The sequence below is a fragment of the Tachypleus tridentatus genome, chromosome 10 (genome assembly GCF_004210375.1).
Source record: "Tachypleus tridentatus isolate NWPU-2018 chromosome 10, ASM421037v1, whole genome shotgun sequence".
Taxonomy (NCBI): Eukaryota; Metazoa; Arthropoda; class Merostomata; order Xiphosura; family Limulidae; genus Tachypleus; species Tachypleus tridentatus.
In genome coordinates this window covers 7,602,105-7,674,193 of record NC_134834.1, presented here as the reverse complement: position 1 = coordinate 7,674,193, position 72,089 = coordinate 7,602,105, and the positions used below count along the sequence as shown (strand labels likewise).

General features: G+C 34.9%; 2 protein-coding genes across 3 annotated transcripts in view; both read left to right on the top strand.

The window, feature by feature from the left end:
* The window catches only part of LOC143228708 (Golgi-associated plant pathogenesis-related protein 1-like), a gene marked incomplete in the record, with an annotated part of 73,086 nt that extends 54,706 nt beyond the window's left edge, over positions 1 to 18,380 (top strand). Inside the window, 4 exon segments of the mRNA XM_076459993.1 lie at positions 7,493 to 7,995; positions 14,539 to 14,668; positions 14,985 to 15,062; positions 16,915 to 18,380. Coding sequence (XP_076316108.1) covers positions 7,618 to 7,995; positions 14,539 to 14,668; positions 14,985 to 15,062; positions 16,915 to 17,066 — 738 coding nt within the window.
* Positions 18,381 to 27,845: 9,465 nt separating this feature from the next.
* On the top strand, positions 27,846 to 71,699 carry LOC143228707 (ras-related protein Rab-14-like). Of its 2 annotated transcripts, XM_076459991.1 has the most exons (9): positions 27,846 to 27,972; positions 33,058 to 33,188; positions 49,196 to 49,373; positions 49,813 to 49,879; positions 54,792 to 54,879; positions 57,326 to 57,356; positions 58,216 to 58,284; positions 69,738 to 69,864; positions 70,461 to 71,699. In XM_076459991.1, exons 2-8 carry the CDS (start codon positions 33,080 to 33,082, stop codon positions 69,838 to 69,840), a joined length of 645 nt encoding a protein of 214 aa, XP_076316106.1. In that variant the 5' UTR covers positions 27,846 to 27,972; positions 33,058 to 33,079; the 3' UTR covers positions 69,841 to 69,864; positions 70,461 to 71,699. The 2 variants fall into 2 exon arrangements, with proteins under 2 accessions (XP_076316106.1, XP_076316107.1); XM_076459992.1 differs by lacking the exon at positions 33,058 to 33,188 and having other exon boundaries at positions 27,856 to 27,972.
* Positions 71,700 to 72,089: the final 390 nt, after the last annotated feature.

Sequence of the window (72,089 nt, the reverse complement as noted above, 5' to 3'; positions counted from 1 at the left end):
AGTGTGGTTACATTAACAACCAGTACAACACAGTAAACCTTTCATATAATGACGAGTGTGGTCACATTAACAACCAGTACAACACAGTAAACCTTTCATATAATGACGAGTGTGGTCACATTAACAACCAGTACAACACAGTAAACCTTTCATATAATGACGAGTGTGGTCACATTAACAACCAGTACAACACAGTAAACCTTTCATATAATGACGAGTGTGGTCACATTAACAACCAGTACAACACAGTAAACCTTTCATATAATGACGAGTGTGGTCACATTAACAACCAGTACAACACAATAAACCTTTCATATAATGACGAGTGTGGTCACATTAACAACCAGTACAACACAGTAAACCTTTCATATAATGACGAGTGTGGTCACATTAACAACCAGTACAACACAGTAAACCTTTCATATAATGACGAGTGTGGTCACATTAACAACTAGTACAACACAATAAACCTTTCATATAATGACGAGTGTGGTTACATTAACAACCAGTACAACACAGTAAACCTTTCATATAATGACGAGTGTGGTTACATTAACAACCAGTACAACACAGTAAACCTTTCATATAATGACGAGTGTGGTCACATTAACAACCAGTACAACACAGTAAACCTTTCATATAATGACGAGTGTGGTTATATTAACAACCAGTACAACACAATAAACGTTTCATAAAATGACGAGTGTGGTCACATTAACAACCAGTACAACACAGTAAACCTTTCATATAATGACGAGTGTGGTCACATTAACAACCAGTACAACACAGTAAACCTTTCATATAATGACGAGTGTGGTCACATTAACAACCAGTACAACACAATAAACCTTTCATATAATGACGAGTGTGGTCACATTAACAACCAGTACAACACAGTAAACCTTTCATATAATGACGAGTGTGGTCACATTAACAACCAGTACAACACAGTAAACCTTTCATATAATGACGAGTGTGGTCACATTAACAACCAGTACAACACAGTAAACCTTTCATATAATGACGAGTGTGGTTACATTAACAACCAGTACAACACAGTAAACCTTTCATATAATGACGAGTGTGGTTACATTAACAACCAGTACAACACAGTAAACCTTTCATATAATGACGAGTGTGGTTACATTAACAACCAGTACAACACAGTAAACCTTTCATATAATGACGAGTGTGGTTACATTAACAACCAGTACAACACAGTAAACCTTTCATATAATGACGAGTGTGGTTACATTAACAACCAGTACAACACAGTAAACCTTTCATATAATGACGAGTGTGGTTACATTAACAACCAGTACAACACAGTAAACCTTTCATATAATGACGAGTGTGGTTACATTAACAACCAGTACAACACAGTAAACCTTTCATATAATGACGAGTGTGGTTACATTAACAACCAGTACAACACAGTAAACCTTTCATATAATGACGAGTGTGGTTACATTAACAACCAGTACAACACAGTAAACCTTTCATATAATGACGAGTGTGGTCACATTAACAACCAGTACAACACAGTAAACCTTTCATATAATGACGAGTGTGGTTACATTAACAACCAGTACAACACAGTAAACCTTTCATATAATGACGAGTGTGGTTACATTAACAACCAGTACAACACAGTAAACCTTTCATATAATGACGAGTGTGGTTACATTAACAACCAGTACAACACAGTAAACCTTTCATATAATGACGAGTGTGGTCACATTAACAACCAGTACAACACAGTAAACCTTTCATATAATGACGAGTGTGGTCACATTAACAACCAGTACAACACAGTAAACCTTTCATATAATGACGAGTGTGGTTACATTAACAACCAGTACAACACAGTAAACCTTTCATATAATGACGAGTGTGGTTACATTAACAACCAGTACAACACAGTAAACCTTTCATATAATGACGAGTGTGGTCACATTAACAACCAGTACAACACAGTAAACCTTTCCTATAATGACGAGTGTGGTTACATTAACAACCAGTACAACACAGTAAACCTTTCATATAATGACGCGTGTGGTTACATTAACAACCAGTACAACACAGTAAACCTTTCCTATAATGACGAGTGTGGTTACATTAACAACCAGTACAACACAATAAACCTTTCATATAATGACGAGTGTGGTCACATTAACAACCAGTACAACACAGTAAACCTTTCATGTAATGACGAGTGTGGTCACATTAACAACCAGTACAACACAGTAAACCTTTCATATAATGACGAGTGTGGTTACATTAACAACCAGTATAACACAGTAAACCTTTCCTATAATGACGAGTGTGGTCACATTAACAACCAGTATAACACAGTAAACCTTTCATGTAATGACGCGTGTGGTTACATTAACAACCAGTATAACACAGTAAACCTTTCCTATAATGACGAGTGTGGTTACATTAACAACTAGTACAACACAGTAAACCTTTCATATAATGACGAGTGTGGTCACATTAACAACCAGTACAACACAGTAAACCTTTCATATAATGACGAGTGTGGTTATATTAACAACCAGTACAACACAATAAACGTTTCCTATAATGACGAGTGTGGTCACATTAACAACCAGTACAACACAGTAAACCTTTCATATAATGACGAGTGTGGTCACATTAACAACCAGTACAACACAGTAAACCTTTCATATAATGACGAGTGTGGTCACATTAACAACCAGTACAACACAATAAACGTTTCCTATAATGACGAGTGTGGTCACATTAACAACCAGTACAACACGGTAAACGTTTCATCTAATGACGAGTGTGGTTACATTAACAACCAGTACAACACAGTAAACCTTTCATATAATGACGAGTGTGGTCACATTAACAACCAGTACAACACAGTAAACCTTTCATATAATGACGAGTGTGGTCACATTAACAACTAGTACAACACAATAAACCTTTCATATAATGACGAGTGTGGTTACATTAACAACCAGTACAACACAGTAAACCTTTCATATAATGACGAGTGTGGTTACATTAACAACCAGTACAACACAGTAAACCTTTCATATAATGACGAGTGTGGTTACATTAACAACCAGTACAACACAGTAAACCTTTCATATAATGACGAGTGTGGTTACATTAACAACCAGTACAACACAGTAAACCTTTCATGTAATGACGAATGTGGTCACATTAACAACTAGTACAACACAGTAAACCTTTCATATAATGACGAGTGTGGTCACATTAACAACCAGTACAACACAGTAAACCTTTCATATAATGACGAGTGTGGTTACATTAACAACCAGTACAACACAGTAAACCTTTCATATAATGACGAGTGTGGTTACATTAACAACCAGTATAACACAGTAAACCTTTCATATAATGACGAGTGTGGTCACATTAACAACCAGTACAACACAGTAAACCTTTCATATAATGACGAGTGTGGTTACATTAACAACCAGTACAAAACAGTAATCGGTTCATCTAATGACGCGTGTGGTTACATTAACAACTAGTACAACACAGTAAACCTTTCCTATAATGACGAGTGTGGTTACATTAACAACCAGTACAACACAGTAAACCTTTCATATAATGACGAGTGTGGTCACATTAACAACCAGTACAACACAGTAAACCTTTCATATAATGACGAGTGTGGTTACATTAACAACCAGTACAACACAGTAAACCTTTCATATAATGACGAGTGTGGTTATATTAACAACCAGTACAACACAGTAAACCTTTCATGTAATGACGAGTGTGGTTACATTAACAACCAGTACAACACAGTAAACCTTTCATATAATGACGAGTGTGGTTACATTAACAACCAGTACAACACAGTAAACCTTTCATATAATGACGAGTGTGGTCACATTAACAACCAGTACAACACAGTAAACCTTTCATATAATGACGAGTGTGGTCACATTAACAACCAGTACAACACAGTAAACCTTTCATATAATGACGAGTGTGGTCACATTAACAACCAGTACAACACAGTAAACCTTTCATATAATGACGAGTGTGGTCACATTAACAACCAGTACAACACAGTAAACCTTTCATATAATGACGAGTGTGGTCACATTAACAACCAGTACAACACAGTAAACCTTTCATATAATGACGAGTGTGGTCACATTAACAACCAGTACAACACAATAAACGTTTCCTATAATGACGAGTGTGGTCACATTAACAACCAGTACAACACAGTAAACCTTTCATATAATGACGAGTGTGGTCACATTAACAACCAGTACAACACAATAAACGTTTCCTATAATGACGAGTGTGGTCACATTAACAACTAGTACAACACAGTAAACCTTTCATATAATGACGAGTGTGGTCACATTAACAACCAGTACAACACAGTAAACCTTTCATATAATGACGAGTGTGGTTATATTAACAACCAGTACAACACAATAAACGTTTCCTATAATGACGAGTGTGGTCACATTAACAACCAGTACAACACAGTAAACCTTTCATATAATGACGAGTGTGGTCACATTAACAACCAGTACAACACAGTAAACCTTTCATATAATGACGAGTGTGGTCACATTAACAACCAGTACAACACAGTAAACCTTTCATATAATGACGAGTGTGGTCACATTAACAACCAGTACAACACAGTAAACCTTTCATATAATGACGAGTGTGGTCACATTAACAACCAGTACAACACAATAAACGTTTCCTATAATGACGAGTGTGGTCACATTAACAACTAGTACAACACAGTAAACCTTTCATATAATGACGAGTGTGGTCACATTAACAACCAGTACAACACAGTAAACCTTTCATATAATGACGAGTGTGGTCACATTAACAACCAGTACAACACATTAAACCTTTCATATAATGACGCGTGTGGTTACATTAACAACCAGTACAACACAGTAAACCTTTCATATAATGACGAGTGTGGTTACATTAACAACCAGTACAACACAGTAAACCTTTCATATAATGACGAGTGTGGTCACATTAACAACCAGTACAACACAGTAAACCTTTCATATAATGACGAGTGTGGTTATATTAACAACCAGTACAACACAATAAACGTTTCCAAAAATGACGAGTGTGGTCACATTAACAACCAGTACAACACAGTAAACCTTTCATATAATGACGAGTGTGGTCACATTAACAACCAGTACAACACAGTAAACCTTTCATATAATGACGAGTGTGGTCACATTAACAACCAGTACAACACAGTAAACCTTTCATATAATGACGAGTGTGGTCACATTAACAACTAGTACAACACAGTAAACCTTTCATATAATGACGAGTGTGGTCACATTAACAACTAGTACAACACAGTAAACCTTTCATATAATGACGAGTGTGGTCACATTAACAACCAGTACAACACAGTAAACCTTTCATATAATGACGAGTGTGGTTACATTAACAACCAGTACAACACAGTAAACCTTTCATATAATGACGAGTGTGGTTACATTAACAACCAGTACAACACAGTAAACCTTTCATATAATGACGCGTGTGGTTACATTAACAACCAGTACAACACAGTAAACCTTTCATATAATGACGAGTGTGGTTACATTAACAACCAGTACAACACAGTAAACCTTTCATATAATGACGAGTGTGGTTATATTAACAACCAGTACAACACAGTAAACCTTTCATATAATGACGAGTGTGGTTACATTAACAACCAGTACAACACAGTAAACCTTTCATATAATGACGAGTGTGGTTACATTAACAACCAGTACAACACAGTAAACCTTTCATATAATGACGAGTGTGGTTACATTAACAACCAGTACAACACAGTAAACCTTTCATATAATGACGAGTGTGGTTACATTAACAACCAGTACAACACAGTAAACCTTTCATATAATGACGAGTGTGGTCACATTAACAACCAGTACAACACAGTAAACCTTTCATATAATGACGAGTGTGGTCACATTAACAACCAGTACAACACAGTAAACCTTTCATATAATGACGAGTGTGGTCACATTAACAACCAGTACAACACAATAAACGTTTCCTATAATGACGAGTGTGGTCACATTAACAACTAGTACAACACAGTAAACCTTTCATATAATGACGAGTGTGGTCACATTAACAACTAGTACAACACAGTAAACCTTTCATATAATGACGAGTGTGGTCACATTAACAACCAGTACAACACATTAAACCTTTCATATAATGACGCGTGTGGTTACATTAACAACCAGTACAACACAGTAAACCTTTCATATAATGACGAGTGTGGTTACATTAACAACCAGTACAACACAGTAAACCTTTCATATAATGACGAGTGTGGTTATATTAACAACCAGTACAACACGGTAAACCTTTCATATAATGACTAGTGTGGTTACATTAACAACCAGTACAACACAGTAAACCTTTCATATAATGACGAGTGTGGTTATATTAACAACTAGTACAACACAGTAAACCTTTCATATAATGACGAGTGTGGTTATATTAACAACCAGTACAACACAGTAAACCTTTCATATAATGACGAGTGTGGTTAAATTAACAACCAGTACAACACAGTAAACCTTTCATATAATGACGAGTGTGGTTACATTAACAACCAGTACAAAACAGTAATCGGTTCATCTAATGACGCGTGTGGTTACATTAACAACCAGTATAACACAGTAAACCTTTCATCTAATGACGAGTGTGGTCACATTAACAACCAGTACAACACATTAAACCTTTCATATAATGACGAGTGTGGTTACATTAACAACCAGTACAACACATTAAACCTTTCATATAATGACGAGTGTGGTTACATTAACACCCCGTAGAAAACAGTAAACCTGTGTTATAAATGTGAAAGTTGGTTGTTAAGTGTAGTTTCATAATATGAAAACTCTTCTGCTGTTGAATATCAGTTTTAAAATATTAACTAATATTAGTTGGGTTCAAATTCCTTTTAAATTCGGTCCTTGTCTCCAGGGTCATTGAAGTTTCTTTTCTGTATCTCATATTTAGTTAGTTTGTCTTTCATGGCTTTCAGTTAGTTACTAGTTTCTTAACTATATCTTTGATTTCATAGATTTACTCTCAACTTACTGGTTATTTTACCATCTTGTCTCACGTAGGTTTCACTATTTTTTTCTTTTGAGCTACTCGGTTTTCTTGCTGTTTCAAACGTTTTCTGTGTATAAAAACATCAACAGTTTTTGTGAATAATTATAATTTTATAAACAACAAAAGTGTTTGTGTAAGACAAATTACACAGTAAACTACGACATGAAAGGCAACAAGACAAAACCACGAAGATTTTATCTAAGTTGAAATGTGATTTCATCTGTTAATCTGACAGAGTCTTAAGTTTTTGAGTGTTCGTTTCACAGTCAATGTAGATACATAGTTATCTGTATGTTACATTGAAGCTTATGTCTTGTTTCAGTTGACACCTAAAAGACGTTTTCTGACGATTTACAGTTTTCCTGAAAGAGTTGCCCACGAGAATCACATCTAGTCTTCATCCTCTCTAGGAAGGGTGACAAACCAGGAACCATCTAGCTGTCTATTATGTCGTCAATATTGAACCAAAGCAGCAAGATAAAGAAGACCATAACAATAGTAAAAGAAGTCAGAACGGTCACTTACAGTGAAAATAAGCCATGTTCTTCTGGTACAACTGCACTCTTTCAGAAGCTTCCCAGTCACACCACCACAAACAAATCGATCATTCCTGGACAAAGGAACTCTGTGTCTTCGTCATCACCTTTGTCCTCAACAACAAAAGCTCAGCAAGGATCCTCTGAGCCAACCAGTTCAGTGGAGTTTACAAACAAACCTTCTGCAGCCTCTGGTAGCAGTAGTGGAAAGTTTCCTGACGAATGTCTTCAGTGGCACAACTACTATAGAGCCAAACATGGCGTCCCTCCATTAAAGCTGTCAACTGAGGTACGTTTACACACTTAACAATACCAAACTATACAAAATGGAGTAATATAATAAGATTTCCCAGAGAGTACAGATGTATTGCTGTCTGTATGATTCACTCAAGGGGTCAGATGTTGGCTACAAATGTATTCCTGTCTGTATGATTCACTCAAGGGGTCAGATGTTGGCTACAGATGTATTGTTGTCTGTATGATTCACTCAAGGGGTCAGATGTTGGCTACAGATGTATCCATGTCTGTATGATTCACTCAAGGGGTCAGATGTTGACTACAGATGTATTCCTGTCTGTATGATTCACTCAAGGGGTCAGATGTTGGCTACAGATGTATTCCTGTCTGTATGATTCACTCAAGGGGTCAGATGTTGGCTACAGATGTATTCCTGTCTGTATGATTCACTCAAGGGGTCAGATGTTGGCTACAGATGTATTCCTGTCTGTATGATTCACTCAAGGGGTCAGATGTTGGCTACAGATGTATTCCTGTCTGTATGATTCACTCAAGGGGTCAGATGTTGGCTACAAATGTATTCCTGTCTGTATGATTCACTCAAGGGGTCAGATGTTGGCTACAGATGTATTGCTGTCTGTATGATTCACTCAAGGGGTCAGATGTTGGCTACAGATGTATTCCTGTCTGTATGATTCACTCAAGGGGTCAGATGTTGGCTACAGATGTATTCCTGTCAGTATGATTCACTCAAGGGGTCAGATGTTGGCTACAGATGTATCCATGTCTGTATGATTCACTCAAGGGGTCAGATGTTGGCTACAGATGTATTCATGTCTGTATGATTCACTCAAGGGGTAAGATGTTGGCTACAGATGTATTCCTGTCTGTATGATTCACTCAAGGGGTCAGATGTTGGCTACAGATGTATTCCTGTCTGTATGATTCACTCAAGGGTCAAATGTTGGCTACAGATGTATTCCTGTCTGTATGATTCACTCAAGGGGTCAGATGTTTATTTCAACATTTTTTCAAACGTCGTCGCATCTCTGTGGCATTAGCAGTAAACTGTTTGTATAGTTAGAGAATCTTTAGATTGAACTAAACAGATGGAGTAGCTCTCGATCGAGTTTCACAGGTACAGTAGCTCTAGGTCGGGTTTCACAGGTACAGCAGCTCTAGGTCGGGTTTCACTGGTACAGTAGCTTTGGTCGGGTTTCACAGGTACAATAGCTCTAGGTCGGGTTTCACTGGAACAATAGCTCTAGGTCGGGTTTCACAGGTACAGTAGCTCTAGGTCGGGTTTCACTGGTACAGTAGCTCTAGGTCGGGTTTCACTGGTACAGCAGCTGTAGGTCGGGTTTCACATGTACAGTAGCTCTAGGTCGGGTTTCACTGGAACAGTAGCTCTAAGTCGGGTTTCACTGGAACAATAGCTCTAGGTCGGGTTTCACAGGCACAGTAGCTCCAGGTCGGGTTTCACTGGTACAGTAGCTCTAAGTCGGGTTTCACTGGAACAATAGCTCCAGGTCGGGTTTCACAGGTACAGTAGCTCTAGGTCGGGTTTCACTGGTACAGTAGCTCTAGGTCGGGTTTCACAGGTACAGTAGCTCCAGGTCGGGTTTCACTGGTACAGTAGCTCTAGGTCGGGTTTCATTGGTACAGTAGCTCCAGGTCGGGTTTCATTGGTACAGTAGCTCCAGGTCGGGTTTCACAGGCACAGTAGCTCCAGGTCGGGTTCCACTGCTACAGTAGCTCCAGGTCGGGTTTCATTGGTACAGTAGCTCCAGGTCGGGTTTCATTGGTACAGTAGCTCCAGGTCGGGTTTCACAGGTACAGTAGCTCTAGGTCGGCTTTCACTGCTACAGTAGCTCTAGGTCGGCTTCACAGGTACAGTAGCTCCAGGTCGGGTTTCACTGGTACAGTAGCTCCAGGTCGGCTTTCATTGGCACAGTAGCTCCAGGTCGGGCTTCACTGGCACAGTAGCTCCAGGTCGGGTTTCACAGGCACAGTAGCTCTAAGTCGGGTTTCACTGGAACAATAGCTCCAGGTCGGGTTTCACAGGCACAATAGCTCCAGGTCGGGTTTCACTGGTACAGTAGCTCTAGGTCGGGTTTCACAGGTACAGTAGCTTTAGGTCGGGTTTCATTGGTACAGTAGCTCCAGGTCGGGTTTCATTGGCACAGTAGCTCTAGGTCGGGTTTCATTGGCACAGTAGCTCCAGGTCGGGTTTCATTGGCACAGTAGCTCCAGGTCGGGTTTCACTGCTACAGTAGCTCTAGGTCGGGTTTCATTGGTACAGTAGCTCTAGGTCGGGTTTCACTGCTACAGTAGCTCTAGGTCGGGTTTCACAGGTACAGTAGCTCTAGGTCGGGTTTCACAGGTACAGTAGCTCTAGGTCGGGTTTCACAGGTACAGTAGCTCTAGGTCGGGTTTCACAGGTACAGTAGCTCTAGGTCGGGTTTCACAGGTACAGTAGCTCTTGGTCGGGTTTCACAGGTACAGTAGTTCTAGGGTTTTTGAACAAAGATAATGGGTCTGTTTATTTAAACATTGAGGTTAAGCCGCCTGTCTACATCACAGAAGGAAGAAATTGTTTTGTGTCTGAAGAACTTTGTTTAAAGTGGCTATGGTCAAGCAGTTGGCCAAACCTTGTCTAAAATGGACATGGTCGAGCAGTTGGCCAAACCTTGTCTAAAATGGACATGGTCGAGCAGTTTGCTAATATTTGTTTAAAGGGGTCATGGCCAAGCAGTTGGCTAAACCTTGTTTAAAGTGGCTATGGTCTAGAAGTTGGCCAAACCTTGTCTAAAATGGACATGGTCGAGCAGTTTGCTAAACTTTGTTTAAAGGGGTCATGGCCAAGTAGTTGGCCAAACCTTGTTTAAAGTGGCTAAGGTCGAGCTACTATAGCATTATCATTAGCTTAGTGAAAAATCTGTATAGATCGTAGCTGAAACATAAAAACAATGTTGAGTGTATTGTCATACTTATTGCATAACAGTGGTCCTTCTACAGGGATCACATCCGGGTGTTAAAAAGGAATACATTACAATTTCAAAGAGTGGCTTGAAGATCAAACCACAACGTCAGGCCGAAACAAAAAGACAAACGATAGTGGTTAACAAGGTGGTCCTTGTTATGGTTATGGTCCTTAAGATCTAATGTAACTTGTATATCTGATAATAGGTTATGGTCCTTAAGATCTAATGTAACTTGTATATCTGATAATAGGTTATGGTCCTTAAGATCTGATGTAACTTGTGTATCTGATAATAGGTTATGGTCCTTAAGATCTGATGTAACTTGTGTATCTGATAATAGGTTATGGTCCTTAAGATCTGATGTAACTTGTGTATCTCATAATAGATTAAGGTCTTTCAAAACTCGGTTTAGACGTTTAACAAGTATACACTAAAAGGTTTTAATAAATATCCATGCGAGACTGAATGGTCAGTTAGAGTTTACACTTGAAGATGGTTTACAGAGAAGTACTACCAACCAACTGTCCACAGAGGTTCTTAATTCTAACGGCTTGAGGAGGAATGTACATCAGAACAGGAATATAGTTTTATGATCCTGCACTGTGGTCGAATCATCAGTTTTGGGTGCAGGGTGTGTAGAATGGTAGAGTTCAGTTGGTAAGGATGTTGTGGTTTATTGGAACATTCTACAGAACCAAACATTTTTCTACAAAACAACAGTTGAGGTGGAGATATTGGAGAAGCCTCGAACCGATGACGTTCTCTCAAAGTACACAGTTCGTAAAGTTACAAGAGATCGTTGACTTTGGAGCTTTCTGACAAATTACGAATCAGAAGTAGAAACTAGCGAATTGTGAAATCAAATCACATGATGAAATATTACCTAGAGCGACTTCAGAAATGAAATAGCCTTTAGTGGTAGATGGATTAACTCATAAAAGAACAGAAGATCTACGATAGAGGGAGCTCCTGCTTTACATAATTTAATTGTTGATTTTAATATATATCTGTAGTTGGTTAATGCATGAAGACAATACTTAGACCTAGTTGTATGGAACTCGGAACCTGTTTGTGTCAGAAGGAAGACCGAATGATAGGATCCGAACCAGTTGTACAGAGCTTGAACCCATTTATGTCAGAAGGAAGACAAGATCTGAACCAGTTGTATAGATCTTAAACTCATTTATGTCAGAAGGAAGACAGAAGGACAGGATCTGAACCAGTTGTATAGAACTTGAACTCATTTATGTCAGAAGGAAGACAGGATCTGAACCAGTTGTATAGATCTTAAACTAATTTATGTCAGAAGGAAGACAGAAGGACAGGATCTGAACCAGTTGTATAGAACTTGAACTCATTTATGTCAGAAAGAAGACAGGATCTGAACCAGTTGTATAGAACTTGAACTCATTTATGTCAGAAGGAAGACAGAAGGACAGGATCTGAACCAGTTGTATAGAACTTGAACTCATTTATGTCAGAAGGAAGACAGAAGGACAGGATCTGAACCAGTTGTATAGAACTTGAACCCATTTATGTCAGAAGGAAGACAGAAGAACAGGATCTGAACCAATTGTATAGAACTTGAACCCATTTATGTCAGAAGTAAGACAGAAGAACAGGATCTGAACCAATTGTATAGAACTTGAACCCATTTATGTCAGAAGGAAGACAGAAGAACAGGATCTGAACCAATTGTATAGAACTTGAACCCATTTATGTCAGAAGGAAGACAGAAGGACAGGATCTGAACCAGTTGTATAGAACTTGAACTCATTTATGTCAGAAGGAAGATAGGATCTGAACCAGTTGTATAGAACTTGAACTCATTTATGTCAGAAGAAAGACAGAAGGACAGGATCTGAACCAGTTGTATAGAACTTGAACCCATTTATGTCAGAAGAAAGACAGAAGGACAGGATCTGAACCAATTGTATAGAACTTGAACTCATTTTCTGTCAGAAGGAAGACAGGATCTGAACCAGTTGTATAGAGCTTGAACCCATTTATGTCAGAAGAAAGACCGAGGAAGTTGTCTAACGGACTACACAATATTCGTACAGTGGACCGTGTACATCCTTTGTTTCAGGCTAGATAGAGAACGAATAAAGTCGACATATCTTCATAAAACGTAAAAGACAAGGTCTATATAGATATTATAGGATTGCTATAAGGTCTGGTTTAACACTGGAAGGCAGAGCAACAATAGTTGAGGGTGCAAACAAACACGAGAAAGGAACAAAACAAAACTAAAATAAAACATTCTCACAATACGAGGAAACGTTGAAAGACCAGTCAAATGAAAAATTCAGTCTACTCAACTCCTTAGCCAAACTTGGATCGAACCTTTTCCTCTTTGCCATCAATGAGCCAATGAAAGAGATAATTAAAACAAAGAAACATTGTGTATTGTTTCAGTTGTGTGTACCCACTATGGTGGGTACAGAATTTAAAGTATATATATATATGTGTGTGTGTGTAACATTGATGTTACGAAATTATTCAACAAACACCACTAGAAATATATAAAAAACTACTCCAATCTATCATTTATCGACGTTAGTTAAAGTTAATGGAATATATTAAAGCTGGTTTTATTACTTCATGGAACCAGTAATGTCGAACTATGTCTGGAAAAAATCATATTCAGGTTGTTTTGTTTGTTTTTGAATTTCACACAAAGCTACTCGAAGGCTATCTGCGCTAGCCGTCCCTAATTTAGCAGCGTAAGACTAGAGGGAAGGCAGCTAGTCATCACCACCCACCGCCAACTCTTGGGCTACTCTTTTACCAACGAATAGTGGGATTGACCGTCACATTATAACGCTCCCACGGCTGAAAGGGCAAGCATGTTTGGCGCGAAGGGGATGCGAACCCGCGGCCCTCAGATTACGAGTCGCACGCCTGAACACGCTTGGCCATGCCGGGCCCACATATTCAGTGCGTGCTGAATAAGACAACCAATCAATCAGTAGTGAAGTTTCCATTAAAAGTAATTCTATTACAAATAATAAATATTAATTGTTAAATAGCCACTTTACACCTTATAATAACGAATAGGAAACCTTAAACCTCGAACAGGGATAGATAAAAATATGTCAACTTTAAACCGATGAGGAATTTTTAATCTTTCCAATATGTACAAATTTTCAGGGTTTTTTTTTTTTCTTCTTCATTTGAATTTTGGAAATTTCGTGTTTACGTAACATCATAAACATACTTTTCTAGTGGAGTATTTGAAACATATTGTATACAATTATAAAAAGGCTTAACTTTTATTGATTTATATCATTCAAATTACGCTATTATGTAGAAAAATGTTATATATATGATATTATATAATACGTAATTAATTTATTACTTTTATAAACTACTGTTTCTTAACTCCTATTATGTAGTTTCTGGAACTTATATTTAAGTACAAACTTTACGTTATATTTTAAATTATCCTCTCTTTATTATCCGGTATAATTATAGACTTATCTCATATTTTGCGCGCAAAAGAAACGTTTGTTATCATGAACTAATTCAAGGGTTAATAGTGTGAGATTTCAGGTGTGCTACTGCACTTAGGAACGGGCTAAACATCTCAAGTTTTCTGTGGTTTTCAGTTGTGTTCTTACGCTCAGGAATGGGCTAACCATCTAGCCAAGACAGACAACTTCCAACACCGATCTAATCGCAAGTATGGTGAGAACATACACATGGGCTGGTCTTCTGATCCTAAAACCCAGATCTCTGGTAATTAAAATTTTTATTTAACCCATATTATATGTAATACCCTGATCTGACTGTCAATAGAAATAAGGTATAAAAAGTGAAACTCTATATACGGTATCTGAATTTGTATTAATTAAAGATTGTTTAATAATCGTTATAAACTGGAACTAATACTCAGATCTCTGATATTTAAAACTGCTAGAAATTCATATAATTTATTAGAAAAATACTAGTTGTATCTTGTGTCACTTGAATATATTAAGTCATGGACCTTAATTATCTAATACTTTATTACAACATTTGAAATTGCAATTTGTAACTTTCCTTTGATTACCAGGAAAGGATCCAGTTGAGAACTGGTATAGTGAGATCAAAGATTATGTATTCGGAAAAGAGCCTCGAACCCTTGCTTCAGGTAAGACACTCTATAAGTTATTTCTTCAACACACACTTTTCTGGTTAATAAACTAAAAAAGTTTACCTGACTTTCACTCTGATGGACATTAATTTCTATACAGTTTTCAGTCTTGCTTCGATCTGTGTCCTATTCATGAAGTTGAATCGCTATTCTATATCAGTTTTACCAAATTATTCCAACTTTTGATATCATTATATCAGTAGTTTTTTATCTTTGGTTGGGTACTTTTGGATTATTCGGTAAAAGAATAACGGAAAGTTTATTTAACGATAATAAAAATGTTTTATTTCTTCATATTAATTACCTTGTTGAGCGTAACAAGCATTCAGAGATAGGCCTAACTTTACAAATAAACTAGGTCTACCAGAAACTTCACATACTTGCAAATTTAAAAACTCTATTTCTTCATAAAAATACAAACTCACTATTCATTGGCAGTAAATTTACTGGCTAACAGGCTGGTTAAGTTGTGTATTAACTAGTCATTAACCAATTAAAAAACTCTCTAACTAGCTACATAACTAATAGATTCACTGATCAACCATAGTCTAATGGTTAGACTGAAATTGATAATTTCTTTTACTATACTATTCCCATCAGTAATACGAAGCAACATGTATAGTGAGAAAACGTTCAATCACATGTTGTCACGTGGTTAGCACCCCACCATACTTCTGGGATAAACTATTTTCTAACCACATTTCACACTTATTGGACGATTAAAATGGTGTTGATTGGCAACTCTTCATCGTGTAATATAGTCGATTTGATACAACCCTAGTGACATAATTGTGAACTTTGTTCTCGAGACTTCACGACAAAATTTTCGTCTAATTTGTGCCTTCCAAATTACCGTCAAACCAGAAAAATCTCTTCGTTAGCGTGTTCTCTTATCTAGTCCACTTCCTTGTTTGTTTGTTACTCTACGCTGTATCAGACGAGCAATAGACAATTATTTTAAAACGGTATGTAAAAAATATATAAATCAGTGACTGCCTTTATAAATCTCATAAAAACTTGAAGCAACAAACAACTTAATTTTTCAGTAGTACAACCGTTTATACGTAACGGTTACGAGATGATAGAAGTCAAACCTTTATGAGGTAATTTCTTTTTGTAGAGATGGCGCATGCGTAGATTTTTTGAATCGGTATAATAATTCTATCTTCAAAAGGCCCCACGCTAGTACAGCAGTAAGTCTACGGATTTACAACACTAAAATCAGGGGTTCGATTTCCCTTGGTGGGCTCAGCAGATAGCCCGATGTGGCTTTGCTATAATAAAACACACACGCTACCTTCAAAAATCAAAAAATCAAAATTGTTAAATTTGTTGGTCGGAAAATAGTTTTAATTTATTTTATGGTTCTAAAATGAAAAGGATGCAAATTCTGTGTCATCCGGACAATAAGAAAGTAAAAATGTTTAGTAAATAAAACATCAAACGTAAATAAATAAATAGAAAATTTTGATTCTCGGCTAAGCCTTTTTTTTTAAATTGTTTGTTTGTTTTTGAATTCTGCGCAAAGCTACGCGAGGGCTATTTTCAATGTAAGACTAGAGGGAAAGCAGCTAGTCATCACCAACCACCGCCAACTCTTGTGTTACTCTTTCACAAACAAATAGTGGGATTAACCGCACATTATAACGCCCCCGCGGCCCCATGCCGAGCCTTTTTCTTTACATCTATTCGAAGAATTTCGTTGAATGTATATATATTTGAATTATAAAACCAGTAATTAAGAAACCGAAAGTCATTTTGTATAGGTATAAATACAGGTTGTTCGTTACAAATACTATGTTTGTTTTTTGATGTTTTTTTTACAGTGACCAAATTCCTTTAATTTCAGGTCACTTCACACAGGTGGTGTGGCGCTCTAGTACCGAATTGGGCGTGGCTCATGCTCGCAGTAAGTCGAACAAGATCATTGTCGTCGCAAACTACAGTCCAGCCGGCAACGTAGTTGGGTCGTTCTCTGCGAATGTTCCTCCACCTAAATAACTAACCCTAGAAGTCTCAGGTTGACGTTCCCATCAGTGTTAACTTTAATGTTGTTTTTCTTTCTAGTCAATAAGTAGCGGTTAATATCTGTACGTTCCTGTTGTTGTGAAGCGACGGCGTAACACCATTAATAACAGTTCGAATGAGGGACATATGCTTATATTCCTATATTACACTTTCCACGATGCCTGTTTCAACCATAAATGTTGTAACAAAATTAATATGTATCCAGACTTACTATACATCCTCCTACACCTGTGTGGTATCCAGACTTACTCTACATCCTCTTACATCTGTGTAGTATCCAGACTTACTATACATCCTCCTACACCTGTGTAGTATCCAATCTTACCCTACATCCTCCTACACCTTTGTAGTGTCCAGACTTACTCTACATCCTCCTACACCTGTTTAGTATCCAGACTTATTCTACATCCTCCTACACCTGTGTAGTGTCCAGACTTACTCTGCATCCTCCTACATATCGTAATATCCAGACTTACTATACAATCTCCTACATCTGTGCAATATCCAGACTTACTATACATCCTCCTACATCTGTGTAGTATCCAAACTTACTCTACATCCTCTTACATCTGTGTAGTATCCAGACTTACTATACATCATCCTACATCTGTGTAGTATCCAGACTTACTATACATCCTCCTACACCTGTGTAGTATCCAGACTAACTATACATCCTCCTACACCTGTGTAGTATTTAGACGTTATATACAAAGAGAGTTGTGTTTGATAGGATACCCAATGTTTCAATAATATTGTGAATTATTAAAGAATTAAAATAGTCTCATGATTTCAAAGCTGTTTTTGTTAAAATATTTGAGTACACACGGCTCAAAACAACCACTTCTTCCTTTTTGTTGTTTTTCGGATTTTAAAATATTTTACAAATAAGGTAATATAAGTGGTTTGTTACTGCAGTAATAGGCCTAACTGGTAATTTTATAGGCATGTTATTTCATGTTGTTTGGCTTAAATTACCTTTACCGTAAGCATTGATGCTTGTTATAAAACGGACCATCTCCACCAGAAAATGATGGTTTCTTCTAAACAGTATTTCTGTATATATATAGATGTATATTTATGTAAAGAGAAAGAGCTATGAATTTCGTCTTTTGTATTCGCACAAAACTGACGTAAGAAACTGTGAAGACGTGAAAGTTATACGGAGTCTATTTAACATCTACTAGATGGTAATTGTGAGGTTCTTACGACAACTAATCTTCCAAACATTTTCAGGATAGTTTTGTTGATGTTTGTACAATTAGCAGAATAAAAAAACATGCTTCAAAACGTTGTGGTTTGTTGTCTAATACTGTCTTCATTTCAGTACCTGAAACTTTAGAAACCAAGGTCTCTGTAATTAAATGGGAAAAAGTAGCACTTTGGTCAGAGAGATCGCTTGGTTCTTAAAACGTTCGGGTATCGAACACGTAGGCGCTGGAATTTTTGGCGTTTCAATATGATATCGGCCATAGTTTTCTATTCTGATTTTTCAATACATTCTCTGAGGTTTTGGTACCCGTGTACTAGTGCCTGGCGACGCCTTTGACGTTCGTAATTTGGAAATTTAAGAGTTGAGTAGCCGTTATAAATAGTATTGGTGACTATGGTACAACCTTTATTATATGTAATTAAACCAATGAATTTAGTACACTTTTAAGATTGAAACAGTGCCATGTATAATAGTTCTTTTATACATGTACTGTTCTAGTGAACTTATCACTGTTAGAATTCAAAATAACTAAAATCACATATAGCATCAATGTTTGTCTTTATTTCAAAAGGAAATATTAAATAATACCAACAATAAGTCCTTATTATTAAAGAGATTTGAAACAGATACAACAAGGCCCTGGCATGGTCAAGTGGTTAGGCACTTGACTCGTAATTCGAGGATCGTGGATTCGAATCACCGTCGCACCAAACATGCTCGCCCTTTCAGCTGTGGGGCGTTTAATGTGACGGTCAATCCCACTATTCGTTGGTAAAAGAGTAGTCCAAGAGTAGGCGGTGGGTGGTGATGACTAGCTGCCTTCCCTCTAGTCTTACACTGCCAAGCTAGGGACAGCCTGCAAAGATAGCCCTCGTGTAGCTTTGCGCAAAATTCAAAACACAAACAAACCATTCACACTTTGCAAAGTATTTACATGGACATACAACAGAAGGTACTATTATATTTATATAGATGGCGCCAGTGCATTAAAACGAACTTGTTCTGGAATTTCTGTACTTATATTTTGAGATTATATCACCTTGTATATAAGAATTTAATTGTTTATTAGTGTGCCCTCCCCTCTCAGAAATTAGACAAATATAATTGTTTATTAGTGTGCCCTCCCCGCAGAAAGTAGACAAATTTAATTGTTTATTAGTGTGCCCTCCCTCGCAGAAATTAGACAAATTTAATTGTTTATTGGTGTGCCCTCCCCTCGCAGAAAGTAGACAATCTTTTCCATAACTATCCACAATACATTGTTAGCTTGTTTGAATTTTGCAACTAGTCAACAAAACCATCCGCTAACTCGTGCACAACTCTTTTTACCAACGAATAATGTCACATTATAACGTCCCTAACTGAAAAATCGAGCATGTTCAGCGACGGTATTCGAACCCACGATCTGGCGATTGCAAGTAAGAACAGTCGGCCACACCAGACTTCAATAACACATTTAGTTATAATAATATCATTCATCTTGTAAATTTTGTGTACGTGTGTGTGTGGAAAGAACGAAGTTTAAGAAAAGTTAGTTCTTGAAGAAAGAAAACTAAAACCTCAGATTTTAGTCAAATCTGTGGGATCAGATTTCATCACCGAACACACTGGTCCTTTCAACTGTAGAAGTGTTGTAATGTGTCAGTCAACTATAAGAAGCAGCACAAGAGTTGGCGGTGGGTGATGTTGACCACCTGCCTTTTTTCCAGCATACCATTTCAAACTTAAGAATAGCCCTTGAATAGCCTTACATGAAATGCTACAAATGAACAAACAGATTTCAGTCTACGGAACAAAAAATATTCAGAAATCTTCCACATTTTCGGTTGTTAACGTTAATTTACTGCGAAGTTTATTGTGATGAATTACGTGTTTCTCACTGATGTCAATTGCAGTATCCATATTTCTGCACAAGGAGTTGTTTTAAACGGAATTCAAAACATTACAAAATTTATATGAGTAAGTTTCTTTACAGGATCCCCCGCGGGATAACAGTAAGTTTACGGAATTACAATGCTAAAATCCGAAGTTCGAACCCCCATGGTGGACAAATGTTCACTAAGGAAACAACAAGATAACCTTGTTATGGACACAGGCCCGGCATGGCCAAGCGTGTTAAGGCGTGCGACTCGTAATCTGAGGGTCGCGGGTTCGCATCTCTGTCGCGCCAACATGCTCGCCCTCCCAGCCGTGAGGGCGTTATAATGTGACGGTCAATCCCACTATTCGTTGGTAAAAGAGTTGGCGGTGGGTGATGATGACAAGCTGCCTTCCCTCTAGTCTTACACTGCTAAATTAGGGACGGCTAGCACAGATAGCCATCGAGTAGCTTTGTACGAAATTCAAAAACAAAACAAAAAAACTGTTATGGACACCAATAACCTGTAATAGACATGGCTGATACATCTCGATAATTCGTGTAATTTTCGCTTCCTGTGTTCGGGTTTGCTTGAAAATTAAATAATTTCCTTTAGCTCGGCTTTTGAAGAGTAGAGAATGTCGCGACACGAAATAAAATATGTGAGAGGATCGATTTACCCTCAGTCAAATAATTTGTTGGGGAGGATTTCTACAAGAAAAAACAAAACAATTTTAATGAGCAAACGTCATCATGGTTGTCGTGGTTGGTAGCTAATAGGATTTAAAGAGCCGGGTGCACGAGATGTTTTGGTTAGTTCGTTCTCAAGTGCAAAGCTATACAATAAGCTACCTGTGATATGCCCACCACAAGTATCGGAACTATTTTGTAGGATTGTTTCAGGTTAGGCTTACCACTGAGCGTGATATGCCCACCACAAGTATCGGAACTATTTTGTAGGATTGTTTCATGTTAGGCTTACCACTGAGCGTGATATGCCCACCACAAGTATCGGAACTATTTTGTAGGATTGTTTCAGGTTAGGCTTACCACTGAACGGCGGAAGTCTCTCTTGATACGTAACATATATTTAGTGTGTTGGTATAAAGATACTACAGAAATTAATACATGAGATCAGTGGATCTGATATTAAAGTTGTAGCAAGGAGAAATAATTTCAATGGCAAAATATTATTTATTGAAGAGAAACAGCAGCTGTCATCAAAAGAAGAAAAAACAACATTTTTGGCAGGGTGCTAAAACTTCTGCAGGATTATTGTCTAATATGGAACTACATGGGAAGAAAAACATCAGTGAAAACTCGTATAGTTACGGAAGTATCACGATGGTTAACTACAGCTGCAAACAATAGAGGGCGATATGCGATGGGTATTTTGCTGGGGAATTTTATAATTTCTTTTAACGGATTTACTGATGGTAGCAACTTTGGTAGCTTTGTCCAGGAAATCTTTCAGGTGCCGTTCAAGGAAAAGGCAATCTATGACGTCATTTTGCCATTTTCGTTGTAGGACTTGACATCTGAGAGGTCAGATTCTCTGGTTAATTCGGCTTGGGTTTCTTTGGTTTTGGTAGTTGGATATAGAGACTTACATTGTACATATTAAAACAACCCCTTGTTCTTCTTTAGGTGGGGCTTGAGTTTTTTTTCGTTTACAATAGAGTTTAGGGTGTAATCTTGGTAAAGACAAGATGATCTGATGTAAAATGAAAGGTGTGATTCTTGCAAGTTTAGTGTTATTGTTTATATACGCGTTCACAGCCGTGAACAGGCAATATTCGAAAACAAAACTACATTGAAGTATTTGAATAGTTAGCCAAAGATGGCTTATTTTTATTTTAATAATAATTAAAAAGTAGTCCTTCCGGGATTACGGGACACAATCCTGGGGACAACGTGAATTTCAGTTAAGACGTCACCTTCTACAACTCCTTTAATTTCCTGAATAAAGGCTATATTGTCTGACACTTTACTTGTAATTGTGAATTCCACAGAGAGCAGGATGGTTGAAATATTCAGGTGTTAGTAGTTGATAAAAAATATTACCCTGATTGAATCTTCGGGTTTTGTCTACTTGCGGTTTGTTGTAAAAATGTTTTTCTCTAGTCGTTATTTGGTCAAGAAACCCGAGAGAAACAGACTCACACTGGACTTCTACCTCCATCCTCCCTCCCCCAACGTCTCAGCGGTATGTCTGCGGACTTACAACGCTAAAAACTGGGTTTCGATACCCGTGGTGGACAGAGCACAGATAGCCCATTGAGTAGCTTTGTGCTTAATCCAAAAACAACAACTACCTCCATCCACGGCTGTTCGTCGCTTATATTCAATACAGCCTGCATGTTTATCCACTATATCTGGTAGCTAAGAATATACGTTGTTTACAAGAGGAATGTTTACAGGTTATGATCAATCAACCAATCAGTGTCGGTTTAGGTCGTAACATTTTTTTTGGAGGGGGGCCATATTTTCTTTTCACACCTCCTGTGGAAATTTAGCTAATGTAAAAGTTAATGATGTACTAGCACGAGGGTCAGAGTTTGGTTTGTAGCTCGAGGGTCAGAGTTCGGTTTTTAGCAGACACTTCATCTGATTCTTTTCACAGATCGTATTAACATGTACACGTGATGAGCATAATGTTAGATGGTTGCAATCACTGTTCTCTAATCAGTCGCGTACTCTTCACTAGTGAGTTTACTAGGAGTGTATTTACATACATACACTGATAATACACTCACAATATATTAATATAATGTCATATCTAGCTATAGGTGGCTTATTTATCATAATTAATGTAGTTGTTTAATGGGGAGAAACACTTTGGTACTGTTCTATCATATATTTAGTAATTTATCTTAATAGAGTAGGCCTAGCGCGTTAAGGCGTGCGCTTCGTAATCTGAGGGTCGCGGGTTCGCGCCCGAATCGTGCCAAGCATGCTCGCCCTCCCAGCCGTGGGGGCGTTATAATGTAACGGTCAATCCCACTTTTCGTTGATAAAAGAGTAGCCCAAGAGTTAGCGGTGGGTGGTGATGACTAGCTGCCTTCCCTCTAGTCTTACACTGCTAGATTTGGGACGGCTAGCACAGATAGCCCTTGAGTAGCTTTGTGCGAAATTCCAAAAACAAAACATTAATAGAGTATAAAATTTTTATGGAAATAATTTCTCACAACTGGCTGCAGACAACAAAAGGTTGATTTGTTGAGGTTCGAAGCACTCGATTCCTACTCCTTAATTTGATTCACCACAGTCGTTCCTAGTTCGATACCTTCTTCTGGATCATATCTGATACATAGAATACCCCAACGACATTTTTCGTTGTGACTTTATCGTAATGACTGGTAATTCACAAGTTTCTTTGACGTTTTTTTTTTAAAGTCTCGTGGCGAATGTCTTCGCTTTGTTTTTGAGTTTAGTTTTAAATTATCTTGCACTAGTGTCGGGTTCATGGACAGATTAAGTGATATTTCTGTGGATACTGGTAGGTGATTCCTGTTTAAGATTAGTTTAACTCTGAAAGAAGTGTCTGTCCAGATTTCCATCTGATCTTTTCTTTAAGTTATTGTAATTTGTTGTTATTGTGATTTGTTGTTATTGAATTTGAAAGGTAAAGTGTGTTGACGTTTTCCCATGTTTTTTTATTTTGGTTTTAAAAACTTCCTAATAGAATTGTGTTCCATTCTGTACGTGGTCTACAGAGATATTTACACTATAGTGTGTTGTCTACAGAGATATTTACACTATAGCGTGTTGTCTACAGAGATATTTACACTATAGCGTGTTGTCTACAGAGATATTTACACTATAGCGTGTTGTCTACAGAGATATTTACATTATAGTGTGTTGTCTACAGAGATATTTACACTATAGTGTGTTGTCTACAGAGATATTTACACTATAGTGTGTTGTCTACAGAGATATTTACACTATAGTGTGTTGTCTACAGAGATATGTACATTATAGTGTGTTGTCTACAGAGATATTTACACTATAGTGTGTTGTCTACAGAGATATTTACACTATAGTGTGTTGTCTACAGAGATATTTACACTATAGTGTGTTGTCTACAGAGATATTTACACTATAGTGTGTTGTCTACAGAGATATTTACACTATAGTGTGTTGTCTACAGAGATATGTACATTATAGTGTGTTGTCTACAGAGATATTTACACTATAGTGTGTTGTCTACAGAGATATTTACACTATAGCGTGTTGTCTGCAGAGATATTTACACTATAGTGTGTTGTCTACAGAGATATTTACATTATAGCGTGTTGTCTACAGAGATATTTACACTATAGTGTGTTGTCTACAGAGATATTTACACTATAGCGTGTTGTCTGCAGAGATATTTACACTATAGTGTGTTGTCTACAGAGATATTTACATTATAGCGTGTTGTCTACAGAGATATTTACACTATAGTGTGTTGTCTACAGAGATATTTACACTATAGTGTGTTGTCTACAGAGATATTTACACTATAGCGTGTTGTCTACAGAGATATTTACACAATAGTGTGTTGTCTACAGAGATATTTACACTATAGTGTGTTGTCTACAGAGATATTTACACTATAGCGTGTTGTCTACAGAGATATTTACACTATAGCGTGTTGTCTACAGAGATATTTACACTATAGTGTGTTGTCTACAGAGATATTTACACTATAGCGTGTTGTCTACAGAGATATTTACACAATAGTGTGTTGTCTACAGAGATATTTACACTATAGTGTGTTGTCTACAGAGATATTTACACTATAGCGTGTTGTCTACAGAGATATTTACACTATAGTGTGTTGTCTACAGAGATATTTACACTATAACCTGTTGTCTACAGAAATACTCATACTTTAGTGAATACACTTCAGCACGCTACACGGTTTTGTTTAGCAAATAATAAGTTAAGTTGTATGTTCTAAAAGTGTACCTTAAATTTAGGTTATCACTGTGCTAGTTTTGATTGTTGGAACTTATTTCAATACGATTATATTTGTTCCTAACACATTATATAATAGTTCTTTGTGCTTTATTAGTTTAAAAGTGTTGTTTATAATAACAGGTGACAGTTACAAATAACCTAAACTTAAAACAGTAATTATGATAGTAACTGTATAGACAGCTCGCTGTAGTGTGAATACTTTTGTAAACCGCACGCTATAGTAGCACCCTTATTGCTTTCTCTTTATCAAACATAATTATATCTAAATGCTACCACGTTTGAGAGGAGGTTTGTTTTGTTTGTTTTTTTGAATTTCGAGCAAACCAACACGAGATCTATCTGCGCTAGTTGTCCCTGATTTAGCAGTGTAAGACTAGAAGGAAGGCAGCTAGTCATCACCACCCACCGCCAACTCTTGGGCTACTCTATTATCAACGAATAGTGGGATTGACCATCACATTATAACGCCCCCAAGGCTGAAAGGGCGAGCGTGTTTGGTGTAACGGAGATTCAAATCCGCGACCCTAGCAGAAGGTTAATAAAACCAAATTTGGAGGTAAGTCGAGGTGTATGGTTCTTCTGTATCGTGTAATGTGAATTTGAGTGACATTTCTGCTCGTTATAACTTCCAAAATTGGAAAGAAAAAACAAACTCTTGTTCTAATCTACTTTCATGACAAATTATTATTGGTATTGATGAGGTTCAAATGTGAAATGTTCTCTGCGTAAAAAGTTAACAAACATGTCATCAACTTATCTTGTACAAGGACAACGGATAGGTTGTGGTTGGAAAGAAACTTTCCACGAACCAAATACTTTATTGTTACTGGACTAAAGCTACTGTAAATGGAATGGTTTCTCGTGTTTGTTTCTGTTTTTTTTCCTATTAAAAAAGAAGTTTTGCCCCACAGTTTAGGTTCCCGTGGCTCGGTTATACTCATTAACCATACTTAGACCACCCTGAGTGGCCGTGGGAGAACTCGGGGTCGAAGTGCCCCAGCTTGACCTCGTGTTTCCCCCTCCATTCCCCTCCAATTCAGCTGAGGGCCTTACGGTATGATGCCATTTAAATGTATCTCAGAACAGCTGATATGGGTACTTACGGTATGATGCCATTTAAATGTATTTCGGAACGACTGGTATGGGTATTAACACTTTTATTGATAAGCAGACCTTCCCAGTTTTGACCTACCCAGGCCATCTTCTGGTTAACAAATGATTCTCTTTAAGTAATTATTAATCCTGGTTGGCTGACATTTAAGCACCATCCCTTAAAGCTTGTGGAGCTGCCTTCCCAATGACTTGAGGTGATATATGAAGCGTTTTGTCTTTTTGATTAATACTATGAGCGAAATGAGTAACTTAGTGCTGTTGAAACGTATTTTTTATATATTTGTATTATCAGAAAGTTTGAAATTTGAGTTTCGTAAAGAAATAAAGAAGATACTGTTGATATAGTAAGTAAATTGTTGAGGTTCCGTCAATAGAAGTTCATCTAACTGACAATAACCAACCTATAAAGGCATACTAGGAAACTCTTGGTGGATGAGTTAGGTTGTATGGATGTTACGTTATGAATAGCAACAATCAGTGATAACGGTGGTTAGTGTATCTGAACGTTTCTGAAATTTAAGTTTTCATCATCACGTCTGGATCTGTAATAGACGGGAGTGTAATCATATGAGGCCAGCAAGTTATTAGTACATGAACATCAAATTTGAATGTTATGATTAAGAAACAAAGCGAACTTTATACTGCAGGATTAAACAACAACAACAATCAAAACTAATAATGTACAGACACAACATTGACATTCTAAGGAAAATCTGTACAAAAAAAAAAAGAAACCTTCGTTTAATAAAACTTTGTTTAGCACTAAATAAATATAAAGCAATCTTTCACATTTATAGAATTAAAACATAAAATCGAAAGTTCGATACTCCGAGGTTGAAAATAACAGACAGCCCACTGTGGTTTTATTCTTTAATATAAACATAAACCAATAATTTCAATTTTTCAAGTAGGATGAGTGCTAACTGACCGTTATTGATTTATACCCCGTTTAGTTCTTACTCCATCACCTCTACTGTCGGCCTAAACCTAGTTTGAAATTATGTTGACCACCTTCAGGTATTTACACGTAAATTGGCAAAGAAGTAGAAATTTTGTGAAACAGTTGATAACCGTCATTTGCACCTAAACAGGTACAGACTTAAACAGGAGACGAAAGTTATCCGAAACAATGATGTATCAATTATTGTTGTCTCAGATAATAACTCACTGTTAACAAACTGTTTCTGAGCACCCCTGGTTCTTCACCTGAATATGCCCCCAAGTGACATAGCGGCATATCTACGGACTCATATCGCCAAAAACCGAATTTTTATATCCGTGGTGTGCAGAGCAGAGATAGCCCATACTGTAGTTTTGTGCTGAACTCTAAACAAAAAAAAAAAAAAAAAAAACGAACACCTGAATACCTACCATCCATTTCCAATTAATCAAAGATACGTAGCCTGAATTACCTATCAGGCATTACAATTTATAAAATATTTTTGCTATTGCTATAAATACTACATCAAAACAGAAGGAAAAAAGTAAACAAACATATAGCTCCATCCCTTTACTTTTATCACTTCTGTAAATTAATCTTAATCATAGCAGAAATATTAAAACATTATTTCTTTGAATTTCTTATTCTGGAAATTAAATGTTATTGGTTTGATCGAGTCGTTCCTCTAGGTTGTGTTACTAGCAGTCAGCCATGTTTATGTCCACCTACTGATTGGAAGATTGTAAAATTTGACATATATCGCAACAATCTACAAATACTAAGTTTTTAATAGGTAATGTAAATTGGATTAAAAAAAATATATATATATATAGGTATACCCTAGAAAATATTGGTGTTTTATTATGATGCAAGTTCTATGCAATTAAGTTACAGAATTTTTCTCTAAGTGTAATTATGACTAATGTTTTATTGAGTTTGAACTTTATTATGACACATTGTGAGTCATAGTCACATATTACACATAATAATCACTAACTGTTCTTCAGTAATAAATAATAGGTAAAACAAAGTATGTAACCTAGTTTATCATGGAGACAGCATTGTTGTTGTATTAAATGTTTGTTTTGGTAAGAAACAAACAATGTGAATTCGGTAACCTAATGAGAAAATTATTAGAGGCTAGTAGTAGAATTAAGCCTAATCTAAAAGTTAAACCCAACTAAGGTTATTATACTACTAAACTGAGAAAAGCAACTGCTAGGCCTATGCTAGTTATACGTTACATAAATTTATAAACGTTATAAATAGGTTTTAACGCTCTTAAGTGTAGACTAGAGTTTACAAATTTTAGTTCCAGCAGAAGTTAAAATTGTAATTGGTGCAGAAGCTATGATACTGATAGTAGTTAGTAATACCAATTGTATTATTTAAAAGTTTTCATAATCGTTCCATTTTAATTTTACCAAATGAAACATTTATTCAACTTGTTTATTAGATTGTGTAAACAATTCAATTGATATAGGTGTATTTACACATGTTGCACATGGATTATTTAAACAGGTAAGAGTTAAATATTTTAATACTATTTACAGTACAGAATAGAGGATCACTTGCTTTTATTTAAATTTTCATTATATCCTATTTGACCTGTTTTGTAACACTGATGTGTTGAAACATTTAAAAAAAAAACATTTGTCTGAAAGTAAATTCAAATTTTCTTTTCCTATAATTATTGTCATTGGTAATTAAGGCACAATAAATATTATTCCATAAATAGCTGTTTTAAAACTTCATATGATCCATAAGTCAAGTGGATGCCTTTGAAAATTGGTACTATTAGTTGTAAGGTACACAAGAACAACATTCTTTGCCTTTACAGTACACCTCTTCCCCATTACTACAGCAATAAGTCTATGGATTTACAATGCTAAAATCAGGGGTCCGATTCCTCTCGGTGGGCTCAACAGATAGCATAATGTGACTTTGCTATAAGAAAACACATGCACACTATATACCTCTAAGTTAGGTACATCCCTTTGTCTGTATCTAAATACTCTATGGGAAGATACCCATAATATCAAAAATGAGCCATAGAAAGCTGGATTCTGTATTTTATTTTACCCCTCCTCCAGACTGTTTGGTGTATGCAGGATGTGAGTACTTCATTTTCATATTATCCAGTGTTGTCAAGAGAATGTGGATTAGCTGCATCCCACTTTCTTTATAATAGGTCAGAATGTTTCAAAGTTCTCTTCAGTTTTAACCACTAAACATTTTCCATTTATTTTACTATCAATGATTGAAATATTTAATTTGAAAATGAAGCAATAATGTACATGTACATAAACACAAGAAGTAAGTGGTTCCATTATTAAACTTTTGTAAAGTGTTTGTCTCTACTACAGTTCGTGGCAACTCATTCCATACGCCAATCACCCCTTTAGAAAAATGAAACAGTTTCATCTGCAGTCTAGTCTGTCTCTTCCAAATCGTTAACTTGTATCCCCTTATTTTAAAAACCTATCACAAAGGTACTGGAGCCATTTGTCATGTTGATACCTCCCATGACAACATAAATTCTTGTGGTCATCATTTCTCAAGGGAAAGTTTTAATGTCTCACTGTAATATAACCCTTTATTTTAGGATCATACCAGTATATCTTTCCAGAGCTGTTTTCCCTTAGTTAATGTTACCCTTTCTTAAATAAGGATATGACCTTATACATTTCTCTCGATAATTGTAGTGGTAATATGTAATAATCTCTTAACTTGTACAAATGTTCTATAAAAGTCTATTAGTTTACAACTAGCAACAAATGGTCAAAGTGATTTATCAATATGCTAAGATACTTCAGTCATAGTATTAAGTTTGTTTTTATTATTATTATGAATTATCCAAATCAAAATACATTACTTTACATTTAATAAAATTAATTGTAATTTACCAAATCTAATTGTGTAACATCTAAACACACTCACTATAGCAGGTTTCATTAACAAACTTTACCCACATTACTATCAGTGATGTATATAATAAAACAGATCACTAACCCTTCAGGTGTTGTAACAACGACCCAGTTCAGTTTTATTTTAGTGGCTCAATAACCATCTTGTTCTTTCTTACACCCAGCCACCCTACAGTCTAGTTAACTGAAAATCTAAGTTCTCACCCATTTCTTCAACTGGATAACGAGTGACATAGTGAAAATGTTAATTAGTAAAACAACATTTCAATTTGTAAACCTGTCATATGCTTTATAAAAATGACTGACTGGTTTGTTATTTCAAGAACTTATAGTACTGCACACATTACACGCGTATAGTTTGGGTTTTCTTCTCAAGTATGCTTATTATTCCAACATAACTGTGTGCAGAAGCAGTGTCTTGTATGTTAATTAACTGGATGTTTTCAGTAGAGACACAACTTGTACCTGGTTATTTATAATAAACCACGACATCTGCAATGACCGTATTCATAATAGCATGTTATGATTATATTTTGTCTGTGGTCACAGTATGGTGAGATTGTACTTTGTTTAAAAGAAATATAATTTATAAGTTGTAACTTCAAATTTATTTATTTTTTCATGTGATGAGACTATATATAATCTTTGTTGCAGGAAAACAAAAGAACCAAGACTTTTCTCTTTGGTCCATTAACTTCATTCATTTTCATTATTTAAGTTAAATTATATCGCTTTTAAGTCCTGTGAACACAAGTATATAGAAGTGATTATTAAGGTAACAGTTATGGAGTGAAGGTATTTTTGCTTTACTCCAAACAGTTTTGGTGTGTCCAATGTTTATGAAGTAATTCTACAATCTGTTAGAATCAATTTCAAGTAAAGACTTATTGAAACACATTATCAAGTAAAAACAAAATGTAAAAAATGCTATGAAGTCAATCACTTTGTGTGCCTGAAAATCCAGCCATATGAAGTTGTATTTTGAAGGGATTGAAACCAGAAATCAAGTCCAACTTGACATGATATACAGGCAATGTTTGGTTTTTGGCTAGTTTTATCATAAAATCCCTTTTATTTTACTATTGTTTGTTTGGTGCAGTATCCCTGGTGCATGCATTGTCAAAAAATTCAACATAAATAATTGTATATTGCTAAATGAATAGTGTAATCATAATTTAGATATCAGGAGTAAAGTCCAGTATTCTTAACAACTATGGAACTGTGGACTATATCAGTATAATAATGAAAAGATAATTCATCATGTTAGTAACTTACTCAAATATAGTTATCATTCAATGTGCAAAATTCTACAATTTCTAAATTTATTTTAGTGAAAGCAACTGAAAAAATAAAAAATCAATAACACAACAAAACGTGTTATGTATAGTCCTTAAAATCAATAGTACAACAAAACGTGTTATGTATAGTCCTTAAAATCAATAACACAACAAAACGTGTTATGTATAGTCCTTAAAATCGATAGTACAACAAAACGTGTTATGTATAGTCCTTAAAATCGATAGTACAACAAAACGTGTTATGTATAGTCTTTAAAATCGATAGTACAACAAAACGTGTTATGTATAGTCCTTAAAATCGATAGTGCAACAAAACGTGTTATGTATAGTCCTTAAAATCGATAGTACAACAAAACGTGTTATGTATAATCCTTAAAATCAGTCACAACAAAACATATTACGTACAGTCCTTAAAATCAATAACACAACAAAACGTGTTATGTATAGTCCTTAAAATTGATAGTACAACAAAACGTGTTATGTATAGTCCTTAAAATCGATAGTACAACAAAACATTATGTATAGTCTTTAAAATCAGTCGTACAACAAAACGTATTATGTATAGTCCTTAATAACAAAATATTGTGTTATGTATAGTCTTTATAATCAGTAGTGCAACAAAACGTGTTACATATAGTCCTTAAAATCAGGTGTACAACAAAACGTGTTACATATAGTCCTTAAAATCAGTCGCAACAAAAAACGATTATGTATAGTTCTTAAAATCAGTAGTACAACAAGACGTGTTATGTATAGTCCTTAAAATCAGTATAATGTCAAAACGTGTTATGTATAGTCCTTAAAATCAATAACATAAAACGTGTTATGTATAGTCCTTAAAATCAATAACACAACAAAATGTGTTATGTATAGTCCTTAAAATCAATAACACAACAAAATTTGTTATGTATAGTCCTAAAAATCAATAACACAACAAAACGTGTTATGTGTAGTTTTTAAAATCATTAGTACAACAAAATGTGTTATGTGTAGTCCTTAAAATCAATCGTACAACAAAACATGTTATGTATAGTCCTTAAAATCAGTCGTACAGCAAAAAGTATAGTTCTGAAAATCAGCAGTATAACAAAATATTGTGTTATGTATAGTCTTTAAAATCAGTAGTGCAACAAAATGTGTTAAATATAGTCCTTAAAATCAGGAGTACAACAGAACATTGTGTTACGTAGTCCTTAAAATCAGGAGTACAACAGAACATTGTGTTGTGTAGTCCTTAAAATCAGGAGTACAACAGAACATTGTGTTACATATAGTCCTTAAAATCAGAAGTACAACAAAACATTGTGTTATGTATAGTAATTAAAATCAGTATTACAACAGAACATTGTGTTATGTATAGTCCTTAAAATCAGGAGTACAACAAAATGTGTTATGTATAGTCCTTAAAATTGATAGTACAACTAAAATTATAAATTAATTTGTTTACAGATTAATGTACATATGAATTAGAAATAATAGGTTTTTCACTAATATTTATCTCTGATTATTTGAGGAACTTGATGATTCATGCTATTAGCCTTTGGTTCAATGCTTGTATTTAGTTTTGATAAATGGGTAAGTATTTCTAAGTTCATATGTGAATTGTTTTTAGATATGACAGTAAAATATATTTATGGTTTGTTTTTTTAATAGGTTTGTCTAATTGAAGAAAGCAATGATGGCCACAGGCCCTTATAATTATTCATATATTTTCAAGTACATTATTATAGGAGACATGGGAGTTGGAAAGTCGTGTCTCTTGCATCAGTTTACAGAAAAAAAGTGTAAGTCTTTATCATTTTGTTAGAGAAGGTGACTTGATGTAGGTGGGGGTTTAAATTACTTAGTGTAAATCTTTATCATTTTGTTAGAGAAGGTGACTTGATGTAGGTGGGGGTTAAAATTACTTAGTGTAAGTCTTTATCACTTTGTTAGGGAAGGTGACTTGATGTAGATGGGGTTAAAATTACTTAGTGTGAGTCTTTATCATTTTGTTAGAGAAAGTGACTTAATGTAGATGGGGGTTAAAATTACTTAGTGCAAGTCTTTATCATTTTGTTAGAGAAGATGACTTGATGTAGATGGGGGTGAAAATTACTTAGTGTAAGTCTTTATCATTTTGTTAGAGAAGGTGACTTGATGTAGATGGGGGTGAAAATTACTTAGTGTAAGTCTTTATCACTTTGTTAGGGAAGGTGACTTGATGTAGATGGGGTTAAAATTACTTAGTGTGAGTCTTTATCATTTTGTTAGAGAAGGTGACTTGATGTAGATGGGGTTAAAATTACTTAGTGTGAGTCTTTATCATTTTGTTAGAGAAAGTGACTTAATGCAGATGGGGGTTAAAATTACTTAGTGCAAGTCTTTATCATTTTGTTAGAGAAGATGACTTGATGTAGATGGGGGTGAAAATTACTTAGTGTAAGTCTTTATCATTTTGTTAGAGAAGGTGACTTGATGTAGATGGGGTTAAAATTACTTAGTGCAAGTCTTTATCATTTTGTTAGAGAAGGTGACTTGATGTAGATGGGGTTAAAATTACTTAGTGTGAGTCTTTATCATTTTGTTAGAGAAGGTGACTTGATGTAGATGGGGGTGAAAATTACTTAGTGTAAGTCTTTATCATTTTGTTAGAGAAGGTGACTTGATGTAGATGGGGTTAAAATTACTTAGTGCAAGTCTTTATCATTTTGTTAGAGAAGGTGACTTGATGTAGATGGGGGTGAAAATTACTTAGTGTGAGTCTTTATCAGTTTGTTAGAGAAGGTGACTTGATGTAGATGGGGGTTAAAATTACTTAGTGTGAGTCTTTATCACTTTGTTAGGGAAGGTGACTTGATGTAGATGGGGGTTAAAATTACTTAGTGTGAGTCTTTATCAGTTTGTTAGAGAAGGTGACTTGATGTAGATGGGGTTAAAATTACTTAGTGTGAGTCTTTATCATTTTGTTAGAGAAGGTGACTTGATGTAGATGGGGTTAAAATTACTTAGTGCAAGTCTTTATCATTTTGTTAGAGAAGGTGACTTAATGTAGATGGGGTTAAAATTACTTAGTGTGAGTCTTTATCACTTTGTTAGGGAAGGTGACTTGATGTAGATGGGGGTTAAAATTACTTAGTGTGAGTCTTTATCATTTTGTTAGAGAAGGTGACTTGATGTAGATGGGGGTTAAAATTTCTTAGTGTAAGTCTTTATCAGTTTGTTAGAGAAGGTGACTTGATGTAGATGGGGTTAAAATTACTTAGTGCAAGTCTTTATCATTTTGTTAGAGAAGGTGACTTGATGTAGATGGGGGTGAAAATTACTTAGTGTGAGTCTTTATCACTTTGTTAGGGAAGGTGACTTGATGTAGATGGGGGTTAAAATTACTTAGTGCAAGTCTTTATCATTTTGTTAGAGAAGGTGACTTGATGTAGATGGGGGTGAAAATTACTTAGTGTGAGTCTTTATCACTTTGTTAGGGAAGGTGACTTGATGTAGATGGGGGTTAAAATTACTTAGTGTAAGTCTTTATCATTTTGTTAGAGAAGGTGACTTGATGTAGATGGGGGTGAAAATTACTTAGTGCAAGTCTTTATCATTTTGTTAGAGAAGGTGACTTGATGTAGATGGGTGTTAAAATTACTTAGTGTGAGTCTTTATCATTTTGTTAGGGAAGGTGACTTGATGTAGATGGGTGTTAAAATTACTTAGTGTGAGTCTTTATCATTTTGTTAGAGAAGGTGACTTGATGTAGATGGGGGTTAAAATTACTTAGTGCAAGTCTTTATCACTTTGTTAGGGAAGGTGACTTGATGTAGATGGGGGTGAAAATTACTTAGTGCAAGTCTTTATCATTTTGTTAGAGAAGGTGACTTGATGTAGATGGGGGTTAAAATTACTTAGTGTAAGTCTTTATCATTTTGTTAGGGAAGGTGACTTGATGTAGATGGGGTTAAAATTACTTAGTGCAAGTCTTTATCATTTTGTTAGAGAAGGTGACTTGATGTAGATGGGTGTTAAAATTACTTAGTGCAAGTCTTTATCATTTTGTTAGAGAAGGTGACTTGATGTAGATGGGGGTTAAAATTACTTAGTGTGAGTCTTTATCATTTTGTTAGGGAAGGTGACTTGATGTAGATGGGGTTAAAATTACTTAGTGTAAGTCTTTATCATTTTGTTAGGGAAGGTGACTTGATGTAGATGGGTGTTAAAATTACTTAGTGCAAGTCTTTATCATTTTGTTAGAGAAGGTGACTTGATGTAGATGGGGGTGAAAATTACTTAGTGTGAGTCTTTATCACTTTGTTAGGAAGGTGACTTGATGTAGATGGGGTGAAAATTACTTAGTGCAAGTCTTTATCATTTTGTTAGAGAAGGTGACTTGATGTAGATGGGGTGAAAATTACTTAGTGTGAGTCTTTATCACTTTGTTAGGAAGGTGACTTGATGTAGATGGGGGTTAAAATTACTTAGTGTGAGTCTTTATCATTTTGTTAGGAAGGTGACTTGATGTAGATGGGGTTAAAATTACTTAGTGTAAGTCTTATCATTTTGTTAGGAAGGTGACTTGATGTAGATGGGGTTAAAATTACTTAGTGTGAGTCTTTATCACTTTGTTAGGAAGGTGACTTGATGTAGATGGGGTTAAAATTACTTAGTGTGAGTCTTTATCATTTTGTTAGAGAAGGTGACTTGATGTAGATGGGGTTAAAATTACTTAGTGTAAGTCTTTATCATTTTGTTAGAGAAGGTGACTTGATGTAGATGGGGTTAAAATTACTTAGTGCAAGTCTTTATCATTTTGTTAGGGAAGGTGACTTGATGTAGATGGGGTTAAAATTACTTAGTGTGAGTCTTTATCATTTTGTTAGGGAAGGTGACTTGATGTAGATGGGGTTAAAATTACTTAGTGTAAGTCTTTATCATTTTGTTAGGAAGGTGACTTGATGTAGATGGGGTGAAAATTACTTAGTGCAAGTCTTTATCATTTTGTTAGGAAGGTGACTTGATGTAGATGGGGTTAAAATTACTTAGTGTAAGTCTTTATCATTTTGTTAGACAAGGTGACTGAATGTAGATGGGGTTAAAATTACTTAGTGTGAGTCTTTATCATTTTGTTAGAGAAGGTGACTTGATGTAGATGGGGTTAAAATTACTTAGTGTAAGTCTTTATCATTTTGTTAGAGAAGGTGACTTGATGTAGATGGGGTTAAAATTACTTAGTGCAAGTCTTTATCATTTTGTTAGAGAAGGTGACTTGATGTAGATGGGGTTAAAATTACTTAGTGCAAGTCTTTATCATTTTGTTAGAGAAGGTGACTTGATGTAGATGGGGTTAAAATTACTTAGTGTAAGTCTTTATCATTTTGTTAGACAAGGTGACTGAATGTAGATGGGGGTTAAAATTACTTAGTGTGAGTCTTTATCATTTTGTTAGAGAAGGTGACTTGATGTAGATGGGGTTAAAATTACTTAGTGTAAGTCTTTATCATTTTGTTAGAGAAGGTGACTTGATGTAGATGGGGTTAAAATTACTTAGTGCAAGTCTTTATCATTTTGTTAGAGAAGGTGACTTGATGTAGATGGGGTTAAAATTACTTAGTGTGAGTCTTTATCATTTTGTTAGGGAAGGTGACTTGATGTAGATGGGGTTAAAATTACTTAGTGTAAGTCTTTATCATTTTGTTAGGGAAGGTGACTTGATGTAGATGGGTGTTAAAATTACTTAGTGTGAGTCTTTATCATTTTGTTAGAGAAGGTGACTTGATGTAGATGGGGGTGAAAATTACTTAGTGTGAGTCTTTATCACTTTGTTAGGGAAGGTGACTTGATGTAGATGGGGGTGAAAATTACTTAGTGCAAGTCTTTATCATTTTGTTAGAGAAGGTGACTTGATGTAGATGGGGGTGAAAATTACTTAGTGTGAGTCTTTATCACTTTGTTAGGGAAGGTGACTTGATGTAGATGGGGTTAAAATTACTTAGTGTAAGTCTTTATCATTTTGTTAGAGAAGGTGACTTGATGTAGATGGGGTTAAAATTACTTAGTGCAAGTCTTTATCATTTTGTTAGAGAAGGTGACTTGATGTAGATGGGGGTTAAAATTACTTAGTGTGAGTCTTTATCATTTTGTTAGGGAAGGTGACTTGATGTAGATGGGGTTAAAATTACTTAGTGTAAGTCTTTATCATTTTGTTAGGGAAGGTGACTTGATGTAGATGGGGTGAAAATTACTTAGTGCAAGTCTTTATCATTTTGTTAGGAAGGTGACTTGATGTAGATGGGGTTAAAATTACTTAGTGTAAGTCTTTATCATTTTGTTAGACAAGGTGACTGAATGTAGATGGGGGTTAAAATTACTTAGTGTGAGTCTTTATCATTTTGTTAGAGAAGGTGACTTGATGTAGATGGGGTTAAAATTACTTAGTGTAAGTCTTTATCATTTTGTTAGAGAAGGTGACTTGATGTAGATGGGGTTAAAATTACTTAGTGCAAGTCTTTATCATTTTGTTAGAGAAGGTGACTTGATGTAGATGGGGTTAAAATTACTTAGTGCAAGTCTTTATCATTTTGTTAGAGAAGGTGACTTGATGTAGATGGGGTTAAAATTACTTAGTGTAAGTCTTTATCATTTTGTTAGACAAGGTGACTGAATGTAGATGGGGGTTAAAATTACTTAGTGTGAGTCTTTATCATTTTGTTAGAGAAGGTGACTTGATGTAGATGGGGGTGAAAATTACTTAGTGTGAGTCTTTATCACTTTGTTAGGGAAGGTGACTTGATGTAGATGGGGTTAAAATTACTTAGTGCAAGTCTTTATCATTTTGTTAGAGAAGGTGACTTGATGTAGATGGGGTTAAAATTACTTAGTGTGAGTCTTTATCACTTTGTTAGGGAAGGTGACTTGATGTAGATGGGGGTTAAAATTACTTAGTGCAAGTCTTTATCATTTTGTTAGAGAAGATGACTTGATGTAGATGGGGGTGAAAATTACTTAGTGTAAGTCTTTATCACTTTGTTAGAGAAGGTGACATGATGTAGATGGGGGTTAAAATTACTTAGTGTGAGTCTTTATCATTTTGTTAGACAAGGTGACTGAATGTAGATGGGGGTTAAAATTACTTAGTGTGAGTCTTTATCACTTTGTTAGAGAAGGTGACTTAATGTAGATGGGGTTAAAATTACTTAGTGTGAGTCTTTATCACTTTGTTAGGGAAGGTGACTTGATGTAGATGGGGTTAAAATTACTTAGTGTGAGTCTTTATCACTTTGTTAGGAAGGTGACTTGATGTAGATGGGGTTAAAATTACTTAGTGTGAGTCTTTATCATTTTGTTAGGAAGGTGACTTGATGTAGATGGGGTTAAAATTACTTATTTTCTTTTCAAAAATTTGAAGAATAGACTTTCCTCAGTCTGGAAAAAGAAAACCATCTTCTATTGTCATCTTAAATAGTACAGTTTATATAAAAGTAGATTAAGGCATGTTTGGCAAGTGTCAAAGTTAGCCTTGTACAATAACTTAGGTGTGTCTTGAAACTGGTATTTCTTGGTGTTGAAACTGATGACTTCAAAACAAAACTGAACTTCCTGTATCCATAAAACATATTTGAAAACAACCTATGATGGTATTGAATGTATTAGTTTTGTGTTAAACAAAATGTATTCATGGTATCTAGCAAACATTACAGTTGGGTGAACATGCACATATCAGCAGGACATTATAATTCATATATTAAAGTCCCTCTCTTGTTTTAGATTGGTTCTCGTTGATATGTAACTGGGTAGCATGACACTGAGGTTTTCATCTTGTCTGTGAATGTTCTCACTCTAGTTTTCCTACTTAATTATTATTTAGTTTGTACTCATGTATCCAGAATAAAAGAAAGTTTTAGTTTAGTTTTAGATTAGTTATGTTATCAAAAGGAAAGATAAAATTTCTTAAGTTTACAGAGATAAACTATTCTGAATGTCCTAATATCGTTTGGTATTTTTTTCTGAGATTTACTTACGACTTTGTTTTCATCATGTATAATTAATCACTAATATTTCTCTCATTCTGGTCAGTTTAAATAATCATAAATATAAGACTTCAGAAACTAAAGGTTTTCTGATATAAAAACATTGTTTTGTTTATGACATGCAAGAGACAGCAGATAAAAATAGATCCTGCCCATCGTATTATTAGGATATATTTATGTTTGTTGTAGCATATTGAGTTTTATTCTTTAGTTATTTTGTTTTTTAGAGTAGGAATTAGTGTTTTAAGGTCAGTTGTAAAAACTACCAGTGGAAAGCTTTACTCTTATTGTGCACATACATACAGTTGTTAAGTGGCTACAGTTAATCTTTACAGTATTGTAACAGAGCATGTGTTGATGTGAAGGGCCTGTCCTCTTCTAAAGGATTTACTGCTATACCAGTGTTTTCCTGAATGTGTATGAAACATTCAAAGAACATATACAATACTTCTATGTGTATATGTGGCAACACCTGTACTAGTTTTGTGATGTGTAGTTTGGGAGAGTGACTCACTTTTAGAGTTCCTAAAAAGTAGTTTTTCGGAGAGCAGTGTAAGTTGACAAAGGTTAAAGAAAGTTCTCTCTGTCAGTGTAAGTTGTTAAAGAAAGTTCTCTCTGTCAGTATAAGTTGACAAAGAAAGTTCTCTCTGTCAGTGTAAGTTGTTGAAGAAAGTTCTCTGTCAGTGTAAGTTGTTAAAGAAAGTTCTCTCTGTCAGTGTAAGTTGACAAAGAAAGTTCTCTCTGTCAGTGTAAGTTGTTGAAGAAAGTTCTCTCTGTCAGTGTAAGTTGACAAAGGTTAAAGAAAGTTCTCTCTGTCAGTGTAAGTTGACAAAGGTTAAAGAAAGTTCTCTCTGTCAGTGTAAGTTGACAAAGGTTAAAGAAAGTTCTCTCTGTCAGTGTAAGTTGTTAAAGAAAGTTCTCTGTCAGTGTAAGTTGTTAAAGAAAGTTCTCTCTGTCAGTGTAAGTTGACAAAGAAAGTTCTCTCTGTCAGTGTAAGTTGTTAAAGAAAGTTCCTCTGTCAGTGTAAGTTGATTAAAGAAAGTTCTCTGTCAGTGTAAGTCCACAAAGAAAGTTCTCTCTGTCAGTGTAAGTTCAAAAAAAGTTCCTCTGTCAGTGTAAGTTGTTAAAGAAAGTTCTCTCTGTCAGTGTAAGTTGTTAAAGAAAGTTCTCTCTGTCAGTATAAGTTGACAAAGGTTAAAGAAAGTTCTCTCTGTCAGTGTAAGTTGTTAAAGAAAGTTCTCTCTGTCAGTATAAGTTGATCAAAGGTTAAAGAAAGTTCTCTCTGTCAGTGTAAGTTGACAGTTGTTAAAGAAAGTTCTCCTCTGTCAGTGTAAGTTGACAGTTGTTAAAGAAAGTTCTCCTGTCAGTATAAGTTGACAAAGGTTAAAGAAAGTTCTCTCTGTCAGTGTAAGTTGACAAGGTTAAAGAAAGTTCTCTCTGTCAGTGTAAGTTGACAAAGGTTAAAGAAAGTTCTCTCTGTCAGTGTAAGTTGACAAAGGTTAAAGAAAGTTCTCTCTGTCAGTGTAAGTTGACAAAGGTTAAAGAAAGTTCTCTCTGTCAGTGTAAGTTGATCAAAGGTTAAAGAAAGTTCTCTCTGTCAGTGTAAGTTGATCAAAGGTTAAAGAAAGTTCTCTCTGTCAGTGTAAGTTGATCAGTTGTTAAAGAAAGTTCTCTCTGTCAGTGTAAGTTGACAAAGAAAGTTCTCTCTGTCAGTGTAAGTTGTTAAAGAAAGTTCTCTCTGTCAGTGTAAGTTGACAAAGAAAGTTCTCTCTGTCAGTGTAAGTTGTTAAAGAAAGTTCTCTCTCTGTCAGTGTAAGTTGTTAAAGAAAGTTCTCTCTGTCAGTGTAAGTTGTTAAAGAAAGTTCCTCTGTCAGTGTAAGTTGATTAAAGAAAGTTCCTCCTGTCAGTGTAAGTTGATTAAAGAAAGTTCCTCTGTCAGTGTAAGTTGTTAAAGAAAGTTCTCTCTGTCAGTGTAAGTTGTTAAAGAAAGTTCTCCTGTCAGTATAAGTTGACAAAGGTTAAAGAAAGTTCTCTCTGTCAGTGTAAGTTGACAAAGGTTAAAGAAAGTTCTCTCTGTCAGTGTAAGTTGACAAAGGTTAAAGAAAGTTCTCTCTGTCAGTGTAAGTTGTTAAAGAAAGTTCTCTCTGTCAGTGTAAGTTGTTAAAGAAAGTTCTCTCTGTCAGTGTAAGTTGATCAAAGGTTAAAGAAAGTTCTCTCTGTCAGTGTAAGTTGATCAAAGGTTAAAGAAAGTTCTCTCTGTCAGTGTAAGTTGTTAAAGAAAGTTCTCTCTGTCAGTGTAAGTTGTTAAAGAAAGTTCTCTCTGTCAGTGTAAGTTGTTAAAGAAAGTTCTCTCTGTCAGTGTAAGTTGTTAAAGAAAGTTCTCTCTGTCAGTATAAGTTGTTAAAGAAAGTTCTCTCTGTCAGTGTAAGTTGTTAAAGAAAGTTCTCTCTGTCAGTGTGTTGTTAAAGAAAGTTCTCTCTGTCAGTGTAAGTTGTTAAAGAAAGTTCTCTCTGTCAGTGTAAGTTGTTAAAGAAAGTTCCTCCATCAGTGTAAGTTGTTAAAGAAAGTTCTCCTGTCAGTGTAAGTTGTTAAAGAAAGTTCTCTCCTCAGTCAGTGTAAGTTGTTAAAGAAAGTTCCTCTGTCAGTGTAAGTTGTTAAAGAAAGTTCTCCTGTCAGTGTAAGTTGTTAAAGAAAGTTCTCTCTGTCAGTGTAAGTTGTTAAAGAAAGTTCTCTCATCAGTGTAAGTTGTTAAAGAAAGTTCTCTCTGTCAGTATAAGTTGACAAAGGTTAAAGAAAGTTCTCCTGTCAGTGTAAGTTGACAAAGGTTAAAAGAAAGTTCTCTCTGTCAGTATAAGTTGACAGGTTAAAGAAAGTTCTCTCTGTCAGTGTAAGTTGACAAGGTTAAAGAAAGTTCTCTCTGTCAGTATAAGTTGACAAAGGTTAAAGAAAGTTCTCTCTGTCAGTGTAAGTTGACAAAGGTTAAAGAAAGTTCTCTCTGTCAGTGTAAGTTGTTAAAGAAAGTTCCTCTGTCAGTGTAAGTTGTTAAAGAAAGTTCTCTCTGTCAGTGTAAGTTGATCAGTTGTTAAAGAAAGTTCTCTCTGTCAGTATAAGTTGACAAAGGTTAAAGAAAGTTCTCTCTGTCAGTGTAAGTTGATCAAAGGTTAAAGAAAGTTCCTCCGTCAGTGTAAGTTGATCAAAGGTTAAAGAAAGTTCTCTCTGTCAGTGTAAGTTGACAAAGGTTAAAGAAAGTTCTCTCTGTCAGTGTAAGTTGACAAAGGTTAAAGAAAGTTCTCTCTGTCAGTGTAAGTTGACAAAGGTTAAAGAAAGTTCTCTCTGTCAGTGTAAGTTGTTAAAGAAAGTTCTCTCTGTCAGTGTAAGTTGACAAAGAAAGTTCTCTCTGTCAGTGTAAGTTGTTAAAGAAAGTTCTCTCTGTCAGTGTAAGTTGTTAAAGAAAGTTCTCTCTGTCAGTGTAAGTTGTTAAAGAAAGTTCTCTCTGTCAGTGTAAGTTGTTAAAGAAAGTTCTCTCTGTCAGTGTAAGTTGTTAAAGAAAGTTCTCTCTGTCAGTATAAGTTGACAAAGGTTAAAGAAAGTTCTCTCTGTCAGTGTAAGTTGACAAAGGTTAAAGAAAGTTCTCTCTGTCAGTGTAAGTTGACAAAGTTAAAGAAAGTTCTCTCTGTCAGTGTAAGTTGACAAAGGTTAAAGAAAGTTCTCTCTGTCAGTGTAAGTTGTTAAAGAAAGTTCTCTCTGTCAGTGTAAGTTGATCAAAGGTTAAAGAAAGTTCTCTCTGTCAGTATAAGTTGACAAAGGTTAAAGAAAGTTCTCTGTCAGTGTAAGTTGACAAAGGTTAAAGAAAGTTCTCTCTGTCAGTGTTGAAGTTGACAAAGGTTAAAGAAAGTTCTCTCTGTCAGTGTAAGTTGACAAGGTTAAAGAAAGTTCTCTCTGTCAGTGTAAGTTGACAAAGGTTAAAGAAAGTTCTCTCTGTCAGTGTAAGTTGACAAAGGTTAAAGAAAGTTCTCTCTGTCAGTGTAAGTTGTTAAAGAAAGTTCTCCGTCAGTGTAAGTTGTTAAAGAGTTCTCTCTGTCAGTGTAAGTTGTTAAAGAAAGTTCTCTCTGTCAGTGTAAGTTGTTAAAGAAAGTTCTCTCTGTCAGTATAAGTTGACAAAGGTTAAAGAAAGTTCTCTCTGTCAGTGTAAGTTGACAAAGGTTAAAGAAAGTTCTCTCTGTCAGTGTAAGTTGACAAAGGTTAAAGAAAGTTCTCTCTGTCAGTGTAAGTTGATTAAAGAAAGTTCTCTCTGTCAGTGTAAGTTGACAAAGAAAGTTCCTCTGTCAGTGTAAGTTGTTAAAGAAAGTCCTCTCTGTCAGTGTAAGTTGTTAAAGAAAGTTCTCTCTGTCAGTGTAAGTTGACAAAGGTTAAAGAAAGTTCTCTCTGTCAGTGTAAGTTGACAAAGGTTAAAGAAAGTTCTCTCTGTCAGTGTAAGTTGACAAAGGTTAAAGAAAGTTCTCTCTGTCAGTGTAAGTTGTTAAAGAAAGTTCTCTCTGTCAGTGTAAGTTGACAAAGGTTAAAGAAAGTTCTCTCTGTCAGTGTAAGTTGACAAAGGTTAAAGAAAGTTCTCTCTGTCAGTGTAAGTTGTTAAAGAAAGTTCTCTCTGTCAGTGTAAGTTGTTAAAGAAAGTTCTCTCTGTCAGTGTAAGTTGTTAAAGAAAGTTCTCTCTGTCAGTGTAAGTTGTTAAAGAAAGTTCTCTCTGTCAGTATAAGTTGACAAAGGTTAAAGAAAGTTCTCTCTGTCAGTGTAAGTTGACAAAGGTTAAAGAAAGTTCTCTCTGTCAGTATAAGTTGACAAAGGTTAAAGAAAGTTCTCTCTGTCAGTGTAAGTTGACAAAGGTTAAAGAAAGTTCTCTCTGTCAGTATAAGTTGACAAAGGTTAAAGAAAGTTCTCTCTGTCAGTGTAAGTTGACAAAGGTTAAAGAAAGTTCTCTCTGTCAGTATAAGTTGACAAAGGTTAAAGAAAGTTCCTCTGTCAGTGTAAGTTGACAAAGGTTAAAGAAAGTTCTCTCTGTCAGTGTAAGTTGACAAAGGTTAAAGAAAGTTCTCTCTGTCAGTGTAAGTTGACAAAGGTTAAAGAAAGTTCTCTCTGTCAGTGTAAGTTGACAAAGGTTAAAGAAAGTTCTCTCTGTCAGTGTAAGTTGTTAAAGAAAGTTCTCTCTGTCAGTGTAAGTTGACAAAGAAAGTTCTCTCTGTCATTGTAAGTTGTTAAAGAAAGTTCTCTCTGTCAGTGTAAGTTGTTAAAGAAAGTTCTCTCTGTCAGTATAAGTTGACAAAGGTTAAAGAAAGTTCTCTCTGTCAGTGTAAGTTGATCAAAGGTTAAAGAAAGTTCTCTCTGTCAGTGTAAGTTGACAAAGGTTAAAGAAAGTTCTCTCTGTCAGTGTAAGTTGATCAAAGGTTAAAGAAAGTTCTCTCTGTCAGTGTAAGTTGACAAAGGTTAAAGAAAGTTCTCTCTGTCAGTGTAAGTTGACAAAGGTTAAAGAAAGTTCTCTCTGTCAGTGTAAGTTGACAAAGGTTAAAGAAAGTTCTCTCTGTCAGTATAAGTTGACAAAGGTTAAAGAAAGTTCTCTCTGTCAGTGTAAGTTGACAAAGGTTAAAGAAAGTTCTCTCTGTCAGTGTAAGTTGTTAAAGAAAGTTCTCTCTGTCAGTGTAAGTTGTTAAAGAAAGTTCTCTCTGTCAGTATAAGTTGACAAAGGTTAAAGAAAGTTCTCTCTGTCAGTGTAAGTTGACAAAGGTTAAAGAAAGTTCTCTCTGTCAGTGTAAGTTGTTAAAGAAAGTTCTCTCTGTCAGTGTAAGTTGTTAAAGAAAGTTCTCTCTGTCAGTGTAAGTTGACAAAGGTTAAAGAAAGTTCTCTCTGTCAGTGTAAGTTGTTAAAGAAAGTTCTCTCTGTCAGTGTAAGTTGTTAAAGAAAGTTCTCTCTGTCAGTATAAGTTGACAGTTGGTTAAAGAAAGTTCCTCTGTCAGTGTAAGTTGATCAGGTTTAAAGAAAGTTCTCTCTGTCAGTGTAAGTTGTTAAAGAAAGTTCTCTCTGTCAGTGTAAGTTGTTAAAGAAAGTTCTCTCTGTCAGTGTAAGTTGTTAAAGAAAGTTCTCTCTGTCAGTGTAAGTTGACAGTTGTTAAAGAAAGTTCTCTCTGTCAGTGTAAGTTGACAAAGGTTAAAGAAAGTTCTCTCTGTCAGTGTAAGTTGACAAAGGTTAAAGAAAGTTCTCCTGTCAGTGTAAGTTGTTAAAGAAAGTTCTCTCTGTCAGTGTAAGTTGTTAAAGAAAGTTCTCTCTGTCAGTATAAGTTGACAAAGGTTAAAGAAAGTTCTCTCTGTCAGTGTAAGTTGATCAAAGGTTAAAGAAAGTTCTCTCTGTCAGTGTAAGTTGACAAAGGTTAAAGAAAGTTCTCTGTCAGTGTAAGTTGACAAAGGTTAAAGAAAGTTCTCTCTGTCAGTGTAAGTTGTTAAAGAAAGTTCTCTCTGTCAGTGTAAGTTGTTAAAGAAAGTTCTCTCTGTCAGTATAAGTTGACAAAGGTTAAAGAAAGTTCTCTCTGTCAGTGTAAGTTGTTAAAGAAAGTTCTCTCTGTCAGTGTAAGTTGTTAAAGAAAGTTCTCTCTGTCAGTGTAAGTTGTTAAAGAAAGTTCTCTCTGTCAGTATAAGTTGACAAAGGTTAAAGAAAGTTCTCTCTGTCAGTGTAAGTTGTTAAAGAAAGTTCTCTCTGTCAGTGTAAGTTTTAAAGAAAGTTCTCTCTGTCAGTATAAGTTGACAAAGGTTAAAGAAAGTTCTCTCTGTCAGTGTAAGTTGTTAAAGAAAGTTCTCTCTGTCAGTGTAAGTTGTTAAAGAAAGTTCTCTCTGTCAGTGTAAGTTGACAAAGAAAGTTCTCTCTGTCAGTGTAAGTTGTTAAAGAAAGTTCTCTCTGTCAGTGTAAGTTGTTAAAGAAAGTTCTCTCTGTCAGTGTAAGTTGACAAAGAAAGTTCTCTCTGTCAGTGTAAGTTGTTAAAGAAAGTCCTCTCTGTCAGTGTAAGTTGTTAAAGAAAGTTCTCTCTGTCAGTATAAGTTGACAAGGTTAAAGAAAGTTCCTCTGTCAGTGTAAGTTGATCAAAGGTTAAAGAAAGTTCTCTCTGTCAGTGTAAGTTGATCAAAGGTTAAAGAAAGTTCTCTCTGTCAGTGTAAGTTGTTAAAGAAAGTTCTCTCTGTCAGTGTAAGTTGACAAAGAAAGTTCTCTCTGTCAGTGTAAGTTGTTAAAGAAAGTTCCTCTGTCAGTGTAAGTTGTTAAAGAAAGTTCTCTCTGTCAGTGTAAGTTGTTAAAGAAAGTTCTCTCTGTCAGTATAAGTTGACAAAGGTTAAAGAAAGTTCTCTCTGTCAGTGTAAGTTGACAAGGTTAAAGAAAGTTCTCTCTGTCAGTGTAAGTTGACAAAGGTTAAAGAAAGTTCCTCTGTCAGTGTAAGTTGACAAAGGTTAAAGAAAGTTCTCTCTGTCAGTGTAAGTTGTTAAAGAAAGTTCTCTCTGTCAGTGTAAGTTGATCAGGTGTAAAGAAAGTTCTCTCTGTCAGTATAAGTTGACAAGGTTAAAGAAAGTTCTCTCTGTCAGTGTAAGTTGACAAGGTTAAAGAAAGTTCTCTCTGTCAGTGTAAGTTGACAGTTGTTAAAGAGTTCTCTCTGTCAGTGTAAGTTGACAGTTGGTTAAAGAAAGTTCTCTCTGTCAGTGTAAGTTGACAAAGGTTAAAGAAAGTTCTCTCTGTCAGTGTAAGTTGACAAAGGTTAAAGAAAGTTCTCTCTGTCAGTGTAAGTTGTTAAAGAAAGTTCTCTCTGTCAGTGTAAGTTGTTAAAGAAAGTTCTCTCTGTCAGTGTAAGTTGTTAAAGAAAGTTCTCTCTGTCAGTGTAAGTTGTTAAAGAAAGTTCTCTCTGTCAGTGTAAGTTGTTAAAGAAAGTTCCTCTGTCAGTATAAGTTGATCAAAGGTTAAAGAAAGTTCTCTCTGTCAGTGTAAGTTGACAAGGTTAAAGAAAGTTCTCTCTGTCAGTGTAAGTTGACAAAGGTTAAAGAAAGTTCCTCTGTCAGTGTAAGTTGACAAAGAAAGTTCTCTCTGTCAGTGTAAGTTGACAAAGAAAGTTCTCTCTGTCAGTGTAAGTTGTTAAAGAAAGTTCTCTCTGTCAGTGTAAGTTGTTAAAGAAAGTTCTCTCTGTCAGTGTAAGTTGACAAAGGTTAAAGAAAGTTCTCTCTGTCAGTGTAAGTTGACAAAGGTTAAAGAAAGTTCTCTCTGTCAGTGTAAGTTGACAGGTTAAAGAAAGTTCTCTCTGTCAGTGTAAGTTGTTAAAGAAAGTTCTCTCTGTCAGTGTAAGTTGACAAAGGTTAAAGAAAGTTCTCTCTGTCAGTGTAAGTTGACAAAGGTTAAAGAAAGTTCTCTCTGTCAGTGTAAGTTGTTAAAGAAAGTTCTCTCTGTCAGTGTAAGTTGTTAAAGAAAGTTCTCTCTGTCAGTGTAAGTTGTTAAAGAAAGTTCTCTCTGTCAGTGTAAGTTGTTAAAGAAAGTTCTCTCTGTCAGTGTAAGTTGTTAAAGAAAGTTCTCTCTGTCAGTATAAGTTGACAAAGGTTAAAGAAAGTTCTCTCTGTCAGTGTAAGTTGACAAAGGTTAAAGAAAGTTCTCTCTGTCAGTATAAGTTGACAAAGGTTAAAGAAAGTTCTCTCTGTCAGTGTAAGTTGACAAAGGTTAAAGAAAGTTCTCTCTGTCAGTATAAGTTGACAAAGGTTAAAGAAAGTTCTCTCTGTCAGTGTAAGTTGACAAAGGTTAAAGAAAGTTCTCTGTCAGTGTAAGTTGACAAAGGTTAAAGAAAGTTCTCTCTGTCAGTGTAAGTTGACAAAGGTTAAAGAAAGTTCTCTCTGTCAGTGTAAGTTGTTAAAGAAAGTTCTCTCTGTCAGTGTAAGTTGACAAAGAAAGTTCTCTCTGTCAGTGTAAGTTGTTAAAGAAAGTTCTCTCTGTCAGTGTAAGTTGTTAAAGAAAGTTCTCTCTGTCAGTGTAAGTTGTTAAAGAAAGTTCTCTCTGTCAGTATAAGTTGACAAAGGTTAAAGAAAGTTCTCTCTGTCAGTGTAAGTTGACAAAGGTTAAAGAAAGTTCTCTCTGTCAGTGTAAGTTGACAAAGGTTAAAGAAAGTTCTCTCTGTCAGTGTAAGTTGACAAAGGTTAAAGAAAGTTCTCTCTGTCAGTGTAAGTTGACAAGGTTAAAGAAAGTTCTCTCTGTCAGTGTAAGTTGACAAAGGTTAAAGAAAGTTCTCTCTGTCAGTGTAAGTTGACAAAGGTTAAAGAAAGTTCCTCTGTCAGTATAAGTTGACAAAGGTTAAAGAAAGTTCTCTCTGTCAGTGTAAGTTGACAAAGGTTAAAGAAAGTTCTCTCTGTCAGTGTAAGTTGTTAAAGAAAGTTCTCTCTGTCAGTGTAAGTTGTTAAAGAAAGTTCTCTCTGTCAGTATAAGTTGACAAAGGTTAAAGAAAGTTCTCTCTGTCAGTGTAAGTTGACAAAGGTTAAAGAAAGTTCTCTCTGTCAGTGTAAGTTGTTAAAGAAAGTTCTCTCTGTCAGTGTAAGTTGTTAAAGAAAGTTCTCTCTGTCAGTGTAAGTTGTTAAAGAAAGTTCTCTCTGTCAGTGTAAGTTGTTAAAGAAAGTTCTCTCTGTCAGTGTAAGTTGTTAAAGAAAGTTCTCTCTGTCAGTATAAGTTGACAAAGGTTAAAGAAAGATCTCTCTGTCAGTGTAAGTTGACAAAGGTTAAAGAAAGTTCTCTCTTTTTAGTCATGGCAGACTGTCCACACACCATTGGAGTAGAATTTGGGACCAGAATAATTGAGGTTTGTGGACAGAAGATCAAACTTCAGATTTGGGATACTGCCGGCCAGGAAAGGTTTCGAGCTGTGACTAGAAGTTATTACAGAGGAGCAGCAGGAGTACTTATGGTTTATGACATTACCAGGTGAGCAACAAACGGTTGTCACATCTCTTTGTTGTTTGAGTAATTACTTAGTAATGTGGTATTGTAAGATATAGTTTTGTTCTTTCTCTGTCTGTTAACTGTTCGCACCAGACATTCTGGTGGTGGGGGGTGTGTGTGTGTGTGTGTGTGTGTGTGCAAGGGGCTTCAAATTAAATCCTGTGAAATTTGTATGATGTTTTTAAACTTTCTACCTCTTTTTCCTAAAGTTTTATAGGTGAAAACTAGAATCTGTGTGAGAAACAAGTTTTAGAGAAAAGTTTTATATGTTTAAAAAAGTTTATGATCTGTTACGAGAAATTTTCTGTAGTAATAATTTTTCTGGTATGATTGGTTAGATGAAATTAATAGGATAAGTGTTTCTTATGCTAACATTCTGTAACTGTAATTTTTATGTGATTGTTATTCAAACATTTTGTAGAAGAAGCACTTACAACCACCTGAGCAGCTGGTTAACAGATGCAAGAAACTTAACAAACCCAAACACAGTAAGTACAATAGTTACTAATCTGTTCTATATTAAACGTAACTGTTAATGGGACTAATGTTACAGTAATGCAAATCTCATACAGCTTTATCTAAATCTGTATCAGTGGTACAGGTAGGTTGGCCAATCAGATGTGCATGGCACTGAAATCACAGTACAATGGTACACCAGGAGTGATATAGAGAGGTCGACTGGCCAAAGTGTTGTTATCAGATTTTATATGAAACAGGATTGTTTTCAAAGTGCTGTTATCGGTTTTTATATGAAACGGGATTATTTTCAAAGTGCTGTTATTAGTTTTCATATGAAACAGGATTGTTTTCAAAGTGGTTATCAGTTGTTATATGAAACAGGATTGTTTTCAAAGTGATGTTATCAGTTTTTATATGAAACGGGATTATTTTCAAAGTGTTGTTATCAGTTTTTATATGAAACAGGATTGTTTTCAAAGTGCTGTTATCAGTTGTTATATGAAACAGTATTGTTTTCAAAGTGCTGTTATCAGTTTTTATATGAAACAGGATTGTTTTCAAAGTGCTGTTATCAGTTTTATATGAAAAACGGATTGTTTTCAAAGTGTTGTTATCAGTTTTATATGAAACGGGATTATTTTCAAAGTGTTGTTATCAGTTTTATATGAAACAGGATTGTTTTCAAAGTGCTGTTATCAGTTGTTATATGAAACAGGATTGTTTTCAAAGTGCTGTTATCAGTTGTTATATGAAACAGGATTGTTTTCAAAGTGCTGTTATCAGTTTTTATATGAAACAGGATTGTTTTCAAAGTGCTGTTATCAGTTGTTATATGAAACAGGATTGTTTTCAAAGTGTTGTTATCAGTTGTTATATGAAACAGGATTGTTTTCAAAGTGCTGTTATCAGTTGTTATATGAAACAGGATTGTTTTCAAAGTGCTGTTTTCAGTTTTTATATGAAACAGGATTGTTTTCAAAGTGTTGTTATCAGTTGTTATATGAAAAAGGATTGTTTTCAAAGTGCTGTTATCAGTTTTTATATGAAACAGGATTATTTTCAAAGTGCTGTTATCAGTTGTTATATGAAACAGGATTGTTTTCAAAGTGCTGTTATCAGTTGTTATATGAAACAGGATTATTTTCAAAGTGTTATCAGTTGTTATATGAAACAGTATTGTTTTCAAAGTGCTGTTATCAGTTGTTATATGAAACAGTATTGTTTTCAAAGTGCTGTTATCAGTTTTTATATGAAACAGGATTGTTTTCAAAGTGCTGTTATCAGTTTTTATGTGAAACGGGATTATTTTCAAAGTGTTGTTATCAGATTTTATATGAAACAGGATTATTTTCAAAGTTCTGTTATTAGTTTTCATATGAAACAGGATTGTTTTCAAAGTGGTTATCAGTTGTTATATGAAACAGGATTGTTTTCAAAGTGATGTTATCAGTTTTTATATGAAACGGGATTATTTTCAAAGTGTTGTTATCAGATTTTATATGAAACAGGATTATTTTCAAAGTGTTGTTATCAGATTTTATATGAAACAGGATTGTTTTCAAAGTGGTTATCAGTTGTTATATGAAACAGGATTGTTTTCAAAGTGATGTTATCAGTTTTATATGAAACGGATTATTTTCAAAGTGTTGTTATCAGTTTTATATGAAACAGGATTGTTTTCAAAGTGCTGTTATCAGTTGTTATATGAAACAGTATTGTTTTCAAAGTGCTGTTATCAGTTTTTATATGAAACAGGATTGTTTTCAAAGTGCTGTTATCAGTTTTTATATGAAACGGGATTGTTTTCAAAGTGTTGTTATCAGTTTTATATGAAACGGGATTATTTTCAAAGTGTTGTTATCAGTTTTATATGAAACAGGATTGTTTTCAAAGTGCTGTTATCAGTTGTTATATGAAACAGTATTGTTTTCAAAGTGCTGTTATCAGTTTTTATATGAAACAGGATTGTTTTCAAAGTGCTGTTATCAGTTTTTATATGAAACGGGATTGTTTTCAAAGTGTTGTTATCAGTTTTTATATGAAACGGGATTATTTTCAAAGTGTTGTTATCAGTTTTTATATGAAACAGGATTGTTTTCAAAGTGCTGTTATCAGTTGTTATATGAAACAGGATTGTTTTCAAAGTGCTGTTATCAGTTTTTATATGAAACAGGATTGTTTTCAAAGTGCTGTTATCAGTTGTTATATGAAACAGGATTGTTTTCAAAGTGTTGTTATCAGTTGTTATATGAAACAGGATTGTTTTCAAAGTGCTGTTATCAGTTGTTATATGAAACAGGATTGTTTTCAAAGTGCTGTTTTCAGTTTTTATATGAAACAGGATTGTTTTCAAAGTGTTGTTATCAGTTGTTATATGAAAAAGGATTGTTTTCAAAGTGCTGTTATCAGTTTTTATATGAAACAGGATTATTTTCAAAGTGCTGTTATCAGTTTTTATATGAAACAGGATTATTTTCAAAGTGCTGTTATCAGTTGTTATATGAAACAGGATTGTTTTCAAAGTGCTGTTATCAGTTGTTATATGAAACGGGATTATTTTCAAAGTGTTGTTATCAGTTGTTATATGAAACAGTATTGTTTTCAAAGTGCTGTTATCAGTTTTTATATGAAACGGGATTGTTTTCAAAGTGATGTTATCAGTTGTTATATGAAACAGGATTGTTTTCAAAGTGCTGTTATCAGTTGTTATATGAAACAGGATTGTTTTCAAAGTGATGTTATCAGTTGTTATATGAAACAGTATTGTTTTCAAAGTGCTGTTATCAGTTTTATGTGAAACGGATTGTTTTCAAAGTGATGTTATCAGTTGTTATATGAAACAGGATTGTTTTCAAAGTGATGTTATCAGTTGTTATATGAAACAGGATTGTTTTCAAAGTGCTGTTATCAGTTGTTATATGAAACAGGATTGTTTTCAAAGTGCTGTTATCAGTTTTATATGAAACAGGATTGTTTTCAAAGTGCTGTTATCAGTTATATGAAACAGGATTGATTTCAAAGTGTTGTTATCAGTTGTTATATGAAACAGGATTGTTTTCAATGTGCTGTTATCAGTTGTTATATGAAACAGGATTGTTTTCAAAGTGCTGTTATCAGTTGTTATATGAAACAGGATTGTTTTCAAAGTGTTGTTATCAGTTGTTATATGAAACAGGATTGTTTTCAAAGTGCTGTTATCAGTTGTTATATGAAACAGGATTGTTTTCAAAGTGCTGTTTTCAGTTTTTATATGAAACAGGATTGTTTTCAAAGTGTTATCAGTTGTTATATGAAACAGGATTGTTTTCAAAGTGCTGTTATCAGTTTTATATGAAACGGATTATTTTCAAAGTGCTGTTATCAGTTGTTATATGAAACAGGATTGTTTTCAAAGTGCTGTTATCCGTTTTTATATGAAACGGGATTGTTTTCAAAGTTCTGTTATCATTTGTATATGAAACAGGATTGTTTTCAAAGTGCTGTTATCAGTTGTTATATGAAACAGGATTGTTTTCAAAGTGCTGTTATCAGTCGTTATATGAAACAGGATTATTTTCAAAGTGCTGTTATCGGTTGTTATATGAAACAGGATTGTTTTCAAAGTGCTGTTATCAGTTATATGAAACAGGATTGTTTTCAAAGTGTTGTTATCAGTTTTAAATGAAACGGATTATTTTCAAAGTGTTGTTATCAGTTTTTATATGAAACGGGATTGTTTTCAAAGTGCTGTTATCAGTTTTTATATGAAACAGGATTGTTTTCAAAGTTCTGTTATCATTTGTATATGAAACAGGATTGTTTTCAAAGTGCTGTTATCAGTTGTTATATGAAACAGTATTGTTTTCAAAGTGCTGTTATCAGTTTTTATATGAAACAGGATTGTTTTCAAAGTGCTGTTATCAGTTGTTATATGAAACAGTATTGTTTTCAAAGTGATGTTATCAGTTGCTATATGAAACAGGATTGTTTTCAAAGTGATGTTATCAGTTATATGAAACAGGATTGTTTTCAAAGTGCTGTTATCAGTTGTTATATGAAACAGGATTGTTTTCAAAGTGCTGTTATCAGTTGTTATATGAAACAGTATTGTTTTCAAAGTGTTGTTATCAGTTGTTATATGAAACAGTATTGTTTTCAAAGTGATGTTATCAGTTGTTATATGAAACAGGATTGTTTTCAAAGTGCTGTTATCAGTTGTTATATGAAACAGGATTGTTTTCAAAGTGCTGTTATCAGTTGTTATATGAAACAGGATTGTTTTCAAAGTGATGTTATCAGTTGTTATATGAAACAGTATTGTTTTCAAAGTGCTGTTATCAGTTTTATATGATACAGGATTGTTTTCAGGATATGAAACAGTATTGTTTTCAAAGTGCTGTTATCAGTTTTTATATGAAACAGGATTGTTTTCAAAGTGTTATCAGTTTTATATGAAACAGTATTGTTTTCAAAGTGATGTTATCAGTTTTTACATGAAACAGGATTGTTTTCAAAGTGCTGTTATCATTTGTATATGAAACAGGATTATTTTCAGTGTTGTTATCAGTTTTTATATGAAACAGGATTGTTTTCAAAGTGCTGTTATCATTTGTATATGAAACAGGATTGTTTTCAAAGTGTTGTTATCAGTTGTTATATGAAACAGGATTATTTTCAAAGTGCTGTTATCGGTTGTTATATGAAACAGGATTGTTTTCAAAGTGTTGTTATCAGTTATATGAAACAGGATTGTTTTCCAAGTGTTGTTATCAGTTTTTAAATGAAACGGGATTATTTTCAAAGTGTTGTTATCAGTTTTTATATGAAACTGGATTGTTTTCAAAGTGCTGTTATCAGTTTTTATATGAGGTGGGATTGTTTTCAAAGTGTTCTTATCAGTTTTTATGTGAGGTGGGGTTGTTTTCAAAGTGTTCTTATCAGTTTTTATAAAATAATTGTCAGGTCATCTTCCTCATTGGAAATAAAAGTGACTTAGAAGGTCAGAGAGATGTAACGTACGAAGAAGCCAGGCAGTTTGCTGAAGAGAATGGTTAGTATAATTTACTATGATTTATCAATGTTAGATAAAACAGTGTACACAATGGTTTGTGGGTAACTACAGTGATTGTGTTCTTTATCTAAATAATCCTACACTATTCAAGCTGAACTGACTTGTGAACAATAAGGTACAGTAAATGCTGTATTTGCAACATTTGGTCGCTGCTTTCTTAACAGCTGTTTTAAGTAAATTTTCTCATTACTCTGATCTTAGTAAGAACTTAACACTGACCGACTGATTCGTAGAAATATTCTCTATCACTACAACTTAGTAGTGAAAGCTTTTCTTTAAAAAACAAGTTTTCCAAATAGGGATCTTCTAAACTTTATAGTAAAAAAAAGGTTAGTTTTGTTTAGGGTTTATTAACAATGTGTGCTTATAGCTGAGTGGTTATTAACAATGTGTGCTATAGCTGAGTGGTTATTAACAATGTGTGCTATAGCTGAGTGGTTATTAACAATGTGTGCTATAGCTGAGTGGTTATTAACAATGTGTGCTATAGGTGAGTGGTTATTAACAATGTGTGCTTATAGCTGAGTGGTTATTAACAATGTGCGCTATAGCTGAGTGGTTATTAACAATGTGCGCTATAGCTGAGTGGTTATTAACAATGTGCGCTTATAGCGGAGTGGTTATTAACAATGTGCGCTATAGCTGAGTGGTTATTAACAATGTGCGCTATAGCTGAGTGGTTATTAACAATGTGCGCTATAGCAGTGGTTATTAACAATGTGCGCTATAGCTGAGTGGTTATTAACAACGTGCGCCATAGCTGAGTGGTTATTAACAACGTGCGCCAGAGCTGAGTGGTTATTAACAATGTGCGCCACAGCTGAGTGGTTATTAACAATGTGCGCTACAGCCGAGTGGTTATTAACAACGTGCGCTACAGCCGAGTGGTTATTAACAATGTGCGCTATAGCTGAGTGGTTATTAACAATGTGCGCTATAGCCGAGTGGTTATTAACAATGTGCGCTATAGCCGAGTGGTTATTAACAACGTGCGCTAGAAATGAGTGGTTATTAACAACGTGCGCGAGTGGTTATTAACAATGTGCGCCAGAGCTGAGTGGTTATTAACAATGTGCGCTACAGCCGAGTGGTTATTAACAATGTGTGCTAGAGCTGAGTGGTTATTAACAATGTGTGCTATAGCTGAGTGGTTATTAACAATGTGTGCTATAGCTGAGTGGTTATTAACAATGTGTGCTATAGCTGAGTGGTTATTAACAATGTGTGCTATAGCTGAGTGGTTATTCACAATGTGTGCTATAGCTGACTGGTTATTAACAATGTGTGCTATAGCTGACTGGTTATTCACAATGTGTGCTATAGCTGAGTGGTTATTCACAATGTGTGCTTATAGCTGAGTGGTTATTCACAATGTGCGCTATAGCTGAGTGGTTATTAACAATGTGTGCTATAGCTGAGTGGTTATTCACAATGTGTGCTTATAGCTGAGTGGTTATTAACAATGTGTGCTATAGCTGAGTGGTTATTAACAATGTGTGCTATAGCTGAGTGGTTATCTCAGTTTATTACTCAGAACCATTGATTAATGTTATATAAAATAACTAATTAATCAGAATTACAATCAACCCAATTAATTTCACAGCTGATTGGCACAGATAACCATGTTCCTTTGCACCAGTAAATCCTTTAAATCAACCAATTAAAATTTTCATTAAAAAAATAATTAGTCCTTTAAGTCTAACATGCACTTAATCTGGATTTAATTACAGTAGTAAAATGATTCAGTATTCAGAAACTATTTTATAATAATGGTAAAGATAAAGTTATTCTTCTATAATAACTCCTACTGTCAAAATATGATCCAGAGTTTAACATAAGATGCTAACATAAGGCTTAGTCTTTCCACATTTTGCTGTAGGTATTTGTGACAAAAATAATTTACTACCTGTTATCTTGACGTATATTTATTGTAAAGTGTATAACTTCTTTTACAATAGGTAAACACACAATAACATGTAAGGTAAAAGTGGAAACTTGTCTCCTTATTGTGGAATTAAACTATATATCTATTTTCACTTGATAATAAGTTAGTAAATAATTCATTGGCAAGTGTCTGTTACTGACTTAATGTAGCATTGCTTCGTATGAAGGTAATTATAGTACTTATCTGAAGATCTTGTGATAAACAAACAATGTTTTTGTAAATTATTGTTTGATATAACTAAAGTTACTGATTATTTGTAGGTTTGTAACTGACAATACAATGTTTTTTCTGGATAATGTTCCATAATATAGCACTTCATCAATCATCTTGAGAGAAGTTATTATGTATTTTGTTATCAAGTGATGGATATTTTCTTGAAACTACAAACTGAAATAGAAAAGTTGAGTCCATATATGCAGATTAATGTGTTTTATCTTACAACAATCCTCTTTGCATTATTAAAAATCTCTTTTTTTTTAGGCCTGATGTTTGTTGAAGCTAGTGCAAAGACGTAAGTCGTGCTGTTTACTTTTTCAAAGTGTGAACATTTTGGGTATGTTGTGAGACAGGCCCCATTGGGGTTGTGTGAACTTAATATAGTTCCATAATTTTCCTCTTATTTTTAAAATGTGATTGTTTTTTAATTTTTAGTGGAAACAACTTTGAATGTACGTGTGTATGCTTATTAAAATTTCCAAATTTGTGAGGAAAATAAGATATAATAAAAACTAATAACACTTGCTTATAACAGATGTATACCATATTTTTAATTCAGAATTATCAGCTTTTTGAAACTACAGTTTTATTTGAAATATTTCTGTCTCCATGAAATAACTGGAAAATATTTAATCTTTTAATACCCACACAGAATTGATGTGGACCTCGGACAAATAACAATCACTCTAAATATTTTAATTCTGTAAAATAATAATTAATAATTCTTGGCTTATTTCACGTGAAATCCAGGAATGAATTTTTTAAATATATTTGTTTCTTTATTTGTAGTTTCTTGAACTAATATGGCAAGTTAAGTGCATCTAAAGATTATTCAAGTACTTTATGGTTAAATAGGTCATTTTCTATTGTAATTGTAGACGTTGAAGCCTCGTTAGTTTAAAATATAGATTATATTCTATATTGATATAGACTATTTATGTTTTACAACTGTTTTCATGTTTGGTGTCGTGAACCACCAACTGAGTAATGTTTGGATAGGTTTTAAGTTACGATAACTATTGACATATTGTTATTGATAAAGTTCATTCATAAAGGTGCATGATTCAAAACAGTACTCAAACATATTTCTGTGTAGTCTGATATCTTGTAGTATGTAAACCACTAAAGTCTGAGGATTTATATTTCTTGTGCAGGGGGGAAAATGTGGAAGAAGCTTTTCTCGAAACAGCTAAAAGGATTTACGAGAATATTCAAGATGGAAGGTTAGTAGTTTTAATAATAGTAAGTGACAGTTGTACAGTTTTAATAATAGTAAGTGACAGTTGTACAGTTTTAATAATAGTAAGTGACAGTTGTGTAGTTTTAATAATAGTAAGTGACAGTTGTACAGTTTTAATAATAGTAAGTGACAGTTGTGTAGTTTTAATAATAGTAAGTGACAGTTGTACAGTTTTAATAATAGTAAGTGACAGTTGTACAGTAGTTTTAATAATAGTAAGTGACAGTTGTACAGCCTTTAATAACAGTAAGTGACAGTTGTACAGTTTTAATAATAGTAAGTGACAGTTGTACAGTTTTAATAATAGTAAGTGACAGTTGTGTAGTTTTAATAATAGTAAGTGACAGTTGTACAGTTTTAATAATAGTAAGTGACAGTTGTACAGTAGTTTTAATAATAGTAAGTGACAGTTGTACAGTTTTAATAACAGTAAGTGACAGTTGTACAGTTTTAATAATAGTAAGTGACAGTTGTACAGTTTTAATAATAGTAAGTGACAGTTGTGTAGTTTTAATAATAGTAAGTGACAGTTGTGTAGTTTTAATAATAGTAAGTGACAGTTGTACAGTTTTAATAATAGTAAGTGACAGTTGTGTAGTTTTAATAATAGTAAGTGACAGTTGTGTAGTTTTAATAATAGTAAGTGACAGTTGTACAGTTTTAATAATAGTAAGTGACAGTTGTACAGTTTTAATAATAGTAAGTGACAGTTGTGTAGTTTTAATAATAGTAAGTGACAGTTGTAAGTTTTAATAATAGTAAGTGACAGTTGTACAGTTTTAATAATAGTAAGTGACAGTTGTACAGTTTTAATAATAATAAGTGACAGTTGTGTAGTTTTAATAATAGTAAGTGACAGTTGTACAGTTTTAATAATAGTAAGTGACAGTTGTGTAGTTTTAATAATAGTAAGTGACAGTTGTACAGTTTTAATAATAGTAAGTGAGAGTTGTACAGTTTTAATAATAGTAAGTGACAGTTGTACAGTTTTAATAACAGTAAGTGACAGTTGTACAGTTTTAATAATAGTAAGTGACAGTTGTACAGTTTTAATAATAGTAAGTGACAGTTGTGTAGTTTTAATAATAGTAAGTGACAGTTGTGTAGTTTTAATAATAGTAAGTGACAGTTGTGTAGTTTTAATAATAGTAAGTGACAGTTGTACAGTTTTAATAATAGTAAGTGACAGTTGTGTAGTTTTAATAATAGTAAGTGACAGTTGTGTAGTTTTAATAATAGTAAGTGACAGTTGTACAGTTTTAATAATAGTAAGTGACAGTTGTACAGTTTTAATAATAGTAAGTGACAGTTGTACAGTTTTAATAATAGTAAGTGACAGTTGTGGAGTTTTAATAATAGTAAGTGACAGTTGTACAGTTTTAATAATAGTAAGTGACAGTTGTACAGTTTTAATAATAGTAAGTGACAGTTGTACAGTTTTAATAATAATAAGTGACAGTTGTGTAGTTTTAATAATAGTAAGTGACAGTTGTACAGTTTTAATAATAGTAAGTGACAGTTGTGTAGTTTTAATAATAGTAAGTGACAGTTGTACAGTTTTAATAATAGTAAGTGAGAGTTGTACAGTTTTAATAATAGTAAGTGACAGTTGTACAGTTTTAATAATAGTAAGTGACAGTTGTGTAGTTTTAATAATAGTAAGTGACAGTTGTGTAGTTTTAATAATAGTAAGTGACAGTTGTACAGTTTTAATAATAGTAAGTGACAGTTGTACAGTTTTAATAATAGTAAGTGACAGTTGTACAGTAGTTTTAATAATAGTAAGTGACAGTTGTACAGTTTTAATAATAGTAAGTGACAGTTGTACAGTTTTAATAACAGTAAGTGACAGTTGTGTAGTTTTAATAATAGTAAGTGACAGTTGTGTAGTTTTAATAATAGTAAGTGACAGTTGTACAGTTTTAATAATAGTAAGTGACAGTTGTACAGTTTTAATAATAGTAAGTGACAGTTGTACAGTTTTAATAATAGTAAGTGACAGTTGTACAGTTTTAATAATAGTAAGTGACAGTTGTACAGTTTTAATAATAGTAAGTGACAGTTGTACAGTTTTAATAATAGTAAGTGACAGTTGTACAGTTTTAATAATAGTAAGTGACAGTTGTACAGTTTTAATAACAGTAAGTGACAGTTGTACAGTTTTAATAATAGTAAGTGACAGTTGTACAGTTTTAATAACAGTAAGTGACAGTTGTACAGTTTTAATAACAGTAAGTGACAGTTGTACAGTTTTAATAATAGTAAGTGACAGTTGTACAGTTTTAATAACAGTAAGTGACAGTTGTGTAGTTTTAATAATAGTAAGTGACAGTTGTGTAGTTTTAATAATAGTAAGTGACAGTTGTACAGTTTTAATAATAGTAAGTGACAGTTGTACAGTTTTAATAATAGTAAGTGACAGTTGTACAGTTTTAATAATAGTAAGTGACAGTTGTACAGTTTTAATAATAGTAAGTGACAGTTGTACAGTTTTAATAATAGTAAGTGACAGTTGTGTAGTTTTAATAATAGTAAGTGACAGTTGTACAGTTTTAATAATAGTAAGTGACAGTTGTACAGTAGTTTTAATAATAGTAAGTGACAGTTGTACAGTTTTAATAACAGTAAGTGACAGTTGTACAGTTTTAATAACAGTAAGTGACAGTTGTACAGTTTTAATAACAGTAAGTGACAGTTGTACAGTTTTAATAATAGTAAGTGACAGTTGTACAGTTTTAATAACAGTAAGTGACAGTTGTGTAGTTTTAATAACAGTAAGTGACAGTTGTGTAGTTTTAATAAATGTAAGTGACAGTTGTACAGTTTTAATAATAGTAAGTGACAGTTGTACAGTTTTAATAATAGTAAGTGACAGTTGTACAGTTTTAATAACAGTAAGTGACAGTTGTACAGTTTTAATAACAGTAAGTGACAGTTGTACAGTTTTAATAATAGTAAGTGACAGTTGTACAGTTTTAATAACAGTAAGTGACAGTTGTACAGTTTTAATAATAGTAAGTGACAGTTGTACAGTTTTAATAACAGTAAGTGACAGTTGTGTAGTTTTAATAATAGTAAGTGACAGTTGTGTAGTTTTAATAATAGTAAGTGACAGTTGTACAGTTTTAATAATTGTAAGTGACAGTTGTACAGTTTTAATAATAGTAAGTGACAGTTGTACAGTTTTAATAATAGTAAGTGACAGTTGTACAGTTTTAATAATAGTAAGTGACAGTTGTACAGTTTTAATAATAGTAAGTGACAGTTGTGTAGTTTTAATAATAGTAAGTGACAGTTGTGTAGTTTTAATAATAGTAAGTGACAGTTGTACAGTTTTAATAATAGTAAGTGACAGTTGTACAGTAGTTTTAATAATAGTAAGTGACAGTTGTACAGTTTTAATAATAGTAAGTGACAGTTGTACAGTTTTAATAACAGTAAGTGACAGTTGTACAGTTTTAATAATAGTAAGTGACAGTTGTACAGTTTTAATAACAGTAAGTGACAGTTGTGTAGTTTTAATAACAGTAAGTGACAGTTGTGTAGTTTTAATAATAGTAAGTGACAGTTGTACAGTTTTAATAATAGTAAGTGACAGTTGTACAGTTTTAATAATAGTAAGTGACAGTTGTACAGTTTTAATAACAGTAAGTGACAGTTGTACAGTTTTAATAACAGTAAGTGTCAGTTGTACAGTTTTAATAATAGTAAGTGACAGTTGTACAGTTTTAATAATAGTAAGTGACAGTTGTACAGTTTTAATAATAGTAAGTGACAGTTGTACAGTTTTAATAACAGTAAGTGACAGTTGTACAGTTTTTCTGTTTACAACCATCTAACGTAAGTGTGTTCCTTATAGTTCATCGTTACTATACCAAGAGTCTATTCGACAATACAGTAACTTCTGCATAAAATGTTTTAGTAAGCTGTTATGGCTGAGTGAAATACCATTCTTACATGAACTATGTTTGTTAAAATATATAAATCTTAACATTTGAAAAACTGGAATATGTATTTCTACTTATAACTTGTTTATATAATATATTCAGAAGAACATAGTTTATTCTCTCTACCTGTCTCCTGATAAGAACTTTACTTATTTTCCCTGCTTTTTGAACCATTGAGTCTCGGGCAGGGTGATCACCTCTTTCCTTTCTGGTGGATCATCTCTATGACTATAATCGCCCCTTTACACAGGTGGAACTCGCTTGCTTTTCATCGGTCAGACCTGTTGATGTTTGCTGCAAGTTGCTGTACCATCTCTCTTCTTCTGGTTGTTGTTAACCAGATCTGACAGGAGACTCATGCTTGGTAACAGCCTATTTCTATAGGATTCCAAAATTCCTTCTAATTATCATTCAGTTGTATTGACTAGCTGTCTCTTTGAGGTCTGGGTAGTGATCTTCTTGTTTGGCTACTTGGATCAAATAACCTCTTCTCATCCACTCGTTGTGGATTCCGTTGAAAGGACTCCAGAGTGGAGCACCTGATTTGACTTCCTCGGGGGAGAGAATCTTTTGTTTCTGTCTGCTTCAGTCTCAAGAAGGTGTGTGACACTACATGGAGGTACAGCAAGACTTCACACGTGTTTCTTATGTTTCTGTCTACTTCAGTCACAAGGTGTGTGACACTACATGGAGGTACGACAACAATTCACATGTGTTTCTTATGTTTCTGTCTGCTTCAGTCACAAGGTGTGTGACACTACATGGAGGTACAACAAGACTTCACATGTGTTTCTTATGTTTCTGTCTGCTTCAGTCACAAGGTGTGTGACACTACATGGAGGTACAACAAGACATCACATGTGTTTCTTATGTTTCTGTCTGCTTCAGTCACAAGGTGTGTGACACTACATGGAGGTACAACAAGACTTCACATGTGTTTCTTATGTTTCTGTCTGCTTCAGTCACAATGTATGTGACACTACATGGAGGTACAGCAAGACTTCACATGTGTTTCTTATGTTTCTGTCTGCTTCAGTCACAAAGTGTGTGACACTACATGGAGGTACAGCAAGACTTCACATGTGTTTCTTATGTTTCTGTCTGCTTCAGTCACAAGGTGTGTGACACTACATGGAGGTACAGCAAGACTTCACATGTGTTTCTTATGTTTCTGTCTGCTTCAGTCACAAGGTGTGAGACACTACATGGAGGTACAGCAAGACTTCACATGTGTTTCTTATGTTTCTGTCTACTTCAGTCACAAGGTGTGTGACACTACATGGAGGTACAGCAAGACTTCACATGTGTTTATGTTTCTGTCTGCTTCAGTCTCAAGAAGGTGTGTGACACTACATGGAGGTACAGCAAGACTTCACGTGTTTCTTATGTTTCTGTCTGCTTCAGTCACAAGGTGTGTGACACTACATGGAGGTACAGCAAGACTTCATGTGTTTTTTATGTTTCTGTCTGCTTCAGTCACAAGGTGTGTGACACTACATGGAGGTACAGCAAGACTTCACATGTGTTTCTTATGGTTCTGTCTGCTTTAGTCACAAGGTGTGTGACACTACATGGAGGTACAGCAAGACTTCGTGTGTTTCTTATGTTTCTGTCTGCTTCAGTCACAAGGTTGTGACACTACATGGAGGTACAGCAAGACTTCACATGTGTTTCTTATGTTTCTGTCTGCTTTAGTCACAAGGTGTGTGACACTACATGGAGGTACAGCAAGACTTCACATGTGTTTATGTTTCTGTCTACTTCAGTCACAAGGTCTGTGACACTACATGGAGGTACAGCAAGACTTCACATGTGTTTCTTATGTTTCTGTCTACTTCAGTCACAAGGTGTGTGACACTACATGGAGGTACAGCAAGACTTCACATGTGTTTCTTATGTTTGTCTGCTTCAGTCACAAGGTGTGTGACACTACATGGAGGTACAGCAAGACTTCACATGTGTTTCTTATGTTTCTGTCTGCTTCAGTCACAATGTGTGTGACACTACATGGAGGTACAGCATGACTTCACATGTGTTTCTTATGTTTCTGTCTGCTTCAGTCACAAGGTGTGTGACACTACATGGAGGTACAACAAGACTTCACATGTGTTTCTTATGTTTCTGTCTGCTTCAGTCACAAGGTGTGTGACACTACATGGAGGTACAACAAGACTTCACATGTGTTTCTTATGTTTCTGTCTGCTTCAGTCACAAGGTGTGTGACACTACATGGAGGTACAGCAAGACTTCATGTGTTTCTTATGTTTCTGTCTGCTTCAGTCACAAGGTGTGTGACACTACATGGAGGTACAACAAGACTTCACATGTGTTTCTTATGTTTCTGTCTGCTTCAGTCACAATGTATGTGACACTACATGGAGGTACAGCAAGACTTCACATGTGTTTCTTATGTGTCTGTCTGCTTCAGTCACAAAGTGTGTGACACTACATGGAGGTACAGCAAGACTTTACATGTGTTTCTTATGTTTCTGTCTGCTTCAGTCACAAGGTGTGTGACACTACATGGAGGTACAGCAAGACTTCACATGTGTTTCTTATGTTTCTGTCTGCTTCAGTCACAAGGTGTGAGACACTACATGGAGGTACAGCAAGACTTCACATGTGTTTCTTATGTTTCTGTCTACTTCAGTCACAAGGTGTGTGACACTACATGGAGGTACAGCAAGACTTCACATGTGTTTCTTATGTTTCTGTCTACTTCAGTCACAAGGTGTGTGACACTACATGGAGGTACAGCAAGACTTCACATGTGTTTCTTATGTTTCTGTCTGCTTCAGTCACAAGGTGTGTGACACTACATGGAGGTACAGCAAGACTTCATGTGTTTCTTATGTTTCTGTCTGCTTCAGTCACAAGGTGTGTGACACTACATGGAGGTACAACAAGACTTCACATGTGTTTGTTATGTTTCTGTCTGCTTCAGTCACAAGGTGTGTGACACTACATGGAGGTACAGCAAGACTTCATGTGTTTCTTATGTTTCTGTCTGCTTCAGTCACAAGGTGTGTGACACTACATGGAGGTACAGCAAGACTTCACATGTGTTTCTTATGTTTCTGTCTACTTCAGTCACAAGGTGTGTGACACTACATGGAGGTACAGCAAGACTTCATGTGTTTCTTATGTTTCTGTCTGCTTCAGTCACAAGGTGTGTGACACTACATGGAGGTACAGCAAGACTTCACATGTGTTTCTTATGTTTCTGTCTGCTTCAGTCTCAAGAAGGTGTGTGACACTACATGGAGGTACAGCAAGACTTCACGTGTTTCTTATGTTTCTGTCTGCTTCAGTCACAAGGTGTGTGACACTACATGGAGGTACAGCAAGACTTCACATGTGTTTCTTATGTTTCTGTCTGCTTCAGTCACAAAGTGTGTGACACTACATGGAGGTACAGCAAGACTTCACATGTGTTTCTTATGTTTCTGTCTGCTTCAGTCACAAGGTGTGTGACACTACATGGAGGTACAGCAAGACTTCACATGTGTTTCTTATGTTTCTGTCTGCTTCAGTCACAAGGTGTGTGACACTACATGGAGGTACAGCAAGACTTCACATGTGTTTCTTATGTTTCTGTCTACTTCAGTCACAAGGTGTGTGACACTACATGGAGGTAGAACAAGACTTCACATGTGTTTCTTATGTTTCTGTCTGCTTCAGTCACAAGAAGGTGTGTGACACTACATGGAGGTACAGCAAGACTTCACATGTGTTTCTTATGTTTCTGTCTACTTCAGTCACAAGGTGTGTGACACTACATGGAGGTACAGCAAGACTTCACATGTGTTTCTTATGTTTCTGTCTGCTTCAGTCACAAGGTGTGTGACACTACATGGAGGTACAGCAAGACTTCACATGTGTTTCTTATGTTTCTGTCTACTTCAGTCACAAGGTGTGTGACACTACATGGAGGTAGAACAAGACTTCACATGTGTTTCTTATGTTTCTGTCTGCTTCAGTCACAAGAAGGTGTGTGACACTACATGGAGGTACAGCAAGACTTCACATGTGTTTCTTATGTTTCTGTCTACTTCAGTCACAAGGTGTGTGACACTACATGGAGGTACAGCAAGACTTCACATGTGTTTCTTATGTTTCTGTCTGCTTCAGTCACAAGGTGTGTGACACTACATGGAGGTACAGCAAGACTTCACATGTGTTTCTTATGTTTCTGTCTACTTCAGTCACAAGGTGTGTGACACTACATGGAGGTACAACAAGACTTCGCATGTGTTTCTTATGTTTCTGTCTGCTTCAGTCACAAGGTGTGTGACACTACATGGAGGTACAACAAGACTTCACATGTGTTTCTTATGTTTCTGTCTGCTTCAGTCACAAGGTGTGTGACACTACATGGAGGTACAGCAAGACTTCATGTGTTTCTTATGTTTCTGTCTGCTTCAGTCACAAGGTGTGTGACACTACATGGAGGTACAACAAAACTTCACATGTGTTTCTTATGTTTCTGTCCACTTCAGTCACAAGGTGTGTGACACTACATGGAGGTACAGCAAGACTTCACATGTGTTTATGTTTCTGTCCACTTCAGTCACAAGGTGTGTGACACTACATGGAGGTACAACAAGACTTCACATGTGTTTATGTTTCTGTCTGCTTCAGTCACAAGGTGTGTGACACTACATGGAGGTACAGCAAGACTTCACATGTGTTTCTTATGTTTCTGTCTGCTTTAGTCACAAGGTGTGTGACACTACATGGAGGTACAGCAAGACTTCACATGTGTTCTTATGTTTCTGTCTGCTTCAGTCACAAGGTGTGTGACACTACATGGAGGTACAGCAAGACTTCACATGTGTTTCTTATGTTTCTGACTGCTTCAATCACAAGGTGTGTGACACTGCATGGAGGTACAACAAGACTTTACATGTGTTTCTTATGTTTCTGTCTGCTTCAGTCACAAGGTGTGTGACACAACATGGAGGTACAACAAGACTTCACATGTGTTTCTTATGTTTCTGTCTGCTTCAGTCACAAGGTGTGTGACACTACATGGAGGTACAGCAAGACTTCACATGTGTTTCTTATGTTTCTGTCCACTTCAGTCACAAGGTGTGTGACACTACATGGAGGTACAGCAAGACTTCACATGTGTTTCTTATGTTTCTGTCCACTTCAGTCACAAGGTGTGTGACACAACATGGAGGTACAGCAAGACTTCACATGTGTTTCTTATGTTTCTGTCTGCTTCAGTCACAAGGTGTGTGACACAACATGGAGGTACAACAAGACTTCACATGTGTTTCTTATGTTTCTGACTGCTTCAGTCACAAGGTGTGTGACACTGCATGGAGGTACAACAAGACTTCACATGTGTTTCTTATGTTTCTGTCTGCTTCAGTCACAAGGTGTGTGACACAACATGGAGGTACAGCAAGACTTCACATGTGTTTCTTATGTTTCTGACTGCTTCAGTCACAAGGTGTGTGACACTGCATGGAGGTACAACAAGACTTCACATGTGTTTCTTATGTTTCTGTCTGCTTCAGTCACAAGGTGTGTGACACAACATGGAGGTACAGCAAGACTTCACATGTGTTTCTTATGTTTCTGTCTGCTTCAGTCACAAGGTGTGTGACACTACATGGAGGTACAGCAAGACTTCACATGTGTTTCTTATGTTTCTGTCTGCTTTAGTCACAAGGTGTGTGACACTACATGGAGGTACAGCAAGACTTCACATGTGTTCTTATGTTTCTGTCTGCTTCAGTCACAAGGTGTGTGACACTACATGGAGGTACAGCAAGACTTCACATGTGTTTCTTATGTTTCTGACTGCTTCAGTCACAAGGTGTGTGACACTGCATGGAGGTACAACAAGACTTCACATGTGTTTCTTATGTTTCTGTCTGCTTCAGTCACAAGGTGTGTGACACAACATGGAGGTACAACAAGACTTCACATGTGTTTCTTATGTTTCTGTCTGCTTCAGTCACAAGGTGTGTGACACTACATGGAGGTACAGCAAGACTTCACATGTGTTTCTTATGTTTCTGTCCACTTCAGTCACAAGGTGTGTGACACTACATGGAGGTACAGCAAGACTTCACATGTGTTTCTTATGTTTCTGTCCACTTCAGTCACAAGGTGTGTGACACAACATGGAGGTACAGCAAGACTTCACATGTGTTTCTTATGTTTCTGTCTGCTTCAGTCACAAGGTGTGTGACACAACATGGAGGTACAACAAGACTTCACATGTGTTTCATGGTACATTTACCTGTTTTTAGTTGTAATTTTTAACTCAACCGGTAATACCAACTCTCCATTATTTCACACAGGAACTAATCTAGTAAGTTTGTGTGTATTTTTCAAATACATACATTTGAAGCATACAAGAATTAACATCTCTCATACATAGCATGTGCAACACTTGTTCTCGTGGGTTGTATGGTATATCAATAATCCTTCTTGATGTCAAGAATTATGTTTATGGTTTTGGCTTTAAACAATATAATAACCATTTTCAGAGAGTTAAAATGCAACCTTATTATGGTGTCAGATTTTCTCAGTAATGTATACACACATTCTTATACATTCCACATCCTGTTCTCAAAGCAGGAGAGAAGCCAGTTTATTTCTTCACCTGTTTTGCTGCTCTCTAAACAGTAATGACACCTGGAGGTTTGTTATTTTATTTAACAACTCAAACAATTAATATTAATTGTAATATTAATTAAGTATTTTACAATCAGTAATCAAGGAAGAGGAATGTATCTGCTCATGTTATTTTTCATTATACTTTGATTCATCTACTGACTGAAGAATCAGATGCACTGTTAGAGTAGAAGTAATGAGATATATAATACAGATTCACATTTAATTCAGAGACTTTAGAGATGACACAAATGAAATGTGAGATTTTTGAGACAAAGTATTATTAATCTTAACACAAAAATCAATTTACTCTCGGGCTGCTACAAAACGTAAAATATTGGATTTATTCGAAGACAAATGTTTATTAAGAAAAACTGATTTCTTGGGTACAAATGGCTCGTCATATTTACAAAAAGTTTCCAAACTTTTGTTAATATGCACTTAGAGTTTTCATACTCTAATAAGCGTGAACCGGTTATGACTGAGACTGGTGAGCCTACAGTGACTCAGTTAAGAGGAAAGGTTAAGGTGTCAGACTCGAGTCTTTATCACACCTGTTGTTTTTTTTCCAGTCTTGACTTGAGGTGAGTCTACAGTGACAGAGTTAAGAGGAAAGGTTAAGGTGTCAGACTCGAGTGTTTATCACACCTGTTGTTTTTTTGCCAGTCTTGACTTGAGGTGAGTCTACAGTGACAGAGTTAAGAGGAAAGGTTAAGGTGTCAGACTCGAGTGTTTATCACACCTGTTGTTTTTTTGCCAGTCTTGACTTGAGGTGAGTCTACAGTGACAGAGTTAAGAGGAAAGGTTAAGGTGTCAGACTCAAGTGTTTATCACACCTGTTGTTTTTTTCCAGTCTTGACCTGAATGCAGCAGAATCGGGAGTACAGCACAAACCATCTGCTCCAAGAACTCTTAACAATGATCAGCAAGCTAACAAAGAAACTTGTTCATGTTAATAACACTGGACCCAGGAAGTGAGGGTAAGTAGGACCTGTAGGATTTCATGACCCATATTAGTCCTGTAAAAGGTACAACTTTATATGTGAAGAAAGTCCTTTTATTTTCAAATTTAAAAACCAGTAATTTTTGAAATTTTCTGAATACCTAAAGTTAAATAACTATTCACAGTTATTTGTTTTACTTTAATACACCTCTGGACTTTATTCAGGACTTTACTGAATAGATAAATTATTACATTATCTATCAGCGTCTTTTTCATTTTGCTTTATTACCAACCTAATAAGTAAGTGTCTAAGGACCAGCTGACTGTAAAAAGTTGTTTTCACATGGAGTAAGTTCAGTACCTTTTTGAGTGAAACTTTTGCTCCTAAAAGAGGTCAGCTGAGTCAACACTATAAAACAATGAATTCAGTACAAGTCAAACTTTACAATAAAACTATGAATCCAACAATTATTTTCAATTACCAGCCTTATTGTTATCCATTGTGACGTAAAAAAAATTTGGAATAGAAGAATAATTGTTAGACATGGAGAGTTTGATTTGTTTATTTATTTAAAAAATAACGTGATTGTGACAACAAGGCTGGAAGTACATGTTTTCCACGTTTTCCAACAGGTTAATAAGAGGTTTATAGACCGACTAGCCGTAAGACAGGCTAAACCACCTGTAGTGGCTTTCATCTGTAAAGCTTGCCTCTTGTGTGGACCAGTTTACATTGGGTTTGTTACCTGTATTTCTTCTCAACTTCTAGTTTAGTCATGTACAGAACAGTGTACCCAGGCTGTCAGTTTTTAACAATTTGTACAAGTCTGTGACATGTTTACAAATTTATAATACCCTACGTGTGAAAATAATTCGATTATATTTACTCGATGAAAATATAAAGTTTATCAGATAATACTGGTTTAAAGATAACTTCGTTCAGAAGGGTTCAGCCTCTGATATAGTTTATATTTGTATGTTGTACATTTAAAGTGACATCACAGTGATGCCACTGGTATATGTATTTGTAATGATGAAAAAGTTTCATACAAGAGAAGCAAGTCTAGGTAAATCATAAAATATTTTAGGTTATATCTCTCTGTGGTTTGTGTAAAGGTAGCAAACTTATCTTGAGTTTCAGGTCATTCAAGGTTGGGCACAAGATATGACAAAGAGAGCTCGGACATTTTCAACATATCTAGTTATTTAACTATCAGTTGTGAAGTAGACCCTAACGGTAAAAGTGTCGAGTTATTCTTGCTTCTAGTTAACTGTTTGTAAATTTTTCCACGTCTGGTAAGATATAATGTTTTATATAAGTAGTCATTTTACTTCTTTGAAGTTTTAAACAGAATGCAGGTACTTTCAAGTGTAAAACAAAATGTAGTTCTATTACTAATTCAAATTTTTAGAATTTTACTGTAGATTTAATAGATATTTTTAGAAAATGTATAAAGATTTTAAAGGCAGTTCTACACTAAGTGTATATAAAGAACTTTTGAAATGTAGTAAAAATAGCTGAACTTTACCTGATTAATAGTAATACCACGTGGTATGTATAGAGATCCTGAGGAGTTTTTATTGTTTCATTTAGTTTAATAGTCCAGACTTGGTCGTAAGTCAGTATCGTGTACTTTGTATCTTGGGCAAAATTTCGGTCCATGTTACACTTTTGTAAGTAATTTCTTCAAAGTAATTTGTTACCAAATCAAAACCTTTTGTTATCTTTTAGCTTACAAACATGATTCATGAACTGAAACATGAAGATGGGTAAATTTAACTTGGAAAAGATGTATTTTAACTTGTTGGTTGTAGAAAGAAATGCGTAATGTATTTGAAAACTATTAAAAAATGTACTTGCTCTAACGAAAACGTTTTGTAGATGTATTCATTCACATCCTTGTGTAAATAAATAAAACATAAAGATACAGTTGGACTTTGTAGTGTTTAGATAAGAAATACGCGGACAGTTCATAATTTATACTGCTCAGACATTTCTGCCTGTTTTAAGTTGATTTGTAACATTTAAGCTAAACTTTTAACTACAGTGAAGTTGTCTTTAAACTGAATAGTGTAATAATTAATATGTTCCTTTTAAGTAAAACCTGTGATAATTAACAAGTATCATTAATTGTAGAACAGTGGCATGTATGTTACTGATCAGAATATTTCTGACTTCAGATTTTGGTTTATATCAGTTATAGAATTATCTAGTCCTGTAAGTTTCGGAGCTCAATATTTCTAGTATATGTATCATTCCAT

Bases quoted from the DNA above. Each gene is read 5' to 3' on its own strand.
- LOC143228707 (XM_076459991.1), top strand. From the start codon at position 33,080: ATGATGGCCACAGGCCCTTATAATTATTCATATATTTTCAAGTACATT. The intron at 54,880-57,325 runs GTTAGTATAATT...CTTTTTTTTTAG, and splicing joins GCAGTTTGCTGAAGAGAATG to GCCTGATGTTTGTTGAAGCT. The intron at 58,285-69,737 runs GTTAGTAGTTTT...GTTTTTTTCCAG, and splicing joins GAGAATATTCAAGATGGAAG to TCTTGACCTGAATGCAGCAG.